This window comes from Nycticebus coucang, chromosome 5, assembly GCF_027406575.1.
Source record: "Nycticebus coucang isolate mNycCou1 chromosome 5, mNycCou1.pri, whole genome shotgun sequence".
In the NCBI taxonomy this organism is placed as follows: domain Eukaryota; kingdom Metazoa; phylum Chordata; class Mammalia; order Primates; family Lorisidae; genus Nycticebus; species Nycticebus coucang.
Genome location: NC_069784.1, coordinates 93,736,370 through 93,808,458, shown reverse-complemented (window position 1 = coordinate 93,808,458; position 72,089 = coordinate 93,736,370). Strand labels below are relative to the sequence as shown.

Here is a 72,089-nt window from a genome sequence, read left to right as displayed (position 1 = left end):
TTTTCTGCTATTACGCCACTCATGGTGCAAATGTTCATATAAACTTCACAAAAGGGGACCTTTAAAGAGGAGGAAGCAGCCCTGATGGAAACAGTTAAAAATTAATAGAACAAAGTACAGAGAAGTGGAGCAAGGGAAAATTGGTATTTCAACAAAGGGAGGAACTTTTCTAAAGGCAGGCGAACTACAGTTCAGATGGTTCCAGTACTGACCACTGCACAGGGAACAGTTCAGATAAAAAAAGAAGGATTATAAAAAAAAGGAATGTCACATTAAATGATTGTAGTTCATGACAGGTATAAATGATGGTGCCCAGAGAAGAGGCCACAGAGGAGATGTTCAGGCCAGGTTCATTGAAACAGGGGTGAGGGGTTGGTGGTGGTGGTGGTGGTGGTATGACCCATCTAGGCAGATAAAAGATGGTGACTGTGCCTGAGGGACAGTTAGAGACCCCTTTTGTATGGGGCCCTGGGAAGTGGGCACATTCCACAGGTTGACAGTCAGTGAAGGTCTTTCTGTTGGAATTTGGAGGGGATGGGGGTAGCCAGATCCTTTGTGTCTTTATTTTAGGAGGCTAGGGGGAGGAAGAGGCCAGAAGGTTTGTGTGGGGCTGCGTTAGGCCCCCCAACATTCACAGTTCTTGTTAAAAGGGGTCATGGGGATGATGATCTGTCTTACAAAACTGCTTCTGGCTGGATAGAGTAGTAGTTGTCCTTAGTGAGATGAGTCCAGTATTGACAGGGCTGTGTGGGTTTGGGGAATATTGGGAGAGGGATTGCCAGTGGTAGAAATTATGCTGCCACTGCAGCTGACAACTTTTTTATCCTATCTTGAATAAAAGAAGACAGGAATTGGCTCAGTGGCTATAGGTCAGTGGCTAGGGCGCCAGTCACATACACGGGACCTGGCAGGTTCAATCCCAGCTGGGGCCTGCCAAACAACAATGACAATTACAACCAAAAAAAAAATAGCCTGGCGTTGTGGCGGGCACCTGTAGTCCCAGCTACTTGGGAGGCTGAGGCAAGAGAATCGCTTAAGCCCAAGAGGTCGAAGCCATGGCACTCTACCAAGAGTGATATAGTGAGACTCTGTCTCAAAATTAAAAAAAAAAAAAAAAAGACAGGAATTGCATGTCATAAGGAGGGATGGTTATTCACAGAAGAATTGCAGTAAAGGGACCCAAGTTGGGTATAAATTAGTGTCCCCATGGGCTGTTGAACCAGGATCCCTTATTTTGAGAGCATAGATGAATAGGTTTTTCTGGAGTTGGGTGATGCCCTCTTGGACCAGGCTAGACTTGTTGGTATAGAAACAGCGCACTTCCTGTAAGAAAGTGCAAAGGCCCCTTTCCCTCTGCCATGATTAGATTTAAGCCTCTATGATGGTCAGGGGATGGGCAACTGGAAAGTAATAAAAGGATGAGCAAGATAACTTTATCTTCTAGAAAACTGAGAAACTGTGAAATTTATAAATGGGCTGTTTTTTTTTTATTTTATTTTAACGATGGAGACGAGAGAGAGAAATTGAGGGCTTTAAAATTTAGGCCATGGTGTTGATATTTACTAGAATTAATTTGCTCACCTTTGTCAGAGATTTAGTTCCTTAAGGCCATTGCAGTCAGGTGAAGTTGAGTCCATTTAGAAGTCCCACATGTTGGTGAGATGAAGCAATTTTGTTCATCTAGGGGACCACCAGTTTCAGAAGGCAAATGTCTCCTGCTCTAAGGAGGATACATTCTCACTTCCAGTGTCTGTTTTTCAGAGAGGACGTGGTTCCAGGGTCTCCGTGGAGGAGGCTGGTGAGGAACTTTAATTCAGGAATATAGAGTTGTAGCGGAGGCCGGAGGAACAGTTTCCTCTCATAGAAGAACATGGGCTTCTTGCCCTCTTGAGTATCTCTGAAGAAGACTTAAAAGTGGCAGCCAGTATTTAAAAATACTTTTCTGCATCTGAAGCTGTTGACAGTCTCTTTTTCTTTACCTTCTCGGCATATTAAAAGACCAGAAGGCCAGATCTAAAAGCCCCATTTGTGGGGCCTAAGGGAGTTTTTGTTTGTATGTTTTTAAGTTATATTAAGGTTGACTAAGAAATGAGGCTAACTGGAAAATAGTATCACAGCTCACAGCAACCTCAAACTCTTGGGCTTAAGTGATTCTCTTGCCTCAGCCTCCCAAGTAGCTGGGACTACAGGCACCCCCCACAACACCCAGCTATTATTATTATTTTTCTTTTTGGTTGTAGTGGTCATTGTTGTCTGGCAGGCCCAGGCTGGATTCAAACCCACCAGCTCCCGTGTATGTGGCTGGAGCCCTAGCTGCATGAGCTACAGGTGCTGAGCCCCTTTCCAGTATTAAGATTTAAATTAATGAAGAGTTGAAAAGGTTTTAGACAGGAAAAAAGGACTGGATTTTTATTTGGCTTTGAGAGTTTTTTTGTTCTGTTTTTTTTAATTGAGACAGAGTCTCACTTTGTTGTCCTCTGTGGAGTACTGTGATGTCATAGCTCACAGCAACCTCAAACTCTTGGGCTCAAGGGATTCTCTTGCCTCAGCCTCCCTACTAGGTGGGACTACAGACACTTGCCACAACACCCAACTATTTTTGTTGTTGTTCTTTGTTTGTTTAGCAGGCCCAGCCCGAGTTCCAACCCACCAGCCCCAGTGCATGTGGCTGGCTCCCTGACACTGAACTAAGGGTGCCAGCATTTTTTTTTTTTTTTATAAAGAGTTTTACTTTGTCCCCCTTGGTATAGTGCATGCTGTCATAGCTCACAGCAACCTCAAACTCTTGGACTCAACGGATCCTCTTGCCTCAGTCTCCCAGGTCACAACTCCCGATTGTTTTTAGGAGACAGAGTCTCACTTTTGCTCAGGCTGTTCTGGAACTCCTGAACTCAGGCAATCCACCAGCCTGGGCCTCCCAGAGTGCTAGGATTACAGGCACCTCACCGGCCGGCTTTGAGAGATTTACTATGACTTTCTAGCCCTCTAAAATATCTGAGAGGAGCAGTTGGTATGTGAGAGAGAAGAGTTTGGAGTTGGGGGAGAGGGTGGCGGGGTAAAGAGAAGTTCCCGAAAAGGGGTGAGGGATGGAGGTGGTTGTCAGGTCTTTGTGCCCCGCCTGCCTCGCCCTGCCACCTTGTGCTTCTGTGAGGTCAGCTTAGGGAGTGTGCATGCCTTGCAGCAGAAGCCACCAAGTCTGCAGCCCTAGGTTCTGCGTCTTGCCCCGGGGCACCGGGCACGAGGCTGTGGGGCATGTGAGCTGCCTTGTCCTGCCCTGTCCACCACCCTCCCCCTCCGTGGGTGCTTGTGTCAGTGGTGGCCTGGGAAGCGTGTATGGCTTGGGCAGTGGGAAGCCTGGGGTCTGTCTCGCGCCTGCAGCCCCGCCAGGCTGGGGTGTGCGGCGAGCGGCTGCTGGGCGTGTGAGCTCCTCCCGCCCGCGGCTCCGGGGCCCAGAGGCCGCCTCGGGCGCTCCGCTCAGCAGAGCTGCCCGGGGCTGTGGGGCAGGGAGGAAAACCGTCGGGTTGGGAGCTGGTGGATTCGCAGCCTCGGGGTTCCATCTTGTGCCACGGTTCCAAGCCCCCTGTGTATTGCGAGGACGCGCAGGAGAAGCCCTAGAAATCCCTGGAGGAGATAGGAAGGTAGAGGGGGAGGGGTTGGAGCGGTGACCTGTGTCGGGAGGGGTAATACCGAGCAGAGGGAGAGAAAGGCCTGAAGGTGGAGGATTTCAGTCCGTCTGCCATTGGGGGGAGGGGGGCGCAGGAAATTATTTAAGTTCTTGAAGATACTGAAATCAAAGGTCCCATTTTCTAATTTGTATTAAGGTTGAAGGAGACATCTCTGGGTGGCCCTGTGGAGTGGGGTGAAAGGACCAGCTCCCGTATCTGGATGTTCTTCCCCTACGTAGGAGGAAAAAAAGGCGTCCCTTGTTTCCCAAAACCCAGGAGTGAAAACCAAGAAAGACTGAAGAAGGTCAGGCATTCCTATTTCTTCTCAGAGAACTTAAGATCCCTGATTACCTTAAAAAGCCTAAAAGAGGGTCTAGCATTGGGCGTTTGGTCTTGAAATGAGAAATGAAACAATTTGGGGTTCCGGACCCCAGAAGGGAGCACAGCGCTAGGCCAAAATCCTCCAGTTGGGCGTAAATAAACCAACGCAGAAGAAATGATGGGGAAGTGAGGACATAAGAGCAGGGAGCTGGATAAAGGGCGTGATTTAGAGACCTTACTCACATTTAAATGGTAGTCGGGATGAAATCCGCCAGAACCCTCCAACAGACAGGCCGGCCAGGAGAGTCGGGTCTGGGCACAGCCCAACCAGGTTCCAAGAAAACTGGGGTGACTAGGGAGGCCAGCAGCCAGCGTCCAGTCAGCACCACCCCTAGGTCTCCGGTACCATATGAGAAGTATAAATGGTGGACCCAGAGATGAGACTGAAGAGGAGAGGTTCAGGCCAGGTTTATAGAAAGGGGAGGGTGACCTGCCTAGGCAGTGCAAAGTTGGTGCCTGTGCCCAGAGGCTGTTAGAGACCAGTTTTATGGGGCCTGGGCACATTCCACAGGTTGCCTGTCAGGTTAGGCAACAAACTTCTTTGTTTGTTCAGAGCAAACAAACTTCTTGATGATGTGGCTAGGGAGATCCTTTGTGTCTTTGTTTTAGGAGGAGATGGGCAGGAGGGGTAAGGGTTTGTGTGTGGCAATGTTAGGCCCCCCAACAGTTCATAGTATATATAAGAAGTAGGAGTCTGAGCAGGGGGTGGAGCCCTTTCTGCCACCCCTCTACTGTTGAGCTGTGTCTAAACTTTGCAGAGCTGAGTGTTTTAACGTAGTGTATATTTCTTTCTATTTCATCCCAGTTGCCCTGTTCCCTTGGGAGAGAGGTTGCAATTGAGAGACTCTGGCCCGGGTACTCTGGGCAGTATCTAGAAGGGTGCTGCTCAGAAGGCAGGTGCTTGGTAGCCTGATAGGGTGATAGGCTTTTCTCTGTACTTTTTCCCAGGAGAGGCAGTCATTCTTGTAACAGAGCCGTCCTAGCCGGGAGCTTATTCTGGCCTGCCCTTGTCTGTTTTAGTGTTTGTTGCTTATTAGTGGTGTGTCTTTCGATTCTTTGACCACCCAAGAAATCTGCTATTTAAAGTTCCAGCACACTTTTAGGTAGGTGACCCCCATGGTGAGCATCTTGAGGCATTATTTCACTTTTTTTCACCAGTCAAGTATCTGTGGATACATGGTAAGATGAAAGTTCTTTTTTTAGGATGATGCAGGATGTGTCCAGGCTGAATCATGATGGTGAAGGGTCCAGAGTAGCTGATTGAAAGAAGAGTATAGTCACGTTTTATATGGAATGACCGTTCCAGGACTTATTTTCCTAGGACTTAACCCTTTTCATTAGTCTTTTTCCCGTGATTTAGATCAGGAGTTCATTCCTGTGGGAGGGGAAATTGACCTGGGAGGCTGCTCCAAAGATTAGGAAGTTCATCCAATTGTCAGTGGAACTATTTTAACTTTATGGTCCCTTCTACACTAACATACTGTGTAGAGGGGCTGATACCATCAGCTTACCTGGCAAGTCAAGATGCTTTGTATAACTCCTTGCCTTATGGTGAGGTAAGCGAATATATGGTGAGAATGTTAAACAATTTTTCCAAATATGTTCATCCCCATCCCCCCCCCCCAGTAGGTTTGTTTTTCACTTATTGAATTTGGGTATGTCAGGGCAGCTGATTGAATATGCTACGACAGGCCAGAATGTGTCCACCTAGGATCCCCGTGCTTTAATTTCTTTTTTTTGTAGAGACAGAGTGTCACCGTACCGCCCTCGGGTAGAGTGCCGTGGTGTCACACGGTTCACAGCAACCTCTAACTCTTGGGCTTACACGATTCTCTTGCCTCAGCCTCCCGAGCAGCTGGGACTACAGGCGCCCGCCACAACGCCCGGCTATTTTTTTGTTGCAGTTTGGCCGGGGCTGGGTTTGAACCCGCCACCCTCGGTATATGGCGCTGGCGCCCTACTCACTGAGCCACAGGCGCTGCCCTGTGCTTTAATTTCTATGCCAGAGAAATATCTCAATGGCTATATGGCCCCAAAAGCAGAGGCAGTAGATACCATCAATCCTCCAGGGAGCCTGAAAGATAAGCCGAAATTCTGACATGCTATTACAGCAACGCATGACCTCTTTATTAACTACGTGTGTTTTAACAGGACTAAGTCAGTGTTGAAGGGCTCTAAATTAAATAGAGTACAAACATTTCTGGTGAACTAGAGACCAACATGTTTTGGGGGTTGTACCATCTATGTAGCACAATGGGAAATATTGTTCTAGAATTACACCAGCCCATAGCAATTGGTGGTGTCCAGGGCAGCCACCAGCCCTTCTGCACAGGAGGCCAGAAAGGACCCTAGGGAAAAAGCCTATGGGGACAATTGCTGGGGAGATGGTCCATGGGGCAGGGCAGTCCCTACTGATGACACATGGAATCTAGGGAATGCCCTAAGGGAAAACCAGGATCTGGAGAGGAAACCAAGAAGCTAGGACTAGATGTGGACTATTCTAAACCTTCCCCTCACACCAGTTCCTTGTTTCCAAAGGACAACACTCCCACAGGCTGCACTGTGAAGCACTGGAAGTCATTTGATTCAGACAATCTGAAGAAAAAGCTCCTCTTCTTTTTCCATTCCAAAGCATGGCCTCAGTACCCCTTGGAGAATGGAGAACATTGGCCAGCCCAAGGAAGTATTAATTATAACACGATTTTACAATTAGAACTTTGCTGTGAGAAATTAGGAAAATGGGGAGAGATACCTTGTGGGGAGTCCTTCTTTGCTTTCAGGCTCAACTCACTCTTATGCCATACTGCAAGTCAGAGCCAGCAATTGCTGTCATAATTACTGCCTCACAGCTTGACCCCCAGACAGACCAGTCCAGAGTTCCGCTTTTTCAGGAGTCTGTTAGGCCTGCTCTCCACTCTTACCCAGGACTGACTGTTAATGATCCTGGGTAAGAGCGGAGCTAATGACTGACTGCTAGCTGTTAACGATATTGTACCAAGTAAAGGTTTATATCCTTCTTTATGCCCTTTCCAAGTAGTCCCAGGGGAGTTTGGACCCACACGGTCCATGTCCCATTTTCTTTCATGGATTTAAAATAAATGAAGATAGATATAGGGGAATTGTTAAATGATCCCAATGAATATATAGAGGTTTTCAACATTTAGGACAATTCTACAATTTAACATGGAAAGACCTTGTGCTAAATTTAGGAACAACCCTTAGGGTGGCTGCAAAGGCCGCTGAGCCGCCTGAGCCTTTGGAGATGAGAGGTTCGCAAGGCAAGTAAATGATAAAATGACCACTCAGGAAAAATCCTGAGATCCCCACAGGCACTCAGCCTATGCTGGCTGATGAACCAGGTGGGGAAGTTATGGGCTCAGTTTTAGGTTCTGAATGAAAAGAAAAGGAGAGCTGGAGGCACAGGCATATGTTCTATGTGTGACAGCAGCTTGTGCTGGAGTCGGCAAAAGATCATGAATTACTCCCAACTGCCACCATAACTCAAGTGAGGGATGAAAACCCATTGGCCTTTTTAGAAAAGCTGATGTAGGCCCTGAAAAAGAGCACTCCCTTATCACCAGATGCAAAAGAAGAGGAGCTTATCTTAAAAGATAAGCTATGATCCAGGCAGCAACAGACATCAGAAGGAAGTTATCAGAAGCTAGGCATTGGAGTCTCGGTGCCCCTGCCATCACTGTTACTGGTGACCAACAGTACATTTTATAATCGAGACCAGGAGGAGAAAGAGGAATAGGTAATGAAAGAAAGGAAATGATGACAGCCCTAGTAATAGTTCTACAGAAGATAGACAGGTATGGCAGTCATAGGAGCATGACCTGGTTCTTCTGTGAGAAGGAGGGGCACCTCAAAAGGGAATGACCTGAAGAAACAGCCCAGAGCCTCCCCATCCATGTCTGCTCTGTGAAGGGGGCCACTGGAGATCAGATTGTCCCCACGGACCAAGGTCCCTGGGAGACAAACCAAATTCCCAAGAGGCCCTGGACCTGGTTCAACACCTGGACTGCTGGGGCCTGGGAAAGTCACCTGCATCAATCACAGTGGAGAAACCCTGGTCCATCTTCATGTAGAACTGAAGGAAATAATTTTCCTTCTTGATATATATGCCAGCCTCTCGGTCCTAATACAAGTCCCTGGGCCCTTAGATTTCCAAATACTTAACTGTCCAGGGAGTGTCAAGAAAACCCCTGACTGGGCATTTTACCCTTCCTTCGACTTGCGAATAGGAAAGTGTATTATTTTTACATTTCTTTTTTGTAATGCCTGAAAACCAATCCCCTTTATTAGGGAGAAATATTCTTGATAAAATGTGCTCTGAGATTGATTTACAATCCCCAGGAGCAAAAATAATCTTTGATCTCTTGGCAGAGGAAACAATAAATCCTGATGTGTGGGTGGAAAAAGGACAGGTAAGAAAGGCCATAAGTGCCTTTCCTGCCCACATTCAGTTGGAGACACTCAGGCTTATCCTAACCAAAGGCAATATCCTTTAAGACCCGAGGCCAGAGAGAGTCTGCAACAAGGAATTTCTTGCTTCTATGATGAGGGTATTCTGGTCCTTTGTAACAGCCCTTGTGATTCTCCCAGTTCAGGAGTGAGGAAGCCTAATGGGACATGGAGATTAGGTCAAGACTTAAGAGAAGTAAATGCAGCCATAGTTCCACTCCACCTGGTGGTACCCAATCCATATACTCTATTATCTAATATACCAGATGGCAGTAAATGGTTTTCAGTAATAGATTTAAAGAGAAATCCCAGAGTCTCAATTGATTTTTTCTTTTGAGAACCCCAGAATTGGATCTTCCCAGTTGACCTGGACTGTTCTCTCTCAGGTCTTTAGAGATAGCCCTCGTTTGTTTGGACAAGCTCTAGCTAAAGTTTTATAAGTCTTCAACCATCCCTCAGTTCAGGTTTTATAATATGTGGGTGATTTGTTAAGTACCAGCAAGAAGAATGTGAAAAAAAGACAGTAGTTTTGGTAAATCATTTAGCATTTTGTAGGTATAAGGAAACTGGAGCAAGGTTCAGTTATGTAAACAAGTTAAATATTTGAGATTTAGTTAAATCCTGGAAAAGGGTCACTTGACCAAGACAGAATTATTTTTATAAAGTTTCCTCAACCAAAGTTTCTAAAATAGTTCGGAAGATTTCTGGGCAATACTGGCTTTTGTAGAATTTAGATACCAAAATACAGCTTGAGACCTAGGCCAAATTATACCTAACATAATGGTAATGAAATCATTTAGAACCCTGAAGCCGATAAAGCTTTGAGAGATGTAAAACAGGCCGTTCTCCAGGCTCCTGCCCTCTTATTACCCACGCAACCACAATTCTGACTTTCTGTCACTAAACAGAGAGGACTAGGAGTATTAGTCCAGGATTTTAATAATGTTTCTTTACAACCCATAGAATATTTAAGTAAAAAATTAGACACTGTGGCCAAAGGATGGCCATATTGCCTTAAAGCTTAAATTTTCTGGCATTGGTTCATTGTGGAAAATTGATTTTTCAGTCTCTGAATAACTTACTCAAATTAAATTTAATCAATGTAGTTTTGATGGAAACTTTTCAGACCAGGCTTATTGATAGACTTCATGAGAGGAAACTGAGGTAGTTTTGTCACAAAGAGCAAGACTTACAGTATGAAAGCAGACTCAAACGTCAGGGAACAGTCTTATAGACACAAACACCAGGAATGTAACCAACAGTTTGGCCATTTGAAGTGAATATGGATTGAGTACAAAATGCAGAGGGTGTCAAAAAAAATGTATACACATCTTAAGAAAGGAAAAATCTGTATTAGATTTGTAATACTCAAGTCACATTAGACTTTTGCAATTACAAGAGGAGCTCAGAATGATGTGTCTCCATCTTTTGTTGTCTCAGTATATGATGAGTGTTACAATCACAAACTGTTGAAACTTTGAATGTGCACTGTCATGCACACACAGGTAAATCAGCAAAATGCTGGCAATCTTACTGACCAGAAATATTTTCTTGAAAGTTTGGACAATTGCTGGCTGATCATTAAGCTACTCTGGCCCAGAACTGACAGCTAGGAAGAGTTAAAAATAAAAGTGAAAGAAAGAAATATGAGCAGGAACTCATCAAGGGACATTACAGGGAAGACAGACTACAGAATTAAGGTATTTATTAAACCCAAAACCACAGCAACAAAATCAGAGCAGAGATGGTGAGTAAACAAAATAAAATTGATAAAGGGTTTTCCCATGGAGAGCTAGAGGCAAGTAGCCCCATAGGGAGCACACCCCACAAATTAATTAAAAGATAGCTCATGCAGGGAATGAGTAGAACAGCTGATTACTCCATGTTTCGAGACTTCCTGAAAGTTTTAGACTTCCAGAGAGAGTCTTTGAGACAGCTAAGGAGGTAACCGGTGTGGTGGGTAATGATTGAAGACGCTCCAACCACAGTTCAGGATAGTTCAGATTCATCCAAGTGTTAGTCCAAGATTACAGTTTAGTCCCTCTTCAAAGAAGGGAAAATTGGAAAAACAAACAAACAAACAAAAAAAAAAAAACTCTTTCCAAATGAAGAAAGGCAAAGAAAATAACCCTGGACACTCTATGTGGCTTCTTTTGTCTATCAGTGTAAATAGAATAGTTCAAAAACATACCAAAGGTTCTGGTACTTTAACTGGTTGTGACTCATTCTGACACAAAAGTTTTAAAGTGTCCCTCAATATTCTACTTCAACACTGTGATGTTAAAATATCTCCCAAACTCCTTTCTTTTAATCTCAGTTATACTGAGTTTAGTTCTTATTGCCTTACTGACCTTCAGGACATGGAAAGTTGGTATTTATGTGTACTTTCCCAGACTTAATGGATTTTCTGCCCCTAAGTCTGATTAAAAGGCTTGTTGGTGATAAAAAGAAAAAGGCTTCTTTCCCTTTGTTTCCTGTAACTAGAAATTTGAAGAAAAGCCTACAAAGATTGTCAATTAAAGTTCAAAGCTTACATATGCCCAGAGGAAAATACAGGCTCAAAAAGAGTCTGACCTCTCACCTATGGAGGTTTCACCCCTGCCTCAGTGTCACTCCTTCCAGTGATGTGCCTCGGCTTTGACCAGTACATGGCGCTCATGCAGCAGGCAAGTGATGTGAGGGCAGTAGGCTGATGAGCACGGGAGGCATCCTGCCCATTTCTTCCTTAGCCCATGGTAACCTCCATAATCAGTCAACCAACTACACTCCTGGAGCCCTGAACACATTCAAGTAATCTCAATGGCAAGACATCCGGGCTTGTCACCACTCGGGTATACTCAATGGCAGGCACAAAATTGGAGAGAATTTTCATCAGGTGGAACCAACTCCAAGTTCAAAGCATTGGCTCCCTATCAATTAATTGAGATTTGGCTCCCTATCAGTCTGTGCTGCCAGCTGTATTAAGCATGGAAGAACCCATAGGAGCAGAGTGCTACCCTGATATTTATGGTTAAATCCAGACCAGTGCTTGGCCTAGAGCAGTGGTTCTCAGCCCTCTTAATGCCATGACCCTTTAATACAGTTCCTCATGTTGTAATGACCCTCCAACCACAAAATTATTTTCATTGCTACTTCATAACTGTAATTTTGCTTCTGTTATGAATCGTAATGTAAATATCTGATATGCAGGATGTATTTAGGCGACCCCTGTAAAATGGTCGTTCAACCCCCAAAGGGGTCATCACCCACAGGTTGAGAACAGCTGGTATAAAGAGACCACTCTCCTCAGGAATCTTCCCTAGGCTCTGGGAGGATGCTTTCTCTAGCTTGGCAGAAAGGCTTCCTAGGTCAACCAGGAGATGCCTTGATTGACCCTGGTACACAGAGGGTGGGATTAAGATGCTGAAAGTCAATTCTTTCCCACAGATGACAATTTATTCTCTGGCCAAGAAAATACCCTTCTGGGTTGTATCCTGAAGCATTGGGATATGGTTGACCCCCAGACACTGAAAAAAATAACATATGATCTTCTTCTGCACCCAGGCCTGGCCTCAGTACCCTCAACTATAGGAATTAAGGACAGTCTTTTTGCACTTGAGGAAAAGGATTAAAAAGAGTTGAGAGAATTTTCTTTTGCAACTTGGGTACCAGCTCAGCCACTATAACATACCAAGCAGATTCCTGAGGCCCCAGAATCTAGTTCCTGGATGGCATTTCTGGACCTACTCTAGGCCAATAGAAAACATTCTACATGGAAGGGAAGGATGCGGTCCTTATAGGATTCACCACTTAAGACAAAGAGTCTTTGGGCTTTGAATAAACCTTAGAGGAAGCCAGACAATAGTCATCATATATTTGGGTGGGCCTGGTTTTGCTTCAAGTGTGACCTGGTGGAGTCCTAGATGCAGTGGCCATGAGGGAAGGCCCTTGTGGGTCCTCCTCAAATAACAGATGAATGGCCAACAAATACATGAAAAAATGCTCATTGTCTTTAATCATCAGAGAAATACAAATCAAAAGCACTCTAAGATATCACCTAACCCTAGCAAGATTATCCCACATCACAAAGTCCCAAAACACCAGATGCTGGTGTGGATCTGGAGGGAAGAGAAGGGAACACTTCTACACCGCTGGTGGGATTGTAAACTAATACAGCCTTTTTGGAGAGAAGTATGGAGAATCCTCAAAGATCTAAAAGTAGACCTTCATTTGACCCTGCAATCCCATCACTCTGTATCTACCCAGAAGAACAAAAATGATTTTACCACAAAGACGTCTGCACTATAATGTTTTTTGTGGCTCAGTTCATAATTGCCAAGTCATGAAAGCCAACCAAAGTGCCCATCAACCCATGAATGGATCAACAAACTGTGGTGTATGTACACCATGGAATATTATCCAGCCATTAAAAAAGATGTAGACTTTACATCTTTTACATTTACCTGGATAGAGTTGAAATACATTCTTCTTCATAAAGTATCACAAAAATGGAAAAATCAATACCCAATGTACTTCATACTAATATGAAATCAATATATAAATAATTACACGTTCATAAGAACAATCAAATACTAATATAGTCCAGTTCAGGGGTAGAGGGAAGTGGCACAGGGAAGGGGAGAGGATGTATGGCAGAAGGAGGGAGGGCATGAGGGGGGATCTCACTTAATGTGCACATTGTGAAGTTATATAATATGACCCGGGGTGAGGGGCTTTTCCACAAATGGAAGTTTACCCTGGAAGTGAGAACAATGTAACCTAAAAGTTGTACGTTCATATTAATTTGAATAAACTTTAAAAAACAAAAAGGGGTGGTGCCTGTGGCTCAAAGGAGTGGGCCACCAGCCCCATATGCTGGAGATGGCAGGTTCAAGACCAGCACCAGCCAAAAACTGCAGAAAAAAAAAAAACGAGCAGAAAGGAGTTCTCCCTCAACTCCAGCAGGCTAGCACAGAGAAGGAAGATAGTGACAAACTTAGCCTGGTAATTCATACAATACTCTTATATCTTGTCCAAACCCACCAAGATGCACTAGCAGACTGCAAGAGTCCCCTCATTACTGGGCTTTCCGAATAACCAGTGCTGTTATAGCTGCAGTGACCAGATGCTTAGGTCATAAAACTTAATTCCATTTGAGTATTTGGAATGCCTTTTAAGAAGAATGGGTTCAGAAAGCCAAGATGGTGAAGGTATTAAAATAAATACTTAACTCTTCAATGTACAGACACTGAGGAATATCCAAAAGCATCAAGAACATCCAGGAAGACGTGACCACACCAAACAAACCACACCAATAAAACGCCAGTGACCAATCCTAGACTGATGGAGATAGGTGACATTTTAGACAACAATTTCAAAATATTCTAGCTGTCTACAAAAAGCTTAATGAACTTCAAGGCAATACAGAGAAGGAATTTAAAAGCTCATCAAACTAATTTAACAAAGCAATGGAAATATTTTTTAAAAGAACAGAAATGTTAGAGCTAAATAATTCACTTGAAAATCTGATTAACGGAGGGCGGAGACAAGATGGCTGACTGAAGCCAGCTTTCCACAGAGGCTCCCATCCAGAAGAAGAGTTAAAGGACAGAAATTTAGCAAGTAACCTGGTGGATTTGAGCTGCACCAAGAGAGAGGGTTGAAGAATGCACATCAACCCTGCTGAGGCGAGCCATGACCCCAAGGATACAAACAAAAGATACAAAATCCATCACCAAGCAGATGGGAGTCCCCACCCCCATGAGAACAGCTTGGAGTGCCCCAACAAACAAACGAGCAGAGTTCAAAGGTCCTCCCACTACACTCCATGGGACAGACCCTCTAAAAACTGGACCTACCTCCCCTACTAGGGTGCCACGGTGTTCTCCTGTCAGGCATAAAACTGTATAAAATCGTACATATTCTCTACCTGCAATTCTGAGCTCCCAGAACTCCCCTCCACTCTCACTCTGAGGTCTGGAGGGAGATTCTTGGGTGTTTTCTCAAGAGGTGTGGACAGGGCCTGAACTGCTGCTGGTTAGTGCTGACTCTGCGGCACAGGAATGAGGAGAGGACGGTCGGCTGAGAGGGAACCACACGGGAGCGGCGGTGCCCCTAGGCGCAGAGCAGCAGCTGTTTATTGGCAACAATAGGGCTCACTCCCAGATATTCCGAAGCCACACCCCCTGTCTCCCTGGGCAAACAGAGAAGGCTGGGCATCTTCCCAGGTGTCAACCACCGCGGAACAGATCTGGGATGGAAATGCAGGCCCCATGAGTAAAGGGTTTGCCTGAGGTGGTACAGGCCTGGGTGGAGTGCGGGGACTAGAAAACGCACGCTCAGAGCTGGGAAATTCCCAGGGCAGGGCTGACCCAGAGGATCGCTTTACTGAGCCTAAGACGCACCCAGCCCTCAGGGGATCGTCAGCCTATAGACAAAGGAAGACAGGAGGCTAGAACTGACAGTTAACCAAGTACAAACCTGCAGGAGCAAAGACAGGGCCTGAGGTGCAGGCTCTGTGAACTCAAAACAGCTTCTCTTCTGCAGGGGAATTTGCAGGGACAGAAACAAATTCCCGCAAAGTTATTCTGTTCTGCTCTGTCAGCAACATCAATCAGGGCTGGGGCTGGAACTGAGTGAACACTCCCCAGCCCCCATCAAGTGCCCGAGGTTGTCAGGCCTCACCACTCCCACATGGATAGAGGGAAAGTGCAGAGGCCTGGCTGAGCAGAAATAGATTTCCTTGTGATTCAGGCAGGTGCAAACACCTGGAGTATCTGTTCACTAGAGTCAACTGGGTCACAGTTCTGTGGGGCTATCAGTGACTGGGTGTGACAGAGGTGCAAGGTGGGGAAGGAGGCATCAACCTTCCCAGACTAATCTATTTGCTGGGTGGGTCCTCTTGACTTCACGGAGCACCGAAGAAAGTCATATCTGAGTTGTCACCAGACCCCTGTGATCCAGTTGCCAGAGACCTTTTAAACTCTCCCACCTGAGACAGGTGCTGACTGAGACAATTGATTTGGACCTTTGAACTGAGCCACTCACTCGAGGACTATTCAAGTGGTGCCCTGGGTGTGTGGTTGTAGGAAGGTTTGATTTTCCTTTTCCAGTTGTTGCCTGTGGGGGGCGGGGTGACTTAATTGCTGGTATTTCTCCACATCTGAGACTTCAACTCAGAGTAACTGTTTCACTAGGGTCGAACAGAGACCAGCTGTAAATAAGACAGAACCACTTAGCACCACCACACCAAATAGGTCCCCAGTTTCTCAGACCATAGCACTGTACAGGTCCTCAACAAAGCTCCAGGGGAATAATAAAATGGTGTAAAACAAACATGGGGCAGAATCAGCAGAAAAACTCAGGAAACATGAATAACCAGAATGGATCAACCTCCCACCCCCACCCCCAAGAAAAGATATGGCAGATGTAACTGAAGATCCCATTCATAAACAGCTGGCCAAGCTGTCAGAAATTGAATTCAGAATTTGGATTGTAAACAAGATTAATAGAATGGAGGAAAATATGGAATTAGAAATTTGAGGAGCAATTCAAAAGTCAGAATTAGAAATTCTAGGAGAAACTCAAAACTTGTCTCAAGAATTTAATGAATTTAAAGACAAAACCACCAAAGATTTTGATGCACTGAAGCAAGAATTTGCAGCCCTCAAAGAGCTGAAAAATACAGTAGAATCCCTCAGTAACAGAGGGGAGCAGGCAGAAGAAAGGATTTCTGACATTGAAGACAAAGCCTTTGAGTGCTCCCAAACTCTCAAAGAGGAATAGAAATGGAGAGCAAAAATGGAGCATTCTCTCAGAGAGCTCTGGGATAATTTGAAGAAGGCTAATAGCTGTCTCCTTGGAATCCCCAAAAGTTATGAAGTGGTCTCGCAAGGCACAGAGGCCCTTCTCCATGAAATTATGAAAGAGAATTTTCCAGACATGTCAAGAGATTCTGAAATTCAGATAGCAGACAGTTTTAGAACCCCAGCATGACTCAACCAAATAAGACATCCCCCAGGCATATCATAATTAACTTCACTACAGTTAATGTAAAGGACAAAATTTTGAAAGCAGCCAGATGTAAGAAATCCATTACCTACAAAGGGAAGAATATTAGAATGACTGCAGATCTCTCTGCTGAAACTTTTCAAGCCAGAAGAGGGGGGTCATCTACTTATAATCTCCTAAAGAAAAATAACTTTCAACCCTGGATCCTGGATCCAGCTAAACGGAGTTTCATTTATGATGGAGAAATTAAATACTTTAATGACATTCATATGTTGAAGAAATTTGCAATAACCAAACCAGCCTTTCAGGATATTCTCAGACCTATCCTCCATAATGACCAGCCCAATCCTCTACCCAAAAGTAAACTCACTCAGAAATTTGTGATCAAACTCCAATTTCCACCGTGGTGAAAGGATTAAAAATGTCCACTGGATTTTCGAAAAACTCGATACCCAACATTTGACCAGACTTATCAATAGTCTCCATTAATGTGAACAGCTTAAACTGTCCTCTAAAGAGGCACAGGTTAGCTGACTGGATATAAAAACTCAGGCCAGATATTTGCTGCATACAAGAGTCACATCTTACCTTAAAAGATAAATATAGACTCAGGGTAAAAGGATGGTCGTCCATATTTCAGGCAAATGGTAATCATAAAAAAGCAGGCATTGCAATTCTATTTGCAGACACAATAGGCTTTAAACCAAGAAAAGTAAGGAAGGATAAGAATGGCCACTACATATTTGTTAAGGGTAATACTCAGTAGGATGAGATTTCAATTATTAATATCTATGCACCCAACCAGAATGCACCTCAATTTATAAGAGAAACTCTAACGGACATGAGCAACTTGATTTCCTCCAGCTCCATAATAGTTGGAGATTTCAGCACTCATTTGGCAGTGTTGGAGAGATCGTCCAAGAAGAAGCTGAGCAAAGAAATTTTAGATTTAAACCTAACCATCCAACATTTGGATTTAGCAGACATCTACAGAACATTTCATCCCAACAAAACTGAATACACATACTTCTCATCAGCCCACGGAACATACTCTATAATTGATCACATCATAGGTCACACATCTAACCTCAGTAAATTTAAAGGAATAGAAATTATTCTTTGCATCTTTTCGGGCCACCATGGAATAAAAGTTGAACTCAGTAACAACAGGAATCTGCATACTCATACAAAAACATGGAAGTTAAATAACCTTATGCTGATTGATAGCTGGGTCAGAGATGAGATTATGAAAAAAATTGCCAAATTTTTGGAACAAATTGACAATGAAGACAAGAATTATCAGAACCTCTGGGATACCACTAACATTCATAAATCGGTAGCCTTTATATACACCAACAACAGTCAAATTGAAAAAGCAGTTAAGGACTCTATCCCATTCACAGTAGTGCCAAAGAAGATGAAATATTTGGGAATTTACCTAACAAAAGACGTGAAAGATCTCTATAAAGAGAACTATGAAACTCTAAGAAAAGAAATAGCTGAAAATGTTAACAAATGGAAAAACATACCATGCTCATGGCTAGGAAGAATCAACATTATCAAAATGTCCATACTACCCAAAGCAATATATAATTTCAATGCACTCCCTATTAAAGCTCCACTGTCATATTTTAAAGATCTTGAAAAAACATTACTTCGTTTTATATGGAATCAGAAAAAACCTCGAATAGCCAAGACATTACTCAGAAATAAAAACAAAACAGGAGGAATCACACTACCAGACCTCAGACTTTACTACAAATCGATAGTGATCAAAACAGCATGGTATTGGCACAAAAACAGAGAAGTAGATATCTGGAACAGAATAGAGAACCAAGAGATGAATCCAGCTACTTACCGCTATTTGATTTTTGACAAGCCAATTGAAAACATTCAGTGGGGAAAAGATTCCCTATTTAACAAATGGTGCTGGGTGAACTGGCTGGCAACCTGCAGAAGACTGAAATTGGACCCACACCTTTCACCATTAACTAAGATAGACTCTCATTGGATTAAAGATTTAAACTTAAGACATGAAACTATAAAAATACTAGAGGAGAATGCAGGGAAAACCCTTGAAGAAATTGGTCTGGGTGAGTATTTCATGAGGAGAACTCCCCGGGCAATTGAAGCAGCTTCAAAAATACACTACTGGGACTTGATCAAACTAAAAAGCTTCTGCACAGCTAAGAACACAGTAAGCAGAGCAAGCAGACAGCCCTCAGAATGGGAGAAGATATTTGCAGGGTATATCTCTGACAAAGGTTTAATAACCAGAATCCACAGAGAACTCAAATGCATCAGCAAGAAAAAAACAAGGGATCCCATCGCAGGCTGGGCAAGGGATTTGAAGAGAAACTTCTCTGAAGAAGACAGGCGCACGGCCTTCAGACATATGAAAAAATGCTCATCATCTTTAATCATCAGAGAAATGCAAATCAAAACTACTTTGAGATATCATCTAACTCCAATGAGACTAGCCTATATCACAAAATCTCAAGACCAGAGATGTTGGCGTGGATGCGGAGAAAAGGGAACACTTCTGCACTGCTGGTGGGAATGCAAATTAATACATTCCTTTTGGAAAGATATATGGAGAACACTCAGAGATCTAAAAATAGATCTGCCATTCAATCCTGTAATTCCTCTGCTGGGCATATACCCAGAAGACCAAAAATCACAACATAACAAAGATATTTGTACCAGAATGTTTATTGCAGCCCAATTCATAATAGCTAAGTCATGGAAAAAGCCCAAGTGCCCATCGATCCACGAATGGATTAATAAATTGTGGTATATGTATACCATGGAATACTATGCAGCCTTAAAGAAAGATGGAGACTTTACCTCTTTCATGTTTGCATGGATGGAGCTGGAACATATTCTTCTTAGTAAAGTATCCCAAGAATGGAAGAAAAAATACCCAATGTACACAGCCCTACTATGAAACTAATTTGGGACTCTCACATGAAAGCTATAACCCAGCTACAACTTAACAATAGGGGGAAGTGGGAAAGGGGGGGGGTGGGTAGAGGGAGGGAAATCGGTGGGATCACACCTGTGGTGCATATTACAGGGGTATTTGCGAAACTTGGTAAATGTAGAATGTAAATGTTTTGGCACAGTAACTGAGATAACGCCGGAAAGGCTATGTTAACCACTGTGATAAAAATGTGTCAAATGGTTTATGAAGTAAGTGTATGATGCCCCATAATCATATCATTGTATACAGTTATGATTTAATTAAAAAAAAAGAAAAAGAAAAATAAAAAGAATGGAGAAGCATGAATCCTATGTACTCAATCTTGATATGAGGACAATTAATGACAATTAAGGTTATGGGGGGGGAGCAGAAAGAGGGATGGAGGGAGTGGGGTGGGGCCTTGGTGTGTGTCACACTTTATGGGGGCAAGACATGATTGCAAGAGGGACTTTACCTAACAATTGCAATCAGTGTAACTGGCTTATTGTACCCTCAATGAATCCCCAACAATTAAAAAAAAAAGTTTACTAATACATTTACTAATACATTTTCAAGTGAATAGAAGGCTATGAGGAGTGAATATATTTGTGTGTGAAGAGCAGTGTTAAAAATTTTTAAACCTAAATAACTCCAGCAAAATTACCACTGTGCAGAATCACCTATGGTTTTCATTAAAACTATTGCCAAATGAAAAACATCTCACTAATCGACATCTACAAAATTTTGGATAAAGAAAAAATTATGATATATATCTGAACTTGTTCCCTGAAGACATTTTAAACTCATGTTCCAGCCCACAGAAGGTTCAATAATGTAAGGGAGAGGTAAATTCTACAATGGACCTAATTCTGTTGATTTAGCTAACATTGAATGAATCACTAGACCAAGTCCAATTCTCTTTTGAAGATCTTCTCTGCAATAGGAGGTGCATAACAGGCCACACTACTTCCAGTCAGACCCCAGCATGCCAAAGGGCACCCCACCCCCACAGGCAGCCAATTCAACACAACTTGCAGGAAAGCTGTTATCTATAAAATGAACCAGAATTTAGGAGTGAAATGCCTCAGTCTTTGAACACACAGCCTTGTCCTCAATCACATCAGGGCATGAGCTCCATGGAGGGCACCATGCAAGGCGGTTTTCTTTTGTTGACAATAATCTTATGCAGCAATATTATGCTCCTTATCCCAAGCAACCTAGGTTCTTGGATACCCACTATGACCAAGCTTACATAGTTAGTAAGAGGTTTGATCCCCAAACTTGTCATCTTTCCTCTCTTCTTGATTGACCATCTGAGATTAGGTATGTCTGCTGCGTGCTAGACAAATGGAAAAAAAGAGACCAGAGAAAACATGGACATTCTGTGTGTTTGGGTGAAATCTAGTGCATATGATCTACTGAATCTAAATAGTTCCGATGATAATCACTACTTTGTAGACAAAAGTGAGATACCATTAAAAACTGGCGGTCTCCCAGAAACTGTTATTAGGCGGACGCAGAAAAACAGAGAGACCGTGGCAACCATCGCGCGGCTGGTCGGTTGGGTCTGCGCGCCGGGGCTGAGACGCCGCCCTGGTGGCTGCCGGAGACGTCCCCGCCCACTCTGCTGGTTATGGCGCCCACTTGTACCAACGCGGCCACTGGGATCCCCAGTAGCAACGTGAAATACTTGCCCAGCCCTCACGGCAGAATCGCCAGCCTTCAGAAGAAAACTTTGTCTGCTGACGCTAGATTTAAATCAAAAAGATTTTCCGGTGTCTTGAGATCTCACTTATTAAAATGTAAGCAAAGCCCTGCTCAGATTCCTTCTAAGGTCATTGCCTGCGCCACTGTGCAGTTTTTGATAGGCTCCTTTCTGGTTGTCACCGGCTGCCTCCTGCTGGCAGGCTACATCCGCGAAGTGGGGGCCCACGGGGCGGTCCCTGTCCTGATCATCGGCATCCTGGTCTTCCTTCCCGGCTTCTACCACCTGTTCATCGCCTGCGGAGCGTACAGAGGCTGCCAAGGCTACTCTTACGATGATCTTCCGGACTGTGAGAACTAGCTCCCGCCGCAGCAAGGATGAGAAGAGTCGCAGCCGGGACTGAGCAGAGCTCAGGCATTTGGCAGAAGCTGTGGATACCTGCACCTGCTAATTAAGGAATTCCATAGCTTCGCAGATACTTAGCAAATAAAGTAGGACCAGAGTTTATAAATCCATCCCCAAAATGTTAAATGAATTTGCCGTTAGCTAATAGTGAACTGGGACATGCTCTATTTTTAATCATCTTTTGTCAGGTAAAAGCTTCTGACAAAAGAGTAGCAGTGTTAATTGGAGAGGAATCAATAAAAAGTTATGCTGCAGAACGAGCACAAGGTTTGACCACCACCTTATGACGAGTTGAACACTTCTTTAAATTGCGCTCATTGACAATTTTACCTCGTGGCAAATAAAAAAGGTGGCAATGTCTCGTTTACATTATTGAGTAATTTAATTTGAAATTTTGTGATAACTTACCTCCCACATCATCTTTAACGTTGTATTCTTTTGATCTTGGTAAAATGAAATATCAGTGTAAGGGAGAAAAAGAGCACTGACTGTGTTGTGCGGAGGCTCATGAGCCTGCTAAAAGTAAGATCGAAGTAGTTTAATTCCAGATGTAAACTTTCTAGCTATCTGACCTTGAACAAATTACCTTAATATTCTGACAGGGTTTGAGACCATGGTTCCTATTGTTTGGGATGTCAGTAGGGGTCAAAGTGTTTTATATCAACAACATGGCACATAGATGTTTGCAAATGTGTGAATTCTTCCTTGTAAAAGAGGATTTTGTAGAAGACTGCACGTGAAGTTTTAACTGAAGCCACGGAGAATTGCATCCATTCACAAGCTGACCTAGAAAAGTTGGCTGCCCAAGACAATTGGATTGCTAATATGTAAAGTTACAAGTTCTTTTTTTTATTATTAAATCATAGCTATGTACATTAATGTGATCATGGGGCACTATACACTGGTTTTATAGACCGTTTGACACATTTTCATCACACTGGTTAACATAGCCTTCCTGGCATTTTCGTAGTTATTGTGTTAAGACATTTATATTCTACATTTACTAAGTTTCACATATACCCTTGTAAGATGCACCACAGGTGTAATCCCACCAATCACTCTCCCTCACCCATCCTCCACCTCCCTCCCCTCCCTCTCCCTCTTTCCCATATTCTTAAGTTTTATCTGGGTTATAGCTTTCATATGAAAGCCATAAATTAGTTTCATAGTAGGGCTGAGTACATTGGGTACTTTTTCTTCCATTCTTGAGATACTTTACTAAGAAGAATATGTTCCAGCTCCATTCATGTAAACATGAAAGAGGTAAAGTCTCCATCTTTCTTTAAGGCTGCATAATATTCCATGGTGTACATATACCACAGTTTATTAATCCATTTTTGGATCGATGTAAAGTTACAATTTCAATTGAAATCAAGACATTGGCTTGTTTTTTACTTGTACAAACCCCTCTCCCCTTGAGTCCCATATAAGGAAAAGCCAGGATTTTGAGGACCTCAAATAATGTGGGGAATTCTCTTACAAAAAAAAAAAATACAAAATAATGACTACAAAATTAATTTGCAAGCCATAGCAATAGGATTACACCAGTGTGGAGACGTGTAGCTTCCATTTGCTTCCCAGTAAGTCTGGCTCAGAGAAAGTGAAGAAGGAACCTAGAAAGAACAACTGAATGTGAGGGAATTGCTGTTAAGGCTGTGGCTCCAGATTAAAGGTAACAGATGATAAAGCAGCAGTGTCTTCTAGGGTAAAGGCTATCATCCTATAAAAATAACTACTTTCTGAAATGTTGTTTTATCTTATAAAAAAGGATAAAAATGTAGACTTATGGAAGGCAAAGAAAAAAACAGTAGTTTCTGGACAAAGAATATTGGTAGTTTATAGAGAAGAGAAATACTCTCAGGTCTGTTACGTTTAGGGAAATCAACATGTGCACAAATTAGAAAAAGAGCGTGGTGGTCTTCTCTGAGGATGACATTATGCACCTAGATTTATACATGAGGTGGAAAAATGATACATTGATCAATATAATTTTCAGATCGGTCAATTTTTGCTGAATGGACAGGGATACTATGCGCTATACTAGAACTTGTTTAGGCTTTAATAGCATCAACATAATTCTCCTTCTTACTAGAAAATACACTCTGTCCTTTCCCAGCTAACGACTGCATCACAGTCTGGAGACACTCCCCCACTTGCTCCTCTCTCTCTCCACTTCAGCCTTCACAAGTGTATCCCAGTAAATCTCCTGAACATCTAATTCTGCTTGTGTTTTTGGTGACTGCTTCTCAGAGAACCCAAACTGATGGATGCCCCTATAAAAATAAAAACAAAACAAAATTAACTTTTCTACATTTTATTTTTTAACCATCTTTCTAAATTTTCTCATTAGTTTTATTATAGCTTAGCTAAGTTTCAGATGATTTCATACAAAGGAATATAATATGGAAATTAGATGTGTTCAGAATTTGGAGAAAGTATCCTTTCTCTCATCCATCAACTGACTGGGAGGAAATGGGTGTAAGATGAAAGAAGAGGTGAAAACTACTAGACATTGAGTAGAAAGTTTCCCCGACTCATGTGTATGTTCAGGACAAGGGATGATGTAGGTGATAAAAGTGCGTTGACTTCTTATGAGAGAACAGCCCTGGTGTCTAATCTTGGCTCTGTGGTTTGCCGATTGTAGGTTGTAGCCTATTTACATCTCATTTTAAAATGTTGGGAATTAAAATATACATAAGAGTCATAATGTATTGTATAAATTTAAAGATAAGGGTTTTGGAATCTATTCTTTGTATGATATAAAAAACATACACCCGAATTTTATTTCCATCAATTGGAACAACTCTAAAACTTGGCATCATTGAATTTACCCTGAACTTGATTGTTTTCACTTATCCATTTTCATTTACACAATTTATATTCAACTGTGGCAAAATAATTTTGAAATTTTTTTTTTATTTCCTTGAAGCAGGGGCTAGTGTAACTTTCTTATAATTTCAGAGTCTAGCATAAAATGAGTATCCAATAAATACAGGTTGTCCAGAAATAGTTAAATTATTGTCATTATTACCTTCTAATTAATAAGAGGACTCTATAAAGCATTGGCCAGGAAGAGTCTACATCATTCCTTTCTGTTGAAATGTTTAGAAATTATCATGGTTAACTTAATTCATTGTGTATATTTCTTCTTCTGGGGCGGCGCCTGTGGCTCAAAGGGGTAGGGCGCCAGCCCCATATGCCGGAGGTGGCGGGTTCAAACCCAGCCCCAGCCAAAAACTGCAAAAAAAAAAAAAAGGTATATATTTCTTCTTCTTCTTCTTTTTTTTTATTTTGCAGTTTTTGGCCGGGGCTGGGTTTGAACCCGGCACCTATGGCATATGGGGCCAGCACCCTACGCCTTTGAGCCACAGGCGCTGCCATTGTATATATTTCTAATCTACTAACATGTACTGTATAGCTGTCCACTGTGGCAGGTGAGCACTAGGGCTGTGTTTGGATCTGATTCTGCAACTCACTGGACCCTAAGCCACATTTGATTTGTACCTATTCTTAGCCCCAAGTTCCTTATAGAATTATGACTAACAATTATTTTAATTGGAATCATAATAGCACACATTATTTTCCTCAGAGGGAACTAAAGAGCATACTCAAAATATGAAAGATTAATAAAGGGACTCTTTACACTTATGGAGGGTTTATGGAAAACCTCAAAAGTACCGGAGGGCTAATAGAGGCAAGAGGAGCACCTGTGCACAGAACCCAGAGAGCTGTGTGGAGAGGCTGCCTGACAGGACCTAAGGGGACACAGGTAGCCCTCAGAGACATCCCAGGCAGGCAGCCAGGAATAAGGCCTCCTGATTCTTCCCTCTACCTCTCTCAAAACTTTTCCCCAAGCCAATAGTGAAATCATACCAGAATCCAGAAGGAAAGGTTACCCACTGATATAAGGCCAGCTCAGGTAAAGGTCAGAGTGGAGAATTCTGGGAAGTGAACTTAGAGGGGCAAATAGAAGAACTCCAGTAGCCTTGCGGAATTGTTGAATGTAAGTACCCAGAAAATGAACTGGGTGTTCACACATGAAAGACCCAATAAACATCAGATGTTATTTTCATTATTCCTTCTTATATATTTCTGAAATAAAAATTATATGCTGAGCCTAACTTTGTTCTAAGTATTCAAGGAAAATTATTGTACTTTTAAACTTTTAGGAGACACTATTGAAAAGTGTTAAGATTGTATGTTGGAACCCAGCATCTTAAGTTAAAATTCTGTCTACACTAGACTATTCAATGGGGATATGAGTTGTGAAGAAGGAAGGAGGATCAGAGAGATGCAAATTCACTGGCTTTGAAGATGAAGGGAATCACAAGACAGAGTGCAGGTGGCTTCTAAAAGCCCTGAATGGCAAGGAAATGAATGCTTCTCTTACGTTTCCAAATAAATAAATACAGTTCTGACAACCATGTAGTTTTATAACAGTTAGCCCTGTCTAAGATTTCTGGCTTATGTAACTCTAACATCATAAGATTGTGTTGTTGAAAACCACTAAATTCTAGTAATGTCTTATAAATGCAATAAGAAATAAATACAAAGTTTAAAAACCATTCTGACATAAAAGGCATAAAAAGAATCATTTGATCAATTTAGTGGCTGGCAGAGAAAAAGAAACCCTAGAACATTGTAGCTTGTTTAGACAATAAAATGAGGTTCATTTTATTTTATCCTTTTATTTGAAGAAACTTAGGATTTTAACACTGTATAAAGTTGAGAACCTTTCTTTCCTGTGAGAAGACAACTGCTGAGCTGAAACAGGGTGATTTTCTCTTTTATACTTTTTCCCTACTTTTTTTTTCTTTTTCAGTAGCTGGTAATCTTCAGGGAATTGAAAAAAATAAAGGTTAAATGAGTTTTAAAATAAATAAATGAGTTTTAAAATGTTACTCAGCAATTTGGAGAAAATTGTTTGCCTTCACTAAAGTAGAATTCTCCAAATGGAAATCCATCCACTAGACAAGATTCAATAAGGGAGCTCTGCCTGATAGCCAAGCCTGGTGAGAGAGATAGAGAAGGGGGCTTCAAGGCAGATGGGAAGAAAGCCTGGCCCACTGAACAAGGAAGTCTGGAGGGCTCATGGGAACATTTACCACTCAGAAACTCTTAAAAAAAAAGGAAAAACGAGCTGGCATGAGGTAACCTAGGTAACAAATGACCATTAGAAAAGGATGATAATCAATGACCAATAGAAAAGGCCAATAATTCCTGGAGGGCCAGAGAGACCAGAGACCCAGTCTGGACTTCATGCCTTTCCATCTTTGTCTCTTTCACACTTCTCATCCATGAGAGGGACCCACTTCCAACTCCTGTTGGAGATGCTCCATGCTTTCTCTTTGTTTATAAATAAAATTTCTCTTTGTTACAGCTTGTGTGAGTTAAATTTGCTTTTTATTCACGCTGCCTGTGTTGCTCCAGTTTTATTTTTGATTTCTACCCACTTTTGCTTTTGATTCCTGCCACACCTTGTTTGAACTTTCTAGTTCAGCTAAGTAATCAAACCAGATCAACTGAGATGGGGGAACCAATACCCCTGATCCCCCAAACATAGAATTAGCATCTGTGACTAGAAACCCTTCAAGTGAATATTACAGCATATTTCAAGAAAAAGTATAAGCAGTATGAGGTGACATGTATTATTATGTGTATAGCAGGATCAATACAAAAATGTTCAAGTGCTAAGACATGTAAACTTTTTTTTTTTTTTTGAGACATAGTCTCTCTGTATTGCCCTAAGTAGAATGTGTGGTGTCACAGCTCACAGCAACCTCCAACTCTTGGGCTTAAGTGATTCTCTTGCCTCAGCCTCCCAGGTAGCTGGGACTATAGGCGCCCACCACAAAGCCCAGCTATTTTTTGTTGCAGTTGTCATTGTCATTTTAGCTGGCCTGGGCTGGTTTGAACCTGGCTCCCTTGGTATATGTGGCTGGTGCCATAACCACTGTGCTATGAGTGCCAAGCCAACATGGAAACTCCTTTGTTTTTTTTTTTTTTTTAATGGAGACAGAGTCTCACTCAGTTGCACTGGGGTTGAGTGCCCTAGCTTCATAGCTCACAGCAACCTCAAAATCTTGGGTTTAAGTGATTCTCTTGCCTCAGCCTTCCAGAGTGCTGGGATTACAGGCATGAGCCACCATGCCCAGCTGGAAACTCTTGTTTAAGTCTTCGTGATGGCTTTGAAAGATGGCGAAGATAAGAATGATAATCTATTTCACCAATGCTATGTGACTAGATAAGCACATAGCATTAAAACATTTAAACCGAATGTTAAACATTTACAGAGCAAACAAATTGAATATTAAATATTTATAGAATACTTAGGAGATACTATCGTAAAATGACTTTTAAAAATTGGCAAAGCAGTCCACTAAGAACACCCTTTGAAGAATGTGAAATTACAAAAATCCCTGGTAGTATAACAAAGGATTTTGTTGAAAGGAAAGATGCATTTATACATTCGGAACAAAGAGAATAGTAAGATTTTCAATATTATCAATTTCTCTGAAAAACTCTATTAGGTTCAGCCAGGAAAGAGCAGTTAGGTCATGGTCTTCCCCAGCTCAGAGTCTACCCCAAGTCTATGGGTTGGACCTTAATGAGGATCAACACTAGATTGTATCCACTTTTCAGGAATAATAATTTCTCCTGATACAAGGATGCTTTTCTAGCATTGGGTCATTATGGGAAAATAATTTTTCAGCCTTTGAATGATAACTAAACCAATTTAATCTACTCAATATAATTTGGATAGAAATCATTTAGACTAGGACTCCTGATAGAATTCATGAGAGGATAATAAAGTAGCCTTGTCATAATGAGTAGGATTTAAGATAGTTTTTATTTTATAAAATGAAACTCAAAAGTTAGGACATGAGCTTGGCAGACACAGATACCCAGAGTGTCACTAACATTCTGGCCATTAGATGTGGCTATGACTTAAGAATAACATATGTGAACAAATTCCATGTACTTCTGATGAGATTATAATTCCATTTCACCTTGTGTATGAACCCCAAGAAATTGGTAGGAATTCACATTGAAAAACTTTTGGTGATGGCATGGCAAATCGCCTATTCTTAGAGAGGTTAATAACACAGAGGTAGGGGTGTGGGACCATGAAGAAAATGTCCAGGGAGTCTGCTTATCTATAAATCCAAACCTAGGAATTATGGAAGCAAATTTAATGATAGTCTAAGCCATTGGATGTTTGATGGCAAAACAAACCAACCTCAACTCCAGTATTCTGTTGCTTATGAAACTCTGATCTGCATATGCAGGCAGGAATTTGGGATTATTAGGGTAAAATAACGTGCGTGTTTGTAGATTTAATCTACTAAGTGTAGACCTACAAAATCTAGAAAATATCCTCAAAAGAGACAATCTAAAAGTTATTGGCTTCAAGGAGGAGATGGAGAGAGAGATTGGGATAGAACATATATTCAAAAAATAATAGAAGAGAACTTTGGGGAGTTAGGGAGCTTGATGGCGGACAGGACGGACATGTAGCCTACCTCTCCCAAGTCATCAGGTGAGAGGAAGAGGGGTCTGGACCTTTTCCCTGCATGGATTGTTGGTGTGGATGGACAGCTGGAGACACACAGCGAATTGGCAGATTGCTGTGTATGAGGTGTAATTTAAAACCTCCGACTCTGTTGTAGATATTTTCCCTGCTTGGCCATGCTGGCTGGTGGGCCCCTCCCTCACAGAGGATGGCAGCCTGCAATTCCTGGCAGAACCCAATTGACGAAAATTTGTTCCTGAGCTGAGTGTGGCACCCAAGGAGGGAGCCACTCAGAACCACAGGGAGCTGGGCAACCGGATGGAAAATTGAAGGGAAGGGATCCCGCCTGGAAAACAGACATTTTGAGTTATCCAAAATGGTGGACACCTTCTTCCAGAACAACAGGAGTGATTGAATAGACTGGACCATTCCTGGTGGGGAATATTGGAGTGGGCTGGCAGTTCAGGCTGTGCGCGAGCTGGCGGGTGGCTGGACTCAAAAGTCCAGATTCAAAAGTGAGACTCTGGGCCACAAAAACTGAGGATAGGGTCTCCGTGCGCCGCAGCCGCAAGAGCCCGCAGCAGCTGCGGGTGCTGGCAGCAGCTAAAGCCAGCGGCAGCCAGAGCCTTTCCCCACAACCGGTTGCAGTCACCAGTTGCAGGAGAGCATGGGAACAGAGTGGAAAGATTTGTGAAGCGTGGACTCCTGCACTGAGTTGGGAGGTCGGATGGGAGTGCTGTCTGGAGCAGAGCAGCTGGGGTTCCACAACAATTAGGTAATACACTTTTGCAGAAACTACAAAATGGCAATTAGCCAGGTAGGGTGGTTACTGTGGTAACAGTATAAACTGTGAATCAGGTATAAGCCTGGGAATCGCTCACAGTGCCACCTGGTGTCCCAAAAGTATAATGCATTATAAATATATTCCTATGAAAGTAGATCTCTACATCATATATATAGATGTATATTTCTACATATATACAAGAATAATGTTTTTGTGGTTAGTGCCATTTTTTTCTCTCTCCTTTTCTTTTCTTTTTTTTTTTCTCCGCTATTTTCTTGTAGGAGCTATTGTTAATTTTTATTTTTTATATATTTTTTATTTTTATTTTTTCTTTCTTCTTTTTAACATTTTTATGAACATCGCTTTTTTTTTCTTTTCCTTCTCTCTTCCTCTTCTATCCTCCTTATGGGTTCTGAGAGTGCTTACAACAGATTTTTAGAGTTTTTTGTTTGTTTGTTTTGTTTGTATGTTTTTTACATTTTCTCAATTATTTTACGATTATCATTATTTTTACTGTAGTTGTGTTTTGTTGTTGTTGTCAGTATGTCTATGTGTTTCTGATTGTGCATCTATGGGCTTGTGTGTCTGGTAGCCTTTTTATCTGTTCATTTGCTCAGTTGGTCTCAATGAGTTTGGTGTTTGGACCTGCAATTCTGAGCTCCCAGCACTCCCCTCTACTCTCACTCTGAGGTCTGGAGGCCTGTCCCCCAGGAGTCCAGATTCTTGGGTGATTTCTCATGGACAAGGCCTAGACTGCAGCTGGTCAGTGCTGATTCTGTGGCACAGGAGTGAGGAGATGATGGTCAGCTAAAAGGGAATCACACCAGAGTGGCAATGCCCCGAGGCACAGAGCATCAGCCATTTTTGGCAACAATAAGGCCCATCCCTGGATATCCTAAAGCCACACCTTCTGTCTCCCTGGGCAACCAGAGGAGGCCAGGCATCTTCTCAGATGGCAACTGGCATGGAACAGATCTGGGACTGAAACCCAGGCCCCGTGAGTAAAGGGTTTGCTTAAGGCAGTACGGGATTGGGTGGAGCATGAGGACTAGAAAATGCACGTGCAGAGCCGGGAAATTCCCAGGGCAGGGCTGACCCAGAGGACTGCTTTACTGAGCCTAAGATGTACATGGCCCTCAGGGGATCATCAGCCTATAGACAAAGGAAATCAGGTGGCTAGAGCTGATAGCTAACCGTGCTGCGAATAAAAATCCACAGGAGTAAAGATGGGGCCTAGGACACAGGTTCTGGGAACTCAGATCAGCTCCTCTTCTACAGAGGATATTAGAAGGGACAGAAACAAACTCCCACAAAGTCGTTCTGTTCTGCCAGTAACATCAATCAGGGGCGAGGCTGGAACTGAGTGAACACCCCCAAGCCTCCATCAAGCACCCGAGGTTGTCAGGCCTCACCACCCCCTACTGGATAGAGGCAGAGAGCAGCGGCCTAGATGAGCAGATACAGATTTCCTTGTGATTTAGGCAGGTGCAAACCTCTGGAGTATCTGCTCACTGGGACAATTGGGTCACAGCCCTGCAGGGCTATCAGTGATTGGGTGTGACAGAGGTGTAAGGTGAGGAAGGAGGCATCAAGCTTCCCAGGCTAATCTACTTCCTGAGTGGGTCCTCCTGACTTCACAGAGCACCGGAGCAAGTCATATGTGAGTTGTCACTAGACCCCTGCGATCCAGTTGCCAGAGACCTTTGAAAATCTCCCACCTGAGACAGGTGCTGCCTGAGACAATTGTATTGGACCTTTTAAACTGAGCCAATTGCCTGAGGACTATTCAACTGGTGCCCTGGGTGTGTAGTTGCAGGAAGGTTTGATTCTCCTTTTCCAACTGTTGCCTGTGGGGGGAGGGGTGACTTAATTGCTGGTATTTTTCCACAGCTGAGACTTCAATCCAGAGTAACTTTTTCACAAGGCTTGAACAGAGACCAGCTGAAAACAAGACAGAAACACCTAACCCCACCACACCAAATAGGTCCCCAGTTTCTCAGGCCATAGCACTGTATGGGTCCTTGACAAAGCTCTAGGGGAAAAGTCAAATGGTATAAAGTAATCATGGGGCAGACTCATCAGAAAAACTCTGGTAACAAGAATAACCAGAATAGATCAACACCCCCAAGGAAACATATGGCAGATGTAACTGAAGATCCCATTCATAAACAGCTGGCCAAGATGTTAGAAATTGAATTCAGAATTTGGATTACAAACAAGATTAATAGAATGGAGGAAACTTTGGAATTAGAAATTCGAAGAGCAATTCAAAAGTCAGAATTAGAAATTCGAGGAGAAATTCAAAAGTTGTCTCAAGAATTTAATGAATTTAAAGACAAAACCACTAAAGATTTTGATGCACTGAAGCAAGAATTTGCAGCCCTCAAAGATCTGAAAAATACAGTAGAATCCCTCAGTAACAGAGGGGAGCAGGCAGAAGAAAGGATTTCTGACATTGAATAGAAAGCATTTGAACACTCCAAACTCTCAGAGAGGAAGAGAAATGGAGAACACAAATGGATCATTCTCTCAGAGAGCTCTGGGATAGTTCAAAGAAGGCTAATATCCATCTCCTTGGAATCCCCAAAAGTGATTCGCAAGGCACAGAGGCCCTTCTCCATGAAATTATGAAAGAGAATTTTCCAGACATTCCAAGAGATTCTGAAATTCAGATAGCAGACAGTTTCAGAACCCCAGCACAACTCACTCCGTTAAGACATCCCCCAGGCATATCATAATTAACTTCACTAGTGTTAATATGAAGAAGAAAATTCTGAAAGCAGCCAGATGCAAGAAATCCATTACCTACAAAGGGAAGAATATTAGAATTACTGCAGACCTAGTCTTCTTCCTGGCTGCTGTGGGCACTCTTAGTCGTTGACAACTTCTCTGGCGGAACTGCTGATAGCAAAATGTCTTCAGGAAATGCCAAAATTGGGTACCCTGCCCCCAACTTCCAAGCCACAGCTGTTATGCCAGATGGTCAGTTCAAAGATATCAGCCTATCTGACTATAGAGGAAAATATGTTGTGTTCTTCTTTTACCCTCTTGATTTCACCTTTGTCTGCCCCACGGAGATCATTGCTTTCAGTGATAGGGCAGAAGAATTTAAGAAGCTCAATTGCCAAGTGATTGGTGCTTCTGTGGATTCTCACTTCTGTCATCTGGCATGGATCAACACACCTAAGAAACAGGGGGGACTGGGACCCATGAACATTCCTTTGGTGTCAGACCCCAAGCGCACCATTGCGCAGGATTATGGTGTCTTAAAGGCTGATGAAGGCATCTCATTCAGGGGCCTCTTTATTATTGACGATAAGGGTACCCTTCGGCAGATCACTGTGAATGACCTCCCTGTTGGTCGCTCTGTGGATGAGACTCTGAGACTGGTTCAGGCCTTCCAGTTCACTGACAAACGTGGGGAAGTGTGCCCAGCTGGCTGGAAGCCTGGCAGTGATACCATCAAGCCTGATGTCCAAAAGAGCAAAGAATATTTCTCCAAGCAGAAATGAGCACTGGGCTATTTTAGTGCTGGGCTGCAGTGACAGTCATGAGAACAAAAACTCTTTTGTACTTTTTTTTCCATGGGTAAAACACAGACTTTAGGTTCAGACAAGAAGTGATGTAAGACAGGCTTTTCCTATGGGGGTTGGAGAGGCCAGCCTTCCCTAGGTGGGAATGGCTTCAGTTGTGTTGTGGGGCAGGCCATCTGATTTATATCTATTGGTAGAGGGCATCAGCCCATGGATCCTTTGTAGTTTCTATTAAACTTTGAGACTTTAAAATTAAAAAAAAAAAAAAAAAAAAAAGAATTACTGCAGATCTCTCTGCTGAAACCTTTCAAGCCAGAAGAGGGTGGTCATCGACTTTTAATCTCCTAAAACCAAATAACTTTCAACTCTGGATCCTGTATCAAGCTAAACGGAGTTTCATTTATGATGAAGAAATTAAATACTTTAATGACATTCATATGTTGAAGAAATTTGTCATAACCAAATCAGCTCTTCAGGATATTCTTGGACCTATCCTATATAATGACCAGCACAATCCTCTACCACAAAAGTAAACTCACTCAGAAACTTTTGATCAAACTCTAACTTCCACAGTGGCGAAAGGATTAAAAATGTCCACTGTCTTTCGAAAAACTCAATACACAAAATTTTACCAGACTTATCAATATTCTCCATTAATGTGAATGGCTTAAACTGTCCTCTAAAGAGGCACAGGTTTGCTGACTGGATATAAGGAAGGATAAGAATGGTCACTTCATATTTGTTAAGGGTAATACTCAATATGATGAGATTTCAATTATTAATATTTATGCACCCAACCAGAATGCGCCTCAATTTATAAGAGAAACTCTAACAGACATGAGCAAGTTGATTTCCTCCAGCTCCATAATAGTCGGAGATTTCAACACTCTTTTGGCAGTGTTGGATAGATCCTCTAAGAAAAAGCTGAGCAAAGAAATTTTAGATTTAAACCTAACCATCCAACACTTGGATTTAGCAGACATGTACAGAACGTTTCATCCCCCAAAAATTGAATATATGTACTTCTCATCAGCCCACGGAACATACTCCAAAATCGACCACATCTTAGGTCACAAGTCTAACCTCAGTAAATTTAAAGGAAGAGAAATTATTCCTTGCATCTTCTTGGACCACCATGGAATAAAAGTTGAACTCAATAACAACAGGAATTTGCATACTCATACAAAAACATGGAAGTTAAATAACCTTATGCTGAATGATAACTGGGTCAGAGATGAGATCAAGAAGGAAATAACCAAATTTTGGAACAAAAAGACAATGAAGACACGAATTATCAGAACCTCTGGGATACTGCAAAGGCAGTTACAAGAGGGAAATTTATAGCACTGCAAGCCTTCCTCAAGAGAACGGAAAGAGAGGAAGTTAACAACTTAGTGGGACATCTCAAGCAACTGGAAAAGGAAGAACATTCCAACCCCAAACCCAGTAGAAGAAAAGAAATAAGCAAAATTAGAGCAGAATTAAATGAAATTGAAACAAAAGAATTATACAACAGATCAATAAATCAAAAAGTTGGTTTTTTGAAAAGGTCAATAAAGTAGATAAACCTTCGGCTAATCTAACCAGGAAAAAAAAGAGTAAAATCTCTAATTTCATCAATCAGAAATGACAAAAATGAAATAACAACAGACTCCTCAGAAATTCAAAAAATCCTTAATGAATATTACAGGAAACTTTATTCTCAGAAATATGAAAATCTGAAGGAAATTGACCAATACTTAGAAGCATGTCACCTTCCGAGACTTAACCAGAATCAAGTGGAAATGTTGAGTAGGCCAATATCAAGTTCTGAAATAGCATCAACCATACAAGATCTCCCCCAAAAGAAAAGCCTGGGACCAGATGGCTTCAGGTCAGAGTTCTACCAAACCTTTAAAGAGGAACTAGTACCGATATTACTCAACCAGTTCCAAAATGTAGAAAGAGAAGGAAGACTACCCAACATGTTCTATGAAACAAACATCACCCTGATCCCCAAACCAGGAAAAGACCCAATAAGAACGGGTGGCGCCTGGGCTCAGTGAGTAGGACACCGGCCTCATATACCGAGGTGGTGGGTTCAAACCCGGCCCTGGCCAAACTGCAACAAAAAAATAGCCGGGTGTTGTGGCAGGCGCCTGTAGTCCCAGCTACTGGGGAGACTGAGGCAAGAGAATCGCCTAAGCCCAGGAGTTGGAGGTCGCTGTGAGCTGTGACGCCACAGCACTCTACCATGGGTAATAAAGTGAGACTCTGTCTCAAAAAAAAAAAAAAAAGATCCAACAAGAAAAGAAAATTATAGACCAATATCACTAATGAATATAGATGCAAAAATATTTAACAAGATCCTAACAAACAGAATCCAGCAACATATCAAGCAAATTATACACCTGGACCAAGTCGGTTTTATCCCAGGGTCTCAAGGCTGGTTTAATATACATAAATCTATAAGTATAATTCAGCACATGAACAAATTAAAAAACAAAGACCATATGATTCTCTCAATCAATGCAGAAAAAGCTTTTGATAATATCCAGCATCCCTTCATGATCAGAACACTTAAGAAAATTGGTATAGAAGGGACATTTCTTAAACTGATAGAGGCCATCTACAGCAAACCCACAGCCAATATTGTATTGAATGGGGTTAAACTGAAATCATTTTCACTCAGATCAGGAACAAGACAAGGCTGCTCATTGTCTCCACTGCTCTTTAACATTGTAATGGAAGTCTTAGCCATTGCAATTAGGGAAGAAAAGGTGGTCAAAGGTATCCATATAGGGTCAGAAGAGATCAAACTTTCACTCTTCGCAGATGATATGATTGTATATCTGGAAAACACTAGGGATTCTACCACAAAACTCTTAGAAGTGATCAAGGAATACAGCAGCGTCTCAGGTTACAAAATCAACATTCCTAAATCGATAACCTTTATATACACCAACAATAGTCAAGCTGAAAAAACAGTTAATGTCTCTATTGCATTCACAGTAGTGCCAAAGAAGATAAATTATTTGGGAGTTTATCTAACAAAAGATGTGAAAGATCTCTATAAAGAGAACTATGAAACTCTAAGAAAAGAAATAGCTGAAAATGTTAACAAATGAAAAAACATACCGTGCTCATGGCCGGGAAGAATCAACATTGTTGATTGAATCAACATTGTCCATACTACCCAAAGCAATATACAATTTTAATGCAATACCTATTAAAGCTCCACTGTCATACGTTAAAGATCTTGAAAAAATAATACTTCGCTTTATATGGAATCAGAAAAAACCCTGAATAGCCAAGACATTACTCAGAAATAAAAACAAAGCAGGAGGAATCACACTACCAGACCTCAGACTATAGTATAAATCGAGGTGATCAAAAACAGCATGGTACTGGCACAAAAACAGAGAAGTAGATGTTTGGAACAGAATAGAGAACCAAGAGATGAACCCAGCCACTTACCATTATCTGATCTTTGACAAGCCAATTAAAGACATTCAGTGGGGAAAAGATTCCCTATTTAACAAATGGTGCTTAGTGAACTGGCTGGCAACCTGTAGAAGACTGAAACTGGACCCACACCTTTCACCATTAACTAAGATAGACTCTCATTGGATGAAAGATTTAAACTTAAGAGATGAAACTATAAAAATACTAGAAGAGAGTGCAGGGAAAACCCTTAAGAAATCAGTCTGGGCCAGTATTTTATGAGGAGGAACCCCCGGGCAATTGAAGCAGCTTCAAAAATACACTACTGGGACCTGATCAAACTAAAAAGCTTCTGCACAGCCAAGAACACAGTAAGTAAAGCAAGCAGACAGCCCTCAAAATGGGAGATGATATTTGCAGGTTATGCCTCCGACAAAGGTTTAATAACCAGAATCCACAGAGAACTCAAAAGTATAAGCAAGAAAAGAACAAGTGATCCCATTGCAGGCTGGGCAAGGGACTTGAAGAGAAACTTCTCTGAAGAAGACAGGCGCACAGCCTACAGACACATGAAAAAATGCTCATCATCTTTAATCATCAGAGAAATGCAAATCAAAACTACTTTGAGATACCATCTAACTCCAGTAAGATTAGCCCATATCACAAAATCCCAAGACCAGAGACGTTGGCATGGATGTGGAGAAAAGGGAACACTTCTACACTGCTGGTGGGAATGCAAATTAATACATTCCTTTTGGAAAGATGTTTGGAGAACACTTAGAGATCTAAAAATAGATCTGCCATTCAATCCTATAATTCCTGTACTACGTATACACCCAGAAGACCAAAAATCACATCATTACAAAGATATTTGTACCAGAATGTTTATTGCAGTCCAATTCATAATTGCTAAGTTATGGAAAAAGCCCAAGTGCCCATTTATCCATGAATGGATTAATAAACTGTGATATATGTACACCATGGAATATTATGCAGCCTTAAAGAAAGATGGAGACTTTACCTCTTTCATGTTTACATGCATGGAGCTGAAACATATTCTTCTTAGTAAAGTATCTCAAGAATGGAAGAAAACGTATCCAATGTACTCAGCCCTACTATGAAACTAATTTATGGCTTTCATATGAAAGCTATAACCCTGTTATAACCTAAGAATATGGGGAAGGGGGAGAGGGAGGGGAGGGAAGCGGAAGGATGGGCAGAGGGAGGGTGATTGGGTGGGATTACACCTGTGGTGCATCTTACAAGGGTACATGTGAAACTTAGTAAATGTAGAATATAATTGTCTTAACACAACAACTACGAAAATGCCAGGAAGGCTATGTTAACCAATGTAATGAAAATGTGTCAAACTCTTTATAAAACCAGTGTATGGTGCCCCAAGATCACATTAATGTACACAGCTATGATTTAATATTAATAAAAAAAGAGAAGTTTGCAAATACAGAGATGTAAATATTCAGGTAGAATAAGGTCATATAACACTAAACCAAGCAAAGATAATGCAAAGAATTTAATAAGTCACAGATAAAGAAAAAGTCCTAAATAAAGCAAGAAAAAAGAAAAAAATAACATCTAAAGGAGCCCCAATACATCTGACAACAGACTTCTTAAGGGAAACATTGTAGGCCAGGAGAAAGGGGCATGACCTACTGAAGGAAAAAAACTTTAACCCTAGAATAGTATATCTTGCAAAAATATTCATCAAATGTGAACAGTAAGTGAATACTTTTCCAGACACACAAAAGCTGAGCGATTCAATTTATCACCAAATCTGTCACACCAGAAATGTTAAAAAGTGTTTTCTGTTTTCAAAGAAAAGGGCATTAATGAAAAATAAGAAATCTTCTGAAGGTATACAACTCAACAGTAACTGTAAGGACAAAATATTGTATTGTTGTAACTGTAGTGTATAAACCACTTACTGTATCTTGCCTATATAATGTGTTCCTATGTGTAAAGTACATCCACATTTTGGCCCAAACTTTCAGGAAAACATCTCTCAAGAAAATAGCTTGCTCTTGCCCAGGAGAGACACATCTGGGGAGAGCTAACACTCCCCTGCTAACTGTGTAGATCATATCATGCACCTTCAGTCACCTGCTCTGTGAAGACTGACCCTTCCCTCTCTCTTTGGAGCCCTTCCCTTCTCAACAGGTCAGCGCTTACAGCTAAGATTGACACACAAATGGCAGCAAGGTGGGGGAGCTTCTGAAGTTGCTCAGCTCATGGGCAGCCAGGTAGGTTTCTGAGACCTCTGCAGGGTTCCTGGTCCCCTGTACATAATAGTACCTTGGGCCTCAACCCTCACTCTGCACAGCTGTAGCCCACCCTGACAGCCCTACCTTCTCCCCCTGCCATAATCAAGTGCTTGGTGGAGGCCATTCCTGCCTGCTCCCACCATACCCCTGTGCCTGGTGGGCCCACGTGGGAGAGCACAGTGGCCCCAAGAGGCCCACTGGACTCCCCCCATTCCCAAGATGTACTGCTTATATGTAATGTACATCCTTATTTTTTCATCAAAAATTGTGGGAGGGGAGGGGAGGCGCCCGTAGCACAGTGGTTACAGTACCAAACACATACACCAAGCCTGGCGTGTTTGAACCTGGCCCCAGCCAGCTAAACAACAATGACAACTGCAACAACAACAACAAAAAAAAAAATAGCTGGGCATTGTACTGGGCGCCTATAGTCCCAGTTACTTGGGAGGCTGAGGCAAGAGAATTGCTTAAGCCCAAGAGTTTGAGGTTGCTGTGAGCTGTGATGCCACAGTACTCTACCGAGGGTGACATAATGAGACTCTATCTCAAAAAAAAAAAAAAAAAAAAATATATATATATATATATATATGAGGGGAGAGTGTGCATTATATAACATGATATGGCACAAAAACAGAGACATAGACATTTGGAACTGAATAGAAAACCAAGAGATGAAACCAGTCTCTTACAGCCATTTGATCTTTGATAAACCAAACAAAAGCATATACTGGGTGAAAGAATCCCTATTCAATAAATGGAGCTGGGAGAACTGGACAACTACATGTAAAAGACTGAAACTAGACCGATCACCACTTACAAAAATTGACTCAAGATGAATAAAAGGTTTCAATGAAATGAGAAAAATCTTAGAAGAAAAAAATCTTAGAAGAAAATGTTGGTAAAACTCTTGAGGATGTCAGCTTGGGAGAGATTTTATGAAGAAGACTTCTGTGGCAGTTGCAACAACAAAAATAAACAAACAGGACTTAAACTGAAGAGCTTCTGCACAGCTAAGGACACAGCAAGTAAACCAAATAGACAGGGCCAGAGGTGGTGGCTCATGCCTGTAATCCTACCACTCTGGGAGGCCAAGGCAGGTAGATTTCCTGAGCTCAGGAGTTCAAGACCAGCCTGAGCAATAGCGAGACCCCATCTCTAAAAAATAGCCAGGCATTGTGGCGGGCACCTATAGTCCCATGTACTCGGGAGGCTGAGGCAGGAGTATCACTTGAGCCCAAGAGTTTGAGGTTGCTATGAACTATAATGCCACAGCACTCAACCTCAGAGGGACTGAGTAAGACCCTGTCTCAAAAATAAAAGAAAAGAAAAGAATTAATAAAGCAAATAGACAACCTTCAGAATAGGAAAAGATATTTGCATGTTACAAATCTGACAAAGGATTGATATCTAGAATCTACAGAGATTCAAATTAATCAACAAAGAAAAAGCAAACAGCGGGCAAAGGACGTGAACAGAACCTCTGAGGCAGATAGTCAAATGGCTAACAAACATATGAAAAATGCTCATCATCACTAATCATCAGAGAAATGCAAATCAAAACCACTCTGAGATATCACCTAACCCCAGTGAGAATGCCCGTGTCACAAAGTTCCAAAGTTGCAGATGCTGACATGGATATGTAGAGGAGGGAATACTTTTAACACGGTTGGTGGAACTGCAAACTCATATAGCCTCTCTCAAAAGAAATATGGAGAATCCTCAAAGATCTCAAATTAGACCTCTCATTTGATCCTGCAATTAGGCATCCATTACTAGGCATCTACCCAGAAGAAAAAAAAATCATTTTATCATAAATACATTTGCAATAGATTGTTTATTGTAGCTCAATTTACAACTGCCAAGAAGCAGAAACAACCTAAATGCCCACCAACCCAGGAATGGATTAATAAACTGTAATATATGTATATCATTGAGTACTATTCAGCCATAAAAGGATGGAGAATTTATATCTTTTGTATTAATTTTGATGGAGCTGAAGTACATTCTTCTTAGTAAAGTATCACAAGAATGGAGAAGGAAATATCCAAAGTACTCAATACTAATATGAAGCCAGTAGATGTTCTAATACATAAGAGAAAAACTCAATTCAAGTTGGGGGAGGGGAAATGAAGAAGGAGGGAGAGCGGAGGAGGGAGGGAGATTGGTGTGCTCCCACTTAATGGTCACAGTGCAAAGGGTATATGGCACACCTCTTGGGTAGGGAACAAAACTACAACAGGAACTCTACCTAAAAAGTGCAAACAATGTAACCTAGTTATTTGCACACACATTAACCTGATATTTAAAAACAAAGGAATTATTCATCACATTACATAAAAATTAAAATACAGAATATGATAAAAAGATCATGAACAGATTATAAATAAAGGTTAAAGTGTAAAATTATCCATAATGATATGCCAAAATCATATGGGGAATCCTCAATTTTAACCAGAAATTAAGGAGTCCCTGGAAATAGAAAACTGTGCAAATGGCAGATGATAGGAAGGTCACTTTATTAATATGCATTAATCAATGAGATTTTTCAATATAGCTAAAAGATAGTTAAAAATTGAAGGATATGATTTAATGTATTTCCTGTTGAAAGTGCTTTCTTAGTATTCTGTGTGCTGAGCTTGATTCTATATTTCATTTATATCCCAGATGAACTTCATTGGAAAGTCTTTCATCTGCTCTTGGAAAATCTTGTCAAATCTTTTATTCTGCTCAATAGTCATATTATTTTTCCAGTCTCCAATGATACCTGGTAGAAAATAGTAGAGAAATAGCTTAGGTGAGCTATAGGGTGGCCTGAGGGGCAAAGCAAACATATAACTCAGTGTTGGGAGAGGCATTTTTCCCACTTCTATTTTACTACTCGTGAAGCTCCCAATGTGTCCTCCGCATGGCTAAGACTCTTCACTCTCCCACATTATGCCAAGTATGTAAACACACTCAACATTGCAATTATACTATAATTAGATGTAATCATTACCCACTTTCAGAGTGTCAACACCAGGGAATTAAAAATTACCATCACTTGTCACTATTTGTTCAAGGATCACATGGATTCCTGTATTTCACAGAGTTCTCTTAAAAATCCACTAAGATAATACTTGCTGAGAGGACCTGGATGTTCGGAGAGATTCTTTGAACAGTTCAAGATCACCTATAATGGCAGAGCTGAAATCATTCTACTTCATCCCATTTACATGTGTGTCAGCCTTAAACTAAATGTAAAAAGACACACAGTTGTTATGAGGAACAATAGCTGACAGAAAGAGAGACAAGAGAATAAATAGCAATTTGAAAAATACACTGAAAACTGAAACAAACAGCTGAAGCTCTGAATGAACTAAGAAGGCCAACACCTAGTGCAGGACTGTGAAAGCCCAAGCAAAGGATGGTCAGGTAGATAAAATCAAGGAGAGACTGTGTCTTTGCAAATGAACACGTGCCTCACTTCCACAAAGATGTTTTGCTCACTCTTAGGTTTCTTATAGCCATTTCAGTCTCTCATTTTCAGAGTCTCCTAAAGACACAGAGACACAGAAAAATGTCTTCTTTCAAATACAAAATGCAAGCGTGGCACTCATGGAGCTGGAGACAATAGGGTGTGCTGGGACTAATGGCACTGGGCATGTCCCTTCTTAGGTCAGCTCGGTGTTACCAGTGCTGAAGACATTTCAAGAGAAAGGAAAAAGATACACCAAGGAGTGGGAAGAAAGAAAGTGCTGACTTAGAGAAATAGAAAGCCAACTACGATCGCCACTTGACGTAAGGTAGTATGTAAGCCTGTGAAATTATTAAGTGCAAAACCCGTGTCTATAAATTTGTGTAATACCAGATTAGTAAACATGAAATATAATATAGAATGATCATGTAAATAAATTAAAATATTTTAATATTTTTGATGGTAGCAATTGTGTGCAGAATTCATATATTTCGAAGACTCATTCACTAGAGATGTGAGATATAACTATAAATATTTTACTAGTGAGATCCTAGTTACATAAGAGACATATAACAGCCCATTCAAGTAACAAAAGAATAGCCAAGGTGTGTTATTCATACACCATTGTCAGAGGCACAGAGTAAATCATGGAGATGCAAGAGTGGCTGGTGGTGACCAATAGGCTTGTTAATATTTTATTGTCAGATGCTGTGACATTGTTCAGGAGGGGAGAGCATTTAACCCTAAGTGGATATCCTTTTGGTGGCAGGTAGGCACTGTGCTAGGCATTGGTAGATCTTCAGAGGCCACAGTGAAGACCTTGTGATTTTAAATCACTCATCACATACCCTTTAGCAACCACATGATATAGTCTCAAGGAGAGCCTCATGCAGATATCATGGAAAAGAAACTGACTAGAGAACAGAAAAAGGCCCACAGTGTTCCTTATTTGAGTTTCCAGTAGGAGGCCACGCTTCATCCATCTGCCCCACAGTCCAAGACACCCAGCCAGTGCCTCGCTGCTGGACTTTACCTTTGCGAAGGAAAGAGCCTTCCCTCTTTTTTATCCACGGCTGTCTCTTTAGTGGATTTTCATGATTTGCTAGTGGGTCATCTTTCATATTCTCAAATGTGGCCTGTCTCACCACAGAATCCAAAGCCTCCTCACTCAGGTCTTTCTCCAGAAATTTGCAGAGTTTTAACACAGAAGTTCTAAGGTCCTGAAATAAATCACAATACAATAAATTACATAATTATAAGAAAAGAGACATATACAAGTGTCCCAGCTAACTACCACTGGGGGAGTGAGAAATGTAGGTGCTTTAGCTGCTTGTGAATTAGAAGGTGGGCGGTGAGATGTGACTTTCCTATTCTTTATTGGTAAATATTTCATTTGTCTGCTGTTTGAGAGCTTAAATAGGTTAATTTCCTATTTTTCATTCTCTCTGGGTTCATTCAGCAAAGTTTCTACTAAGTGTCAGGCACTGTCCTGGGTGATGGTGCAAGTGAACATAGGGGTAAAACAGAAATCAGTGCTGGCAGTTGAGTCCAAGGATCTAGAGCAAGAGAGTAATTGTGGAACAGAAGTTGGGGAATATAGCAAAGAAGAGAAATTGATTGTGGGTCTTAAAAGAAAACCAGGAATTAGATAGGTAGACAAAACTGGAAATGTGCAGTCTCAACATAGAAAAATATTTATAGAGAATATTAGTTATTAGTAATATGTATACTAGTGTGTGTGAGATACTAGGTGACAGAAAAGTTAGAAACTTGGTAACCTTAACGGACACAGGCCTGGGATGAGAAAGGGAGAGGCAGCCCTGGAGAGAAGAGGACAAACTGTAAGGAGGGCTGCAATTTGTCAGGTGGACCCAATTGGACCCAGTTTTGGCTACTGAAACTGAAAGAGGAAGTCAAATTGAAGCTTCTGAGATCAGGCCGGGCGGGGTGGCTCCCGGGCGGGGTGGCTCATGCCTATAGTCCTAGCACTCTGGGACACCTAGACAGGTGGATTGCTCGAGCTGACAAGTTTGAGACAAGCCTGGGCAAACAGCAAGACCCCATATCTACTAAAAATCTACTAGCTGGGCATCATGGCAGGCCCCTGTAGTCCCAGCCACTCAGGAGGCTCAGGCAACAGGATCCCTTGAGCCCAAGAGTTTGAGGTTGTTGTGAGTTGTGATGACGCCACAGCACTCTGCCAAGGGTGATAAAATGAGACTCTGTCTCCAAAAAAAAAAAAAGGAGCTTCTGAGATCAATTTTTCTCCTGGAGAAAGTGTGGAGACAGAGCAAGGGAAAAGCCATTTGGGGCCCAGGCGTGTCTGTCTACATTACATGGTGCATGACCCAATAAGGACAGCAGTTTGAAGCCCTGATGACATTCTTACAACTTGGAGGGGTGACACCACTGAAATAACAAAATGATAGCATGAAAGGACTAAAACTGCTTAAAACATTCACAGCGTCATTGAGTAGCCATGCCCAGCCTCAGGATAGCCACCTATGGGTTTCAGTCAATAAACCATAGATATTCTTGCATTTGCTTCTTAATAAAACAGAGATGTTTCCTTGTGTTATTTTAAATTTTTTTTTTTTGTCATTTTCAAACCCTTGTATGGAGGCGTTAACTTTCCACAGATTGCAGAGCAAGAGCTGCTTTCCTGCTTACAAAGTTTTCATTTAATTTATCATACTCGTAACTGAACACAATCCAGATAAGATTACTACTTTGGCAAACATAGAATCTACAATGCTACAAGGATGAATAATGCACAAAATATACTTAGTAATTCACAACTTTGAAAAACTAACAGTCCAATTCAAAAATATCAAACATATACAGGCTCACATACAAACACCAACAATCCCTCACACAGTTACACTTTTCTAAAAAAAATTTATGTCATTAATTGTAAATGACAACCTGGGGAGCAAAATACAGCAGTGATACCAGAGAAAAAAGTCTCATGTGAAACTTAGTCTTGGATCTCAAGTTCCAGCTTGTTCTGTGGGTGTTGTGGGCATGAACTGCACAAGCCTTGCCCAGGCTGGGCCAGAGCTTAGATCCAATCTCAAACGCGAGCTCCTCTCACCTTCTTCATCTCCTCGTACATCATGAACTGAATATTGAAGTGGCTTCTGTGCTCGTACCAGTCCCTGATGTGGTCAAACCAAAGGCTTCCTGGCACTGTGGGAAGAAGAGATGAGTAGTTAGGTAAATATGTTGAGTGGGTTGAACAGGTTATCAGATGTGCAAATCCCTAGTAACCAAAAAGGAAAAGACTTCGGCTGCTAGATTTCGGATTTCCTCTGTCTCCTGGTTAGGAGCCATGCATTCAGCTATCTCCAGGAAATATTTACAGAGAATCAGAGGGAAATTAGGCCTAAAAAATATACTTTGTATGAACAGAACAGCAGCCTAAAACGGAATGAGGAAGGATCAAAAATGGAGAGCAGTCTGAGAATGATTCCTCTTTCCTGTTCCTCCCCTCATCCTCAAACACACAGCCTTTGCCCTGTCCATGTGCCACTATAGTGTCTCCCAGGAGTCCAGCTCCTCCTAGTGGATCAGAGCCTCAGGCTCGCCCTTCTGTGGGAGACCTTCATTTTCTATCTCAGCAGGTCTCACTCCATTGGATCATTATAAAAAGTGTGTGGAAGGGAACTTTGTCACGTAGATACCTCAGGGAGGTGCCACATGCCATATGTAGTGCCAGAGCACCAGAACAACAGTCCTCTCCGCTGAGCTTCCTTCTCCACTGAGCTAGAATCAGCACTTCAGAGCTGGTGAAACACTGATCTATTCCCACACTTCCAAGCTTTTGTAATCTAGACAACCCCTTGAGAGGGGGTAAGAGTAGAGGAATTAACATAGATGGTAGGACATGGTTGTCCTAGATAATCCCGCCAATGGGTTTATAAATTGACCACTGAGACGTGTTCTTTCTATTTCATTACCTTCTTTTCTCCCCTCCAAATCCACAGAGCTTAAAAATTTGCTACAATTCAACACATTCTTCTTAGTAAAGCATCACAGGAATGCAGAAGCAAGAATCCAATGCATTCGATTCTAATAGGAAGGCAGTAGATGAGCTAATACAAAGTGGGGGGTAGGGGGGAAGGAGAGAGCGGGGAGGGGGAGGGGGAGGGGGTCAGAGAGTATGGCACACCTCTTGGGGGCAGGACATAATTATAAGAGAGACTTTACTTAACAAATGCAATCAGTATAACCTAATTCTTTGTACCCTCAATGAATCCCAAACAATTTTTTTAAAAAATTGCTGCAACTCAGTAATCGTATTGCTTGGTTTATGAATTCATTTACCTTTTCCATCTAAAAATTTCTGCATAAAATCGTTCAGGTTAATTTTAGCTTCAAATGCTATCATGGTGTTTAAAAAATGGAAATAAGAGCACATGACATCTTTAGGGTTTCTGTATATGTATATAATCTGCAAAGAACGAAAGGAATTACTGCTTTTCATTTATCAAAGCTTCATCAGCATACATGTCAATCGGATTAAGCCCATTATTTTAAGCTTTTATAATTCCTAATCATGTCCTGTACATTCTCAGCCCTTTCCTTCATATTTAGCATTTCCCCCTCTCTGCCATGCCTCTTCCTTCATGCCTGGTTTAGTGAGTATTAACTGTCCTTCAAAACATATCTCAGACGTTACCGCTTCTTAACTTCCCCAGCTGAGAGAGCAACTTCATTCTCTTGCCCTGAAATCAAAATTAACTCACTAATGCACATGAAAGTGCTTCATACACTATAAAATATGTGAAAATAGGAACAATTTCCTAAAATGGTTTCAATTCATGTTGTAAAATTTAGGGTTTGTTTTCCTAATCCTCTAATGTTAGGTTTATATATTTTTTACTTTTATATCCTCATTAAGTAAAGTACAAGTATTTGGCACATGGAAGTTACTTCCTAAGTACTTTTCACATTGACACTATCAAAAAATAGTATGAGTGCAGGGCTGACGCCTGGAATCCTGACACTCTGGGAAGCCAATTCAGGTGGATTGCTTGAGCTCAGGAGTTTGAGACCAGCCTGAGCAAGAGTGAGATCCCGTCTTTACTAAAAATAGAAAAACAAGCCAGGTGTTGCAGCATGTGCCTGTAGTCTCAGACATTTGGGATGCTGAGGCAAGAGGATCTCTTGAAGCCTAATAATTTGAGGCTGCTGTGAGCTATGATGTCACAGCATTCTACCCAGGGCTGAAGTAAGACTCAGTCTCCAAAAAAAAGAGAGAGAGAAAAAAAAAGGTATCAAAAAACAGAGGATTTGGTGTTTATATTTGTTGTTTGTGTTTTTTAGGCTACTGAAGTGAAACAGTGGGAATGGAAAAGGAATACAGAAATGTTTTATTGATTGTGATCAATTATATCTAAACACCACTACCCTCAGACAAGTTTAGACAATTATTTACTAAAAACAACAATTAAGCAAGCCAATCTTATCTGAGTACAAAAGGTCATCAATATCTACTCCAAACCTCATCTAAGTGGCTCATTCTATGTCTGTGCAAAATATTCAGGGGCTCTGGGTAAAATAATAGGACTTGCATCTTTGTTGTTAAATGAAATATATAACTTTTATTACTCCTCTTGGGAAACTTCCAAGTTAGGTACAGAGAAGCTTTCATCCTCTTGCAGCCTACCTGGGCACTGCCTGGAACCCTAATCCTGCATTCAACTGGGGGTCTACTCATCCCTGAGTGACCCCCAGTGGAGTGAAAGGAGAGTCGTGGGACATCAACAGTGGGATATCAACAGTGGTTGATGTTTTTGGAAGAAAATGAATGGCCCTCCTGAATGTGAAGGAAAAACTCATTTTCAGACATCAGAAGGTTAGTTGAATTATGAAATGTCTACCCCCTAGAATACTACGCAATTAGTGAAGATGAAGTCATGGAAAAATAGTTATTGATATGGAAAGATGTATATGGTATATTGTTAGATTTTAAGAGGTCATATACTGTATGTACAGTGCTTTATAGTTTTCAAAAACATATATGTATTTATAAAAATACATTAAAATATATGTATTGTAAAAATATGAAAGTTTCAATAACTATATACCAAGATGAATATGAATAGGATTCTAAGGATTTTTATTTTATTCCATTTTGATTCTGTGTATTTCCTGCAATGAGTATGAATTAATTGTATGATAAAGAAAAATAAAATACAAAAACTCAATAGAAGAAATACTAAAGTACTTTTAAGCTAAAAAGAAAAAAAACTCTGTAGTCTTCCAGCTTTTCTATTCTAACAATTTAACTTTCCTCCATCTCAATATGGCTGCTGCTTCTTCTTCCCTAAGGTCTCTTTAAAGAGTAAAGAGACTTTCCCTACAAGATCCTCAGTAAACTACTTTTCCTGTGCCATTGGCCTGAAGTTTATTATAATGGGAACACCTGCAAAGCAGTAAAAAGAACAGGAGGTAGCAGCCAGATAACCAACTAGGGGCTTGAAGTCACAATTTAAGATGATTCCTTTATTCATTCATTCAACTAAACTATCTGCCAGGCCCCATTCTACTTGCTTTGAATACAGCAGAGAACTGCCCTATAGCTCTGTTGTGAAGTTTCTGTGTTCTGGCCAGAAAGATTGAAATTAAATTAACAGATAAATATATATTATATCAGATGGCAATCAGTGCTGCCAATATAGGGAAATGTGTTATAGAAGAGGGTGGCTGAGGTGGCTGAAGGAAAAGATCCCAGGAGTCTAAGATGTCAATTCCAAAGACTTGGCAGGGTGACTGCCAGGGCAAAACAAGTCCTGAGCCAGAGCTACAAACGTGAAGGAGGCCCTTGCTCTCAGGATCTTGCCAGAGCTGATCCTGCAGTTGCACCATCGTGAGAGCTCCTACCTCCTTAAATGTTGAACACAGGGCCTTATTAGTCTCTCCCTTGACTGGCCCTGACTGAAAATTATTCACAAGAACTTGTTTAATCACAGGAGGGACAGGCATAGAGCTGGAGAGGAAGAGAAACAGAGACGGAATCACTATAGAGAAGAATGACTTGGTCTGAAGTTCCCTTGACTTTCAAAGTAACTATGTCTAGGTCGTTAAGGAGAAAGGAGCTGGGGAGCTAGGTCAGGAGTGTCAAAGGGAAGCTGGGAGGGCATTAGGGGTGAAGGACCTGAGAAAGTGCCAGTGTGATGCGTGTGTGGGCATATCTATTAATGATAAACTACCTCTCCTTCTTACAAAATTCGGAAAGAGACAAGTTCAAAAACAAAATTCAAACATGACAACATAAGAACTCAAATGCCCACTGAAAATCAAAGTATGTGCAAAAATTTAGCAAGTAACCTGGTGGATTTGAGCTGCACTAAGAGAGAAGGTTGAAGAACGCACGTCAACCCCGCTGAGGCAAGCTGCGACTACAAGGATACAAACAAAATCGAAGTATATAAAATACTTTCTATTTCGGCCCTTGTTTCCTAACAGCTCAATGAATGTGCTGTCCATGTAAGGACACATAGTTGAGTAATGAAAACAGCAGTTCCTTTTCAGAAATAGCAGTATTTCTATTCCCTACTTTGGCTTTTTTGTCCTTCAACCCTCTTGGAACCAAGTAGTATGGGAGGTGGGTAGTGAAGAGACGAGGAGATGGCCTTTCATCAAAATCCATTTTTTGAAACCTGTACTCAAAAAAGGGGACTCGATCCACTGTTTCCAGATTTTCAGTTCTTTTGCGATGTTCTTCGAAATAAATCAAGCTTAATATCTGCTGAGACCAGATGGTTCCTATAAAGTAAAAAAAATTGTTTTTAATAATGCATGGATTTCACAAAAATATATGCAGTTTGTAACTTAAGTTTGTTAATACAGTATGGATAATGACTTTTTCCCCCCCCTCTTAGGTAGAAGTCTTTATTTCACCCCATTCACAAGACAGCACAAAATATGAAACTTAATCATCTCCAATCTTTTTCCATGTTAGCAAGTGACTTTCTTATTTACCTCGTCTCTCAAACCAAAAGCTTAAGGGCCATTCTCTTTTCTTTGCACTTAGTACTTAATCCATCCACAGGCTTCTCGGCTCTACCTTTACATTCCATCTTTATTTATTTATTAATTTTTTACTTTTTTGTTTTCTCCATGTAGAGATTAATCCATCTAGAGCACATCCACATTAATCCAAGCCACCGTCATTTTGTTATTTATGCTTATGCTACTGCATTGGCCATATAATTTGATTTCTTCCTTCTAACCTTAACTATTTCTGATCAATCAATTCTTGGAAACATAGACAACAACCCCTTTGAAAAAAACATAAGCCACCATCTTTAAAAGCTCTCAATATCCTCTTTAAAATGTAATCTAAATCTTGTTTCTTTTTCTTATATACACAGTTTTTATATTTCAGGATATTAGGGTACATGTTCTGTTTACATACTTTGTTTTTGTACAGATTGAGTCACAATTACATACATTAAGTGTGCCCTTCACCCAGATAGGTGTGCACTGTACTCGATAGGTGTGAATTTACCCATTCTCCCCATCCTCAGACCCCCAGCTTGATTTTCATTGATACTCACTTCCATATGTGCACTGAAGTGTCGATCAATTAGTTCCAATTTGGTATTGAGTACGAGTGTTTGTTTCTCCATTCTTGTGACGTTTCACTTAAAAGAATGGTTTCCAGTTTCCTCAAAGTTGTTGAAAAAGCTACTAGACTGCCATTTTTTTTTATGTCTGAGTAATTCTCCATAGTATGCATGTGCCACATTTTGACAATTTCATTTATATAAAGTGATGTATGTGTAAAGGGCAACAAATATTAATTTTATTTTTCCTTGGAGGAGATGTTCCATGCCAAACTCCATGAGTATTTTTTACACAGGTTCATTGTTTGAACCCTTCTCTGTACTTTCTTCTACTTCATATATATTACCTTTCACATTACCTTCTGTGCATACCTCTTTATTTTCTTTCTCAGCTTCACTCCTAGAACACTAACTAATATGGGCACAGAAGAAAGGAATTGTATGGAAGAAGTAACTTTTAATCTTTACCACTTCCGCCATGTTTTTTCACTTTGTTGCTGGTTGCTGGAGGAAATCATGTTTAATTCTAAGTACCTACAAAAGAACCTTTGACACCCACATAGAGACAGAAATAGAAAGTTAATAAAGTTTAAGCATTCACTTTTTAGCGGGATTTGTGAATGCCTTTTAGATTAATTCCGGTTAGAGTAGACATTTCGTTTTCTTATACTTCTTATACTTAATTAATATATGGGACTGCTAAGATTGAAGACACTCCTCATATAAATGTGGTGCTTCTGTTTTCAGTCCAAATGTATTACAATAACATACTCTACCCAAACTTACAAGTCCCACAATTAATGGGATGTTAATCAGATTTCACTAAGAGAAAACCTCCAGGCCGTCAAGAGTTCCAATCCTACCCTTTGTGTCCAAAGACTATTCAGTCACCTTGGTAAGCAGCTGCACCTGGTGAGTAAGATCAGAGTTGATCACACATCCCTTACTGGCAGGTACAGGTGACATGTCCCATATATATATATATATATCCTACTACCCAAATGTTGGTGACTGTCCTTTCAATGTTGCCTGGGGAAGACCATGCCACACGAGCCTATATTCTATCACAGCAGGGCCAAATATTCCACTGAAAATTCATTGATATGCAACTCTGAAGAGTTTCTTACATCCATCCTTCTTTCCCTGATAACAGATACTGCTTCTACCAGAGATATCACAGCTTCACAGCCACCAGCTCTGGTAGCTGACGGGTTGCTAAGGGTTCCCCAAAGTGGCCAAAGGTCTATACATATTCAGGAATGGGAGCACTGGAAGAATGTATTCCCCATGCAAAAGGTCGCATTTCTTCTCCCTCCGCTCATTCTCCCTCCTCTTCTGTCTCTACTTGCCCTCCCCCTCCCTCTTTTTCTATGTTGCTGTTTCGTTGGCCTCTTTGCTGTCAGGGTAAAGTGATGTTAATCCTTCCCTGCAGTTCCTGCCACAAAGTAGTTTTCTTACCTACTTGTATATCTCTTCAGCTCCTCCCATAGCACTGGAGTGTTGGTTTTAAAGTGCACCTTTTTGTTTGAGTGTATTTTTTTTTGAAATGGGTACTGTAGTGAGCACTTACATTTTCAACTTAAGTGAACCATCTTATTTCTTATGCCATTTTGCACTGAGCAGTGTGGTCTTTAGATACATTTATGTGCGATCTCTGTTCCATTGCTCCTAACAGCAGCTGCCTCATGTTTCATAGTTTGCACCCGTGCATTTTATCTACCCACTTTCAACTCAGGACCTTCCCAGCCCAAGCAGCTCTGCAGTGAACATCTCTATTTTATTCCTTTGCATGGTCCTATATAAGGATTTCTTCAGAATAATTATTCAGAGGAAAAATTTCTTGGTTTGAAACAGATCATAAGACTGATGGAATGGAATATCTGTGCTAATGAAACACAAATTATAAACAGGACCTAAGGCCATGCTAGGCAAAGGTTAAGGCATGCACCTCTGCATTTAAAGAATAAACTAAGGTATAAATGCCACAAAGTGCTTTCCGTTTATCTAGTAGCTGAACAGGCACTGAGCCACTGAGAAAAGCAATATTGAGACAATTGTAACTGACTGACTGCTGACGAACCGAACCCTGTTCCACTAGCCATAATGACAACTTCCCACTGGGCGAGAGACTGATCTCAGTAACTTTCTCCTTATGAGAGCACACCACCCATAGACGAGTCCTGGCCAACTTACAGAGGCTGATCTCTGAATGCCTCTGTGCTCTTACTTTTGATGTCTAGGGCCTAAGGGTAATACATTTAAAAAGTGAACATGGAATGTACGTAACAGACATTACTGTGCAGGGAGCATCCTCCCTTCATGAATATTCATAACTACCTGGAAACCAGCTGAGCATGTGTCCTTGGCCAACCTGTTCAGCATGAATTCCTGTCTCATCCTTCCTTCCCTCCAAGTGTTTCGTTTTAGATTTCGGCTAGAGGCTGAGCCTCCTGACTGAGGGTTGTGACTGTACAAGGAACAAAGAAATAGAGTCTCTGTCTCCAAATTTATAAATCTCCAGATTGATTTGTGACACTTGATATGTCTGTACCTAATATGTCCGGGTGGTGCCGGACTGTTCTTCAGAGAATGGCTGCTTCGAGCTTCTTTCCTACTGCTACTATCCTAATGCTGCAGATCTTCAGCATTTGACATGTTGACCTTTCTAGTTCTTGTTAGTCTGTGTGATGGTTAATTTTATGTTTAAATTGAGTGAGTTAAGGAATGACTAGATTGCTGGTAAAACATTATTTCTGAGTGTTGCAGTGAGGGTGTTTCAGGAAGAGATTAGGATTTGAATAAGTAGGATAAGAATATCCTTTCTCACCAACATAACCAGGTATCAACCAATCCATCAAGGCCCAAATAGAACAGAAAGGTGTAGGGAGAGCCTGGTTCTAAGGCCATCAGAGTGGAGCTGAATTACATCATGACTTTCGTGGGTCTCTAACTTCCAAAGAGCATATTGTGGGACTTTTCAGTCTTCATAATCAAGTGAACCAGCTCACATAATAAATATCCTTCATATATATATATATATGACTTATATACCTGTCATAAATATGACATATGTGATATACAGGGTGACCATAAAGTTTGCATGCAATTTAAAATAATCTATTTAAAATAGTCTAAATTGCATGCAAACTTTATGGCCACCCTATATATCTTCCACATATATGATCTATGATTATATATGATTTACAAATATATACCTAACATATATACATGTTATATAGCATATAACATATGTATATTTTTGGATAAATACCATACTGTTTTCCTGGCTTTACAAATAATAAACAAATTAAACATGTAAAATATGTTATATGTCTTAAGATGATAAATATCATATTGTGAAGGGAAAATTAGTCATCAAAGAAGACTGGGATATTTTTCTGGTGAGGCTGCAGTTTTAATTATGGCCATTCAGATCGTATTCACTGAGATAGTAATATTTAAATAAGGACCCAAAGGAGAGGAAAAAATAATCTATATAGATATATGGGGAAGAGCATTCCTGGAAAAAGAGGCAGTGAGTGCAAAGTGCTTGAGGCAGCAACATGCTTTGAGGGATCCCTTAGAGCGGCAATGTTTGATCAAAGTCAGCTAAAGGACTAAAAGTATTTTTAACTACTCACAACCTTTATTCTGGTGCTGTGAAACTCTATGATATAGAATGAGGCCTTGAGGGCGGCACCTGTGGCTCAAGGAGTAGGGCGCCAGTCCCATATGCCGGAGGTGGTGGGTTCAAACCCAGCCCCGGCCAAAAAAAAAAAAAAAGGAATAGAATGAGGCCTTGTTCATGATAAAAGACTTTCAAAGCACTTCACTCTTTCTTATTATGAATGTTTTATATATGCAAAGATTGTTTGAAATATCCCTGATCTTGTAAATGCTGATTGGTTTCTGTGGTTAAGATACATTATTATTAAGAGGTTAAGTGATTCACCATTTGATCTCCCCTTTCAAGGTGATCGGGAACCCAAGGTGTTGGAAATGGACTTGGTGTGGTGAGCTCTTAGATTGAAAGGATATCAGGGGATATTGTGGAAAGAATGTGTCTTCCTAATATAGCACATGAAACAAAACTGAGAGGCACTAAACTGAATAGAAAATGGAATAGAAATCAGGCTTTAGTCATACTGGGTGACCAGCAGGAAAGTCAGGCAGGAGGAAAGAATGGAAGCCCTGAGGTAGAGCCTCAGGCAGGAAGTAAAATTACAGCCACTGGTGCAAGAAGGGAAACTATTTAAATTTCCCTACTTAGCATTTTAAATTAATGAAACAAGGCATTCTATAACCTAGAGACCAATTAAAGAATGTTCAGGAATTATTCAGTAATATGGTAATTAGCATGTTAACCTTCCTCTTTCTTAAGCTCTTACTCATTTAATATGGCTTCAGATATATCTCCCAAGTACCTGCCTATGTGGTAAATATTTTGGCTCCCTTCCTCAGTTCACTTCCACAGTCAGTGTTTGATAGATAGACTCTGTCAAGTCTATTGGTTTTAACATTTTGTTTGTTCTATTGCTAAATCAAAATAACTTACAATTGCATTATAAAAGACCTTATTTCACAGATATTGAATAGTTAAGTTTTGAATGTTCAATGGATTAAGAGTATATGGCCATACATATACTAGTAAAAAAAAACCCTAAATTCTCATATTATGGAAATATCATTTTATGTTTTAGATTACCTGTTGGAATAAAGAACTTACCAGATTTGGGGTATGTGACTATGAAGACATCATCATCTCTAATTTGGAAATCTTCCATATTTTCTAAAAAGTCAACATCAAGTCCTCCAGTCCCAAAATAATATCCTTTAAATTTCACTAAACTTTTTTCTAATTTTTCCATAATTCAGTACCTGCAAAAGACATATAAAATTCTTTGTATGATATTTAGAAGAATTTTCTATTTTGTTCCAATCAATATCTTTGCTTGTTGGTTGCCGCACCCACGGCATATAGCCGTAGTGAGGTAGTGCTGTCCGCGTTATAGAACGACGGGAAGGTGGTTTGTGTTTCCCGGAGCTTTGCCCCTAGTGTCCCTAGTATGTACAGTATCAGAAATGTTGTCTAGCATACTCAGTTACTTGCTTAAGTTTAAAGATTGTGGCGTCTACTCATGTGTTTGTCATCCTGTACCAGAAGTCTGTTTGTTCTGATAAATTGTCAATATGTACTTTTTTAAGAATGAGTACAATGCACTACTAATCCAGATAGAGCACAGCCTTGTGAGCTGCTAAACTCAGTGGCACCAACAATGAGCACATAAAGATGTTTTCCCACCAGTGAGCTAAGACGATAAGCCCAAGGACATGAAATACAAATTATCTACATAAGTTACAAAGTCACTGAAACACATCCACCCACCATAAAGTCCTGTTCAGAACATCTTGTTTCACCAATTGTCACACATAATAAAAATCAATAGGAAAAATAATACTTGTCAAAGAATTTACTCTAAATCAAAATTATAATTATCAATAACAATAAGATCAAATAGTAAATGTAAAATTAGTCAAGCATTAACATAAAAAAGATGTCAAGCTGTTCTAAAAAGATAATAAGAAACTGAGATAGGAGAAAGCGGGCAGAGTTGACTAATAACCGCCACCCTCCGGAAGCGGAACATTAAAACATAACAATGCATGATAAATCACACTTGTAAACGCAAAGATAACCCGCGCACGTAAGCAAAAAGATTGCATTATGTAAGCTCTGTAAAAATGTATAAATACCAACATGTGTACCCAATAAATTCACAGCTGCTTCCTTCATCACATGCTGTGTGGCAGTCTGTCATTTTTCCTGCGCCGACCTCTCAACTTTCCTCGTTCCTTCTCCCTGCACTCCCTCGACCTAAAACCCACCGACTGAGCGGTCCGTAACAGGTGGCGCCTCGAACAGGGACCTGAAGGACAGGCCACCGACAGGCCAACCCGTTGCAGGTGGCGCCTCGAACAGGGACCTGAAGGACAGTTATTCCAGGAGTAGTTAACTCAGATTCGGAAAAGACAACGCAGAAGGAGGCGCCAGCAGCTGCTGCAAGATCTCACCCGCCGCTTGAAGAAAATGAAAGTACACTTGCCGATAGCGAACAAAACCACCGGGCACATTTCCACTGGCTCCAAGACAGCTGAAAAAGCCCAGCAGAGAAGGAAGCTGGGGGCCCCCCTGCCCTTCGTGGGGCGGGCCTGCCTCCCAAGTGTTACAGCCCCCAGACAGCAGCACTGGCAAAATCCCAAGGGTGAGATTTAGAACCTTTATTATTGGCCCTTTGCCACTAGTAATTTGTATAAATAAGAAAAATATTTTTACAAACTGAATCTTTGTCAACGGATAAAATTCTTGCCTTTTAAACCTTCTAATTATCAGTTTAGCTGAGTGAATAAGTGACTTCATAGTAAACTAGGATCCTGTTTAGTGGAAAGTGAGTTTTTGAGAGTAAGAGAAATTAAACAGAAAGGAGAATGACATTGTGTAAAGAAAGAATCTTGTGTAATAAATTTTGTCCTGAAACAGAATAGTTATGTAAGAAAGTAAAAGGCAGGGCAAAAGTTCAAGAAAGTTTAGAATGTTTATAGATGGTCTGTGCAGGTTAAATGAAACTCATAAAAGAGAATTTGTGAAAGAATTTACATGTGATCCAGTTAACTATGTATTTCCTTTAAAATCTTTTAACTTGTAAAAATAACTAATTGTATTGCGTCCTTTAATATGCAACATGATAAACAAGTAAATGTTATGTTAATTGTAAAAAAAACCTTCATATGTAATGTTACCTGTAGATCTACAAGACAATCCATGGTATGATAATACAGCATTACAAGTGTTAGAAACACTTAATGAATTAATTAGGCCTAAGAGATTTGTGACAGCTTTAATTTTAGACATTACAACTTTAATTTCTATAATCACTACTTTTGCTGTAGCTACTACAACTTTAGTACAACAAATACATACAACATACTATGTCAATACTCTTAACAATAATATAACTTTAACATTAATGACACAAGCTAATATGGATAATAAGCTTAAAACTAAATTAAATGTGTTAAAAAGGGTAGTCTTAACTTTAGGTCAGAACATTAAGTACATACAACAAAAACTACAAACAAAATGTCACTCAACATTTCAAGCCATTTACATTACACCTTTACCATATAATGTATCTAACTCATAGAACAAAGTACAAGCACATCTTCAAGGTGTCTAGAGAGACAATAATATAACACATAATTTACACAGCTTACAACAAAATATTACAGCCATGAGTCAAGCTCATTTACCAATAACTTCTCTTAACACATTGGCTCAATCTTTAACTAATGGGTTTAAAGCACTCAATCCTCTTAACTGGATCCAGTATATTGTGCTCATAACCATTATTAATTGTTTGTCATTTTGTGTTGTGTTGTTGTTACCATGTCTCATACGCTGTCTGTTTTCCTCTATTATCTCTATACGCCAAGAAGTCTTTGAACTGCGGTTTAAAAACAAAAAAGGGGGAAATGCCGCACCCACGGCATATAGCCGTAGTGAGGCAGTGCTGTCCGCGTTACAGAACGACGGGAAGGTGGTTTGTGCTCCCCGGAGCTTTGCCCCCAGCGCCCCCAGTATGCACAGCATCAGAAATGTTGCCTAGCATACTCAGTTACCCGCTTAAGTTTAAAGATTGTGGCGTCTACTCATGTGTTTGTCATCCTGTACCAGAAGTCTGTTTGTTCTGATAAATTGTCAATATGTACTTTCCTAAGAATGAGCACAATGCACTACTAATCCAGATAGAGCACAGCCTTGTGAGCTGCTAAACTCAGTGGCACCAACAATGAGCACATAAAGATGTTTTCCCACCAGTGAGCTAAGACGATAAGCCCAAGGACATGAAATACAAATTATCTACATAAGTTACAAAGTCACTGAAACACATCCACCCACCATAAAGTCCTGTTCAGAACATCTTGTTTCACCAATTGTCACACATAATAAAAATCAATAGGAAAAATAATACTTGTCAAAGAATTTACTCTAAATCAAAATTATAATTATCAATAACAATAAGATCAAATAGTAAATGTAAAATTAGTCAAGCATTAACATAAAAAAGATGTCAAGCTGTTCTAAAAAGATAATAAGAAACTGAGATAGGAGAAAGCGGGCAGAGTTGACTAATAACCGCCACCCTCCGGAAGCGGAACATTAAAACATAACAATGCATGATAAATCACACTTGTAAACGCAAAGATAACCCGCGCACGTAAGCAAAAAGATTGCATTATGTAAGCTCTGTAAAAATGTATAAATACCAACATGTGTACCCAATAAATTCACAGCTGCTTCCTTCATCACATGCTGTGTGGCAGTCTGTCATTTTTCCTGCGCCGACCTCTCAACTTTCCTCGTTCCTTCTCCCTGCACTCCCTCGACCTAAAACCCACCGACTGAGGGGTCCGTAACAGTTGGTCATAAGGAAATAAAATGATTTCTTATTTTCTTCATAAACACATGAAACTTCTAGCTCTAAAAAACCAATTCTGGGTTTGTCACTTGCTCTAGTGCCCAGGTGCCTGCTATTCAAGGCATGGGTGTTGGTTTTCTGTACATACACTCCATTCTACTAGATACAGGTAAAGAGTGAAAGTAATTATTGTTATAATTTCAAACTATGATGTTATTAGATATTTGATATACAGTGTACCCATAAAGTTCATGTGCAATTTAAAATAGTATGCAATTTTAAATTCCACATGAACTTTTTGGACACCCTGTATATTAAAATTGCATACTATTTTAAATTGCACATGAACTTTATGGGCACACTGTATATTACACTATAAGCAAATATAAACACTGGATGTGAACAGGCACAAGAAATACTTGTTTATTAGTTAGAAAGTCCTTCAATGGCTATGTCTTTTTTGTTGTTGTCTATACTGAAGTTGAGAACTTAGGTTTTAACAATTTTATACAAGCTTTTCTTGGTATATTTCTAGAGTTATCTGTTTATGGAATTTTTGGACAATTTTCACTAAAATTTGATTTTATTTCCTAAGTGGTGAATTATTTAGAGCAATTGAGATAATGCAACAGGAATTAACAGATATAAATATATTCAAGGAGGTCTGGGAAATTGAAGGTGATCAATTAAATTGTCTATAATGACAAAATAAATACTGAAACAAGTAACAGCATGAAGGAAAACATTCAGTTAGTGGGTCCTACAGGAAAAATGCTAAAGATTTTAAACCAAGCCTACAAATCATCATTTATCTATATACATGTATTTTGCCTGAGGTTTTGGTTGATTTTAGAGTTCCTTTAGAGAAATCTCATGTCTTTTCTTTTTTCCAACTAGGGGGTTATCATAGGATTAAAATTTAAAAAGAACATAAGAAGTGGACAATAATAACCAATTCCAGGTAGCTTGGCCCAAGAGTCCTTCCAACAGAAAAAGAAATTAGTAATTTTAAATATATATTTGGAAGGTAACTGTATAACTATAAAACCTATTTTTTATAGCTTCTCTCATAAAATGAGATTGATGAAAAATATAAATTGGTTGGAAACATCAATGTGAGTTTCTTGCCAAAGGAGCAGGGAGGGAGGAGGAGAGGGGGAGAGCAGAAAGACTTGTTCTGTTGTAAGGTATTGTAAGATAGTAGTCGACTCCATCAAGTCACGAAGCAGATATAGAGCAATAGCTGAAGTTTCTTCAATGCCTGGGTGAGGGACGGTAAGAGTGATTATCTTTTAAGGGTTTTAGACCGGGTAGGAGAGGGAAAAGAGTTACTTTGATGTTCTAGTGACTGTTGCCAGGTATGGTTCCAGCTGGCTTCTTGCTGAGACTGTTCTGTTCTTTTACAGTTTAGGTAGTCCCCCTGGAGCCATTGTGTTCACTAATTCCTTGTTCCTTCTGGCTGGGTCCCAGAAGGGGGTGTTTTCAGCAGAGGTCACTGAACAGCCAAGATGGAGTACGTTATGCTCAAAATGAAGTAGCCTATGCTTGCTCTGTTTTTGGAGTTCCTCCAACCAACCTACCATCTGTTGCTAGAGTTATTTAAGGAGCCTCTTTGCTGTCCACAGGTGTTAAAGAAAAACAGCCTAATTTACCTTTATTAGAGCCTGGATTTAGGCTTTACTACTAATTCCTACGGGAAAACCAATTCTATGCCTTGAGACTAGAACAATAAGGATGAACTTGTGAGACCTTGATCTTGTCATAAAGTAAAAGTAATTTCGGTGCTATTGGGATAGCACAAACAAGATAAAAGGATAATAACAAGGACAGATAGTGAACTGCAAGTAACAATTCGAGCATTAAGAACACAACAGTGATTTCAATTATCCAGAACACGTAAATAAGACGTGAAGAAGCAAGAGTTTATGAATATAATGTTATTAACAGAAAGTGACACAACTTTTGTGTGATGTGTGACAAATTTCTAAATCCCTTATAGTCCTTCCACAACTACCATGGGGAAATCTTATCCACAACCAGGTTATCCATTACAGAATCTTGGTAAAGGTTACAGGATATATTCAGAGTACATTTTAAAATATGTTAATATGTGCTTAGTTCATTAGTTTAGATGGAGGGATGAGAATCAATAACAAGAAGACTGTAGAAAATTTATATTGACTTTTAATAGTGAGATAAGAGGTTATGAAGAACATTCATAAAACATGTAGGATGGCAGGGGGTTGAATCTTTGTCCATTGCCATCTTTTCACAAAAGCGAAACAGCAGGACAATGAGAAATGTGTCTAGGAAAGATAGTGGTCCATGATCTGGGATACCACATTGGTCTGATAGAGCAAGTGGGTTATGTGATCCTTGTGTAGAGAAACATGCAGAGGAGACTTTTAAGGAATGCATAAGTGTGCCCCACACCTGACCAATACCTGATTATAACTTGGATGGAAAGGAGAACAGGCATATGATATATGCACAATTACACACTTGGTATTTTGAGGCCCATTATATAATTGGTGTGGAAATATAGTTAGAATGACGACGAATCACATAATCTGTTCCAATGGCCCATTTTTGAAATTTTAAAATGTTTTTCAGTATCTGTTTCTTGATGTTTAAAAGAACTAAAACATCTGATGAAAGCAAGTAAATTTACCATTAGCTGAAGATAGCCAATAAGAAAGAACAGAACATTTATATCTAAAGCAAGTGGTATAACAATTAACAGCCCTGTGGGGAGTGTTGGGGGAATATGAATAAATTTTATAAAGTGGAAAAAGAAAAAAGGTCAAAATTATTTATGGTGGCCAAAAGATATTGTGTGTGAGTGCAACAATTGAGCTCAGTTCAGAGGAAATTCTGATGAAGGAGAGACTGAGGTTACTGAAATCTTGTGCAGAATTAGACATATAGAATATTGAAATAATAGAAAACATTACTTTTCCTTCTACTATTTTTCCATCCTATAGGATATAATGAAACAAAAAAAATGTCAAGAAGGGCAATAAAAATAAGATCTTTATTTTCTAGGGAAATAAAAAGTTAAAAAAGACATTAAAACTTGGGGGAAATTTGACTGTGTTAAGTTGGAGCACAACAGAAAACCAACAAGCTGGATCTGATATCTAGTTCAACTGCCATATAGACGTATATTAGAATCTGTGTCTTTACTTCAGTGGAGTGTGTTCTCAAATCTCTAAATAGCTATTTTGGAACTGTATCATAGCAAAGAGTGTTGAATATCAAAGCAAAAATGTCACACGATAATTTTGCCTCTAATAAATAAGAGGAGATATCTTACACCCATTTAGCCCAGTGTTTAGAAATCACACCACAAAGGGCGGCGCCTGTGGCTCAAAGGAATAGGGCACCAGCCCCGTATACAAGAGTGGTGGGTTCAAACCTGGCCCCGGACAAAAAAAAAAAAAAAAAATCATACCACACAATCAAACTACACATAACCACTATAGTACACATACAGGAAAGAAGCACCTTACCTAAGAGTTAAGTGAGAAATAAGAGATAATGAATTCAGTGAACACAGGCCCAGAGTTAGGCTGTGTGGATTCAAAGTTAGCTCAACCACTTCCTCCCTCTGACTTTGAGTTAGTAATTTAACTTCTCTGTTTCAGCTTCCTCATTTGTAAATACAGATGCAAGAATGTTGTGAAGATCACATGAGATAAATTATGCTACCTGCCTGGTATATAGCAAGCCATCAATGAATTTCTTACTACAAATTTCTGTATCCTTTTTTCTTAGTGTTTTAAAATAGGAGCATTGTTGATTTTGCTTTACATTTGAAAAGAGCACTTTGAATCTCAGAAGATAATCACTTACAATCAAAACATATTTTTCTTCTGACTTTTTTTATTATATAAGGGGAGAATTGTGGATAAAATCTTAATCCTAAAATCAACATTGGTAATGTTAAAGCAGGAGCAAAACTTTGCTTCAAAAATCAAAATAAATTTATCATTTTACAACAACAAAAAGAGTTAATGTCTGATATAAATCCAAATGAAAAGAACACGTGTTTCTTCAGCAAGGAGATATAACAATTCTAAATATATATACACCCAATATTGGAGCATCCAGATATACACAGCAAATATTATCAGAGCCAAAGAGAGAGATATACCCCAATGCAATAATGACCGGAGACCTCTACATTCCATATTTAGCTTTGGAAAGATCATCCAGACAGAAAATCAACAACGAAACATTGGACTTAGTCTACCCTATAGGACAAATTGAGCTAATACATATTATAAAATTTTTCTTCAAACAGCTGCAGAATTCAGTGCTCCTCAGGCTCAAAAATAATTCTCAAGAATAAACCATATGGGGAGGCACCTGTGGCTCAAAGGAGTGAGGCGCCGGCCCCATATGCTGGAGGTGGTGGGTTCAAACCCAGCTCTGGCCAGAAACTGCAAAAAAAAAAAAAAAAAAATAGACCATACGTTAGGCCACAAAATGAGTTTATAAACATTCAAAAAAAAAAAAAATAGAAATCACACAAGGTATTTTCTCTCACCATAATGGAAAAAAACAGAAACCAATAATCAGGGGTTCATCGCAAAACACACAAACATATAGAAGTTAAACAGCGATCAGATTAAGAAGGAAATTCAAAAATTTCTCAAAACAAATGAAATGAAAACATAAGTAACCAAAACCTATGGGATAAAGCAAAATCATTAATAAGAGGAAAGTTTATAGTAGTAAGTGTTTACATCAAAACAGTAGAAAATCTTCTGATAAACAACCTAGTAATGCACCTTCTCAAAGAAGTAGCAAAATAAGGGCAAACCAAACCCAAATTAGTATGGAAATAAATAAGGCCAGAGAATAAATAAATAATATTGGAACCAAATAAGCAATAATTCTGACCAAGTAAACAAAAAGCTGGTCTTTTGAAAATATAAACAAAATAGGTATACTAAGAAAAAAAGACAGAGAACACAAGTACATCTGAGACATGACAACTAATAGAGAAGTCCAAGAGATCATTGCCGACTACCATGAGCAACGATATGCCATGAAATTAGATACATTCCTAGAAACATACAACCTACCAATATGAACCACGAAGAAACCCAAAACCTTAACAAACCAGTAATGAGATAGAAGCAGAAATAAAAGCCTCCCATCAAGGAAAAGCCAGTGGCTTCACTGATGACTGCTACCAAACATTCCAAGAAGAGCTAAGACCAATCCTATTTAAACTCAAGGAAGAAGGGAAATTCCCCTCCGTCTATGAGTCCTATAGCACCAGATACCCAAACCAGACAGACACAGTGAAAAAAGTACAGGCCAGTATCTCTGATGAACGTAGATCCAACAGTTCCTAACAAATACTGACAAACCAAATTTACCAACATAATAAAAACATGATGATCTGTGGCTCAAAGGAGTAGGGCGCCGGGCCCATATGCCGAAGGTGGCGGGTTCAAACCCAGCCCTGGCCAAAAACTGCAAAAAAAAAAAAAAAAAAAAAAAGTCATTAAAAAAAAAAAAAAAAAACATGATGATCAAATGATTCATCCCAGCGATGCAACAATGGTTCACATACAAAAATCAATTAATATGACACATCAACAGAACAAATGCCAAAAACCATGTGATCATTTCAATTGAGGCTAACAAAATATTCAATAAAATTCAACCTCCCTCCATGACAAAAATTCTCAAAAAACTGGGTATCAAAGGAACTTACCCTAATGCAATAAAGCCATATAAGACAGGCCCACAGCTAGTATAATAGTAAACAGGGAAAAACCTTTCCTTTAAGATCTAAGACAAGTCAAAAATGCTAACTTTCACCACTGATAATCAATGTAGTACTGGAAGTTCTAGCTAGAGCAATCAGGCAAGGAAAGGCTTTTTAAGATTATGGCTAAGATGATATTTTTCTGAAGTTTTAGGAAGGGACAGAAACTGACCATATGAATCTTGTTCCTAACTATATCGGCCACTTAAAATTTTAAAAATGTAACAAAAATAAATAAATAAACATATAATAAAGAAAATTCTAACTCTTGTCAGAAAAAGAAACTACCAGTAAGTTATTTTAGAATACTTTTGATGATGTAAATAGAATTTATAATACTAGGTTCAATGATATCTTGCTTTATTACTTCTTAATGCTAATATTTTAATTTTATAGTAACAGATTACTCCAAAATAAACCCAAACCATTTATTATTTTATAATTTCATTTCTTTCATAAATTTCAGAACCCCCAAATTCAGATCGAGGGTTATTAAAGAGACAGCCTTCAGAATATATTTGGCAAGCAGAACGATTTTTAATCTCAAGAGTGGAATGTCTTCGGGTGGTATTTGCTCCTCTCACTGGACACAGTCCCTGCCCACCCCTCACAATGTCACCTGCTGGGCATGTGAGACTGACACACCATTTTTTTTTTTTGGTTTTGGTTTTTGGCTGGGGCTAGGTTTGAACCCGCCACCTCCGGCATATGGGACCGGCACCCTACTCCTTAAGCCACAGGCGCCGCCCGACACACCATTTTTAATATTATAAATATTTACTCATAAAAACTAGTTATATTCATGGAGCAAAAATCAAATGTTATAAACTTAGTGCTAAATCTGACTGGCTATATTACTAATTTGAGAAAAACAGATAAAACCAAAATAGTCTCATTTTTATAATACTTCCATATGTAACAAATTATCCGACATGTTTGCATATGTAGGTATACTCTTCTTAGAAAAAATACTGCTATAAGTAACCTGAAATGTGAGCTGGATGAGTCATTCACACCAAAAACTACTGTGCACTGATTTTCCTATGCAGATCTTAGCTACCAAACAGTGGCTTTCATCTTTATCCACAGATACAACATAAAAATTCTCAAATATTTGAGTTAACAAAAAAGTGGTACTAAAAGAGCTAATAAAATAACAAGTAACAAAGATTTTCTTCTCATCCTAGAGAATGATGTAAAATAAATAGATAAATCCTAGAAAATGAAAATATCTTTAAGACAAATTAATTAAATGTGGCCTTGGACCACATTTTACATTGCTACTCCCTCAACTTGTACAAAGTAAAGAATAAAAGAGGCCACAAAACAGTTCTTACTTAAAAAGATGGTTAGAAAAGCAACACAGCTGAGTAGTGATGAAAAAAACAGAAGAGAAAATATAAAAACATAGAGTTATGAAAGAAATCAAGAGATGATGGTACTGACTCCAGTATGAAGTTTAAGAAACACCAAAGAATAACAAATGAATTAGGAAGACAATAATCTCGAGTCTTTTGTACATACAAACAAAAGACAAACCTCTAATTCTTTAGAGTTTTAAATCTGACACAAAACACCCATTTGCCTTTGAATTTATCTCATTTATTTAAGCTTAACAAGTGATTCCCATGTGAATCAATATTTTAAAATTAATTCTCTTTTTTGTTTTTTGTTTTTTTGTAGAGACAGAGTCTCACTTTCTCACTTTACTACCCTCAGTAGAGTGCCGTGACATCACAGGACTCACAGCAACCTCCAGCTCTTGGGCTTCCACGATTCTCCTGCCTCAGCCTCCTGAGCAGCTGGGACTACAGGCGCCCGCCACAATGCCCAGCTATTTTTATGTTGCAGTTCGGCCGGGGCTGGGTTTGAACCCGCCACCCGCGGTATATGGGGCCAGCACCCTACTCCCTGAGCCACAGGTGCCAGCCAATATTTTAAAATTCTTAATTATTAAAGCAACTTTCTTAGCTGAACTTTGATGAGGCTATATAAAAAGCTTCACTGCATTAATCCCATTGACACAGAGGTTACTGCAATCAAGTTAATTTTATAAGCATTCATTAAATTTAAAAGAATACTGTTACCAGAAGAAGAGCGGAGCCCCCCTGTCCCTGTCAGCCAATATGCAAAGACCAGGATAGGTCCACCAAACTTTATTTGTCAGAAGGCCAGGATTCTGGAGAACAGTGAAAGTAGCCTCTCCAAGACTGTTCTGTTCTTCCATTTCTAAAATTACAGTTTTATATGTAAAAGCAAAGACCACATAAAAATCAACATACCTCAGTGACCTATTGCAACATTCCAGTTCAAAAGTTAATCTCTTAAATCAATACACTGAAACTACTCAAGATGTGCATCTTTAGAGAGGGAACTAAATTTATAAAATAATCAGAATGGGAGACAGGAGTTAAAGGTCACTTAGGACCTAAACTGACCAGACCAGCTGTGTTGTGTTGGCCCTAGACTGACTCCACCTTATTCTCACTACATGTGCTTTCATTCCTCACCCCTGTTAGTACATTTCACATCTATGAAATAGATTTTAAATAGAAATAATTACTATGACTTACTGCATTTATCCAGAGATCGAACACATTTGGTCAAAGGATAGGTTTAAAGTTACACTGGGAACAATATGTAGTACAGTTAATAAAAGACAACACAAAGGGCAGTTTGAATACAATAACAAATAAAGATGTTTGAGAATGATATACTTTCCATCCCAACAAATGAAATTTTTAACTCTCATCTCTGTACAGTTCTGTAGTCCACTGGTCCGGTTTGAGTTCATAGGTTTTTTTCAGAGGGATAAGGATAAATGGGGGAATGATATAATCCAGACTTGACCGCTGTACGGGTCCCAAGTAGGCTGTCCCAAGGGGCCAGTCCATTTTCCCTTAAGTTCATGTCTTTTCCTCCAAGTCCTGAGGATAACCTGGTCACTGGATGGAACATACGTAGATGTCAGGAGAGTAAGGGGCCTCTTCTTAAGTAATTCAGAGTGTAGCATAGTGTAGCTCAGAAGGTGGCCTGGCTTGCCATGACAGAAATCAAAGGTCATCTGCTGGAGGCCTCTTAAAAAAAGTCATCTTGAGTAGCGAGTCCAAGTCCAGCTGAGTAAGTTCTTTGATCTGGATGGGTCCATTACTGGAATGCAGGATGTGGAAGATACATATCTCAAAAACTACATATCTATAAACTTAATGCTAAATCTAACTAGTTATATTACCAATTTGAGGAAAAATAGATAAAACCAAAATAGTCTCATTTTTATAATATTTCCTTACGTAACAAATTATCACACACATTTGCATATATAGGTATACTTTTCTTAGAAAAAAAATACTGTTATGAGTAACCTGAAATCTGAGCTTTGAATCTTACCAAAAGGGTAAGAAGTAAACAGAGGCTCAATCTGGCTTCTTTATACTGACAGGGATAAAGACAGGGTAGTGTCCAGGGTAAGAGAATAAAACCATTCTGGTTTCATTCCTGGTTATAAGTAACCTGGAAATCTGAGCTTTGAATCTTACCAAAAGGGTAAGAAGTAAACAGAGGCTCAATCTGGCTTCTTTACACTGACAGGGATAAAGACAGGGTTGTGTCCAGGGTAAGAGAATGAAACCATTTAGCAGTCACCTATAAATATCTGCAAGTTCTGGGTTTTAAGGCTAAGATGAGAACATTAATATTCTTATTTACAGGGCTTAACACAGTTCTTAAGATAATACTTAGTTTTTAAAATCCCTGTAGAACTGATTTAAAGTTCTAGGCAGTTCAAGTGAATATTCCCCCAAATCTGTTGGGTACAGGGGCCACTTGTGAGGCCATGTTGTAGCCACACCACGTACTGGGGAGTTATTTTCAGGTTTCAAATTCTCCCAAAGTGTCTATATAGACACAGCAGATGTGTTTAATCTTGTGTAGATTCTGTCCAGTGTAGCCAACAGGATCTTTGTTGAGCTTTAAGTCTTTTGCAGTTTCTTTCCCATCAGTCTTAGAGTCAGAGAAAAGTCTCTAATCATACTTCTTTTGGCCTATAATTTGAAGATTGGGACAAGTATTCTCAGCAAGATTTTGTAATGTCACTTTTGGGGCAGTCATCTCAAAATATGTACCTTGGGGTAAATATTTTCAACTTTGTTTAGTGCCCACTTTTAAATTAAAATATTTTACATATTAGAACAGAATATGTTATCTTAGGACTAAGAAATAGGAATTAAAAAAGCAAATTGGAGCAAATGTGACTACTGTATATAATTCTATACCCTTTGGCCAGTCTCTTAGTCCTGTTAACAGACCAGTTAACAGCTCTGTCTCATTCTATGAGCTAGCATTGCAGACAAGGCTGGAATCTAATACAGGTAAGCCACAGTTCCTTATTTTTGAACCATATTTTTCTCTCTCTTATTTCAATTTTACTAAAAACAAATTACAGCAGAATCCATTTAATTGCCAAAATAAACTGTACTTTCAGTATACTGGATTTGATTATTTGCATGAAGTGCAGTACGAATAAATATTAGCCATCTAAGCTTTTCTTTCTTTTAAAATTGGCTTTGCCAGAACCTTTCATAAGGAATTTCAGGTTAGACTTGAAAGACTCTCATGAGCCAAGGTTTCATCTGTGCCATTAGATACCTGTAGGTATTGGGTAAATTCCTCTTCTCTTAAAGTCTCAAAGTAAATTGAGATTCCTGGGGCCTGTCAGAAGGTGATATTCTTAACTTACTGTGGGTCAGGAAATGTTATTAATGAGGTATCTGACCAATTTTTCAACAGGCTGTCTATTTGCCTTATAAAGTCAATCTTATTCCTTAACACAGTCTGGACACCTCTGAAACTATGTCAACGTTTTTGTAAAAGCCTTTGTAAAAGATCAAGTGTCTTTCATTGTGTCCTATAGAAGAAAAGAGATTCTTACTGAACTTCTGCAAATAACTATATTGTCAGAAATTAAGAATACTTGCAAATGGTTTTCAAATTCCAGAGAAATTAAAGAGAGAGAAAAGTAAATGTTTCAGATTTTGTTTACAAATGCTTACCTTGCTGCAGGCTATAAATAGCCCAAGAGATGGAAAAATGGTTTTCTTGATTTTTGGAAAACAGCACAGAAAGAATCAGCAGTGTTTCAAACAAAAAGCCATAAAAATCAGCTCAGTCCCATGTAATTGATTTCTGTTCTGTTTGAAGCAATACTCATGGACATGTTAGTTTTCTAATGAAAGTCCTGGAAGTTTGCTTTCAGTCCAATAGTATTTATAATCACTGAAGCTATCAGAAATTTGTATTTGAGAGAACCTGTCAGACTTTGTATTACTTACCTTGAAGGATAAACTTTGGGCTTAGGTAGTTTAAAAAAATACTTTGAGATGAATCAAAAATCATTACTGATAAAATACAGTAAAACATATCGATATTTTATAATATTTGAACATATGTATATATACAAGTATAATTCACAGAAAATTAACCACCATTTCATTACCTGGCAATGTATCCTATACAGTTTTAACATACTGAATAAGCCTAATATGCCTTTCTCAGACTTTCAGTGGTCTTATTATTTCAAAAAGATAGAACTTAATGTTTTGATTTTGGAAGGTTTGTCAAATATCAAAGGCTTTGTAAGGTCACAAGTCAAAAGATTTTGAAGGCAGTACAGGAGGTTATATGAGTGTAAACCTTAACCATTTTATTTTTTATTTTATTTATTTATTTGTTTATTATTATTATTATTATTATTTTTTTTGCAGTTTTTGGCTGGGGCTGGGTTTGAACCCACCATCTCTGGCATGTGGGGCCAGTGCCCTACTCCACTGAGCCACAGGTGCCGCCTTAAACCTTAACCATTTTAAAGTCCAGTCTTCTCTCATTACCCAAAACTCTAATACAGACAACACAGGGATTGTTTTATTTTTCAGGCCATTTATTTAAAATGTAAAAAAACCAAAGAGCTTCCTGTAGTGTGATTTTTAAATTAAAGGGAAACAGTTAACTTAATTTTATAAAACACACCCAACTAGATCACATGAAAAATTTTTCACAAATTTCCTTTTATGAGTTCTAGTCAACCTGCACAGATAATCAAAAACATGCTAAACTTTCTGTTTTGCCTTTTCTTTTAATTTTCTTAAATAACCAGTCGTTCTCTTTCAGAACAAAATTTATCACACAAGATCTTTTCTTACGCAATGTTATTTACCATTATGTTTAATCTTTCTTTACCCTCCCCCCAGCCAGTTTACACAAAACCAGGATCACAGTTTACTTTGAAGTTAAATATTTACCCAATCAAACTGATCATTAGAGCATTTAAAAGGCAAAAATCTTATTCTTTGATAAAGACCCAGTTTCCCAAACAATTTAAACAGCTGAAGTATTATATTTTACAAATAACTCAGACATTTTATGAAACATAACATGACTTTAAGGTTTAAAGTTACTGAAAAGTGTTCTGAAATCACAACATAGGCACTCTTCCTAATGTCTTTCCTTGTCCTTTTAAGCCTCACATGGCCATGTGGTATCAAAGATGGCTGCAAAGGACAGAACCTATCTGTGTCTTAGACAGAAAGCAGGAAGACTGGAGTGTTCAGTTTTTCCCAGAAAATCCAGGGGGCAAAGCTAGAGCAGGGCAGGGGCCATGTGGACTAGACTGTGTCTTGTAGCTGGTGTCCTAGGCAAG

General features: G+C 39.9%; 3 protein-coding genes and 1 long non-coding RNA gene across 6 annotated transcripts in view; 2 read left to right on the top strand and 2 right to left on the bottom strand.

The window, feature by feature from the left end:
- Nucleotides 1–4,489, bottom strand: part of LOC128586333 (amine sulfotransferase-like) — a 22,154-nt gene extending 17,665 nt beyond the window's left edge. For 2 of the 3 annotated variants that reach the window (XM_053592052.1, XM_053592055.1), the window contains exon 1: nucleotides 4,230–4,489. In XM_053592052.1, the coding sequence (XP_053448027.1) occupies nucleotides 4,230–4,231 (2 nt within the window). In that variant the 5' untranslated portion in view covers nucleotides 4,232–4,489. Of the gene's footprint in view, nucleotides 1–1,581; nucleotides 1,898–4,229 lie in introns of all 3 variants that reach the window. The other variant, XM_053592053.1, reaches the window with a different exon arrangement.
- A 28,224-nt stretch (nucleotides 4,490–32,713) lies between these two features.
- Nucleotides 32,714–33,645, top strand: LOC128586332 (peroxiredoxin-1-like). Its single transcript, XM_053592051.1, has one exon. The coding sequence runs from the start codon at nucleotides 32,781–32,783 to the stop codon at nucleotides 33,378–33,380; it is 600 nt and encodes a 199-aa protein (XP_053448026.1). The 5' UTR covers nucleotides 32,714–32,780; the 3' UTR covers nucleotides 33,381–33,645.
- Nucleotides 33,646–48,098: 14,453 nt separating this feature from the next.
- LOC128586773 (uncharacterized) lies at nucleotides 48,099–63,833 on the top strand. The gene is made up of 3 exons (XR_008380292.1): nucleotides 48,099–48,417; nucleotides 55,834–55,869; nucleotides 63,258–63,833. It is a non-coding gene; the product is annotated as an uncharacterized LOC128586773 (long non-coding RNA).
- Nucleotides 49,560–56,006, bottom strand: LOC128586772 (amine sulfotransferase-like). Its single transcript, XM_053592867.1, has 2 exons — nucleotides 55,860–56,006; nucleotides 49,560–50,330 (listed from the first exon to the last, which is right to left on the bottom strand). Exons 1-2 carry the CDS (start codon nucleotides 55,999–56,001, stop codon nucleotides 50,032–50,034), a joined length of 441 nt encoding a protein of 146 aa, XP_053448842.1. The 5' UTR covers nucleotides 56,002–56,006; the 3' UTR covers nucleotides 49,560–50,031.
- Nucleotides 63,834–72,089: the final 8,256 nt, after the last annotated feature.

Coding starts and splice junctions, on each gene's coding strand:
- LOC128586332 (XM_053592051.1), top strand. CDS start 32,781: ATGTCTTCAGGAAATGCCAAAATTGGGTACCCTGCCCCCAACTTCCAA.
- LOC128586772 (XM_053592867.1), bottom strand. CDS start 56,001: ATGGAAAAATTAGAAAAAAGTTTAGTGAAATTTAAAGGATATTATTTT. Junction 50,331..55,859: donor AGTCACATACCCCAAATCTG/GTAAGTTCTTTA, acceptor TTTACTTTATAG/GAACCATCTGGTCTCAGCAG.